This window comes from Culex pipiens, chromosome 1, assembly GCF_016801865.2.
Source record: "Culex pipiens pallens isolate TS chromosome 1, TS_CPP_V2, whole genome shotgun sequence".
Taxonomy (NCBI): Eukaryota; Metazoa; Arthropoda; class Insecta; order Diptera; family Culicidae; genus Culex; species Culex pipiens.
This window is the reverse complement of record NC_068937.1, coordinates 81,205,855-81,277,943: the sequence shown is the minus strand read 5'-3', so window position 1 is coordinate 81,277,943 and position 72,089 is coordinate 81,205,855. Positions and strand designations below refer to the sequence as shown.

Sequence of the window (72,089 nt, the reverse complement as noted above, 5' to 3'; positions counted from 1 at the left end):
ATTTCTGATTTCCAGCTAGCCTCTACACCCAAACGAAAAATATATCTCAAAATCTGCAACAGTGGATTTGCTGCAGAAAATGTTATATTTTATTACATTTTTTGCAGCAAGCCCATGAATCATTTTTGCCCGCGTGTAAACACATCAGCGATCTGCAGTTCTCACCAACACATAGAATGCTGGCGCGTCCCCGAGCAACACTCTAGAGAGAACATTATGTTCGCGCTCTGTCCCTCACCATTCATCAAGCGTTCATGGCGCGGTGGTAGCGTGTCGGATCAGCAACCCAGAAGTTGATGGTTCAATCCTCGTTCTGTTAAGATTTTTTTTCTGCAATACAAACAATCTGCCGTCGGTAATGTCGATAATTGTCGGTAACGGGCAAAAATGTCATACCCCTATATCGCAAAAAATGCATGAGGACAGATTTCATGCAGATTCTGATATACTTTCATGCCGCCATGTATCACAATCATGCGACCGCCGGTTGGGTGTACTGTTGTTGATCCAACCCTGCACAAAACGTCAAAAAGAAAATTGAGAGAAGCAAAAATGTGGCTCTCTCGGCTCTCTCTATTTCCCCTCCCCCTCTTCTGATCTATTTTTGGTTTGTTTACTACCACGTTACCGACTCAGCTGTCCGTGTGGGGAAGAGCCGATTTTTTTGCGTCATAGGTAGATGTTGGAGATGTGATGCCTTGATGCTTTGCCGCCGATGTGTTGAATTTTCTGCGCCTTTATCCATTCGCCCAATTTGGAGTTGGCTTACCGCAGCTGTTTTTAAACCTACCAATGCTTGTACTTTGCATGATACCTAAAATAACTCTGTGGTATATGCTCCGTCAGACTCTGCTGGGGCAGGTTCCTCCTTTATGACCAGTACCCCAGTACCCACGGCGAATTCTAAAGATGCTTTAGGCACCGAAGACGCCCGAAACATGTCAACCTTTAGGCCAACCTACATTTTTCAAAAGAAGCGATTCTCTTTCATAATAATCGCAACATTAGTCCTCATTTTGTTTATTCAGCTCATACGAAAAATTTCGACAAGGACTGAAAAAATCGACAGCACCTGCTAAAGCATGAAATCACGGTGAATCTCAGCCACCAACTGACAGCGGAAATTTTCTCCGCAGGTTTGTGATGGTTGTTCTAGTTGAAGGGATGAGCGAGAAAGAAATGTGTTTATTTTCGTTTGCTTCATTCTCTCTCTTTCACACTTCTACTGTGTTGCCAGTTAATGGGAAAAAAATCCAACAGTGTTGCTAGGAGCAGCATTAATTCAGCTGCATTTCAGCAAAGCCTAAAGCAATTGTTTTAGAGCTGATTTGTTATGAGCTTAGCTGTTTTATGACTAACTAGCTGGTGAATGCTGATGAACAGCTAATTTATGATTTATATTAATGCTGGATGGTTACTTGGGAAGACACATATATTGTAACTCTATTATAGTTACACACTAAATCATAAAACATTAAAAATAATCACTATAGGATAATTTTTAATTTCTCCAAGAAGAGGCGTGTAGTGGGTCGACACATGCAACGTATCATTTAACGCTGACTCAAATTACAACACTTGAGTCAGTAACAAATTATTTATGTTCTACTTCTTGGGCGACCTTCTTGTGGCCCACATTCTGTGACACTTTGAAGTCAGCAGTTGCTTTCCGTGTTGTGTTTAACACTGACCCTCTTTGATGGGTGCCAGATGTTGACAAACATGCACCAAGCACTTTGTTATATTCAAGCGACCACCGAAAGAGTACTCGATGGTAAATAGCCAAAAAGTAGGTGTGGCTTATTAGCCATCTTGTTCTAGGAATTCACCACAGCCAACAAGGCTTAAGTTTAAGTTAGCAATAAGTTTGAAGTTAAAATAAAGATCATTCCTAGTTCCACCGTCAACCGTGTTAGATGTCTCATTTGTATCACCTTACCCTCCTTACATAACATCATCCACCCCGGGATTCGAACGGACGACCTTTAGATTGTGAGTCCAACTGCCTACAAGCGACTCCACCGAGACAGGACCCAGGGAGACGACTTCTACACCTGGACTGAGCTAACGACATAACCTTTAGGTAATACCGGGACCAACATTTACTTCCCCGTCCGACGGAAGGCGTGATCAGATAAATCTCGTCTCGAAATATGCCACCGGGACCATCTGGGATCGAACCCAGGCCGACCACGGTTGTAAAATATTTACATAAAGTAATTCGATGTTTAATAAACGTAACTCATAAATCAAACATGATAAAAGGCATTAAGAAACAGAGTTGTTAATGATAGATATTATAGCATAGTATAGCATAGCATAGCATGGCATAAGCATAGCATAACGGGTCTGCACCACACGCCATGGCGGAAGGCAATTATTATTGAAATGGAATGTACCTTAAATGTTTTTTCGTGGAAAGGTAGCTAAGGGGAGTCGGGGAGTGGGAGTCGCTCAATCTGCATTCCTGTCACACATGAGGTCTGCACAGCTGATTCCACGTAGATTTTTCCCGCCAGTAATGACAGGAAACGCTGACAAACGGAATATGTGCCAAAATCATAAGTGGTTTTTTAACATATAAAGGGATATCATCGTGAACTGGAACTGCCGGTCGTTAGCCCGGGTAAAGTGGAAACGTTTGAGATGATTGTTGTCCTCTGCTCTCATCTCGCAAAAAGCCATACAGAGAACCACGTCCCATTCCCCATCCCCAATCCCTTTCCCAAATCCCAATCCCCAATCTACAGTGTCAAGCGACCCGTGCCAAGGGATGTATGTCTGGAGGGGAGCAAGAAGTATCCAGGTCTGAACGGAGCCTGCGTGGTACCAAGACGCCCCACGCAGTATGTAGTCTCCTCTGTGTCTTTGCAGGCCCGAGTCACAGTTGAAGTTTGTAGGAGTCCTGAAAACAAGGTTTATCAACATGGAAACTGATCAAAACCAAAACCCAAGTGCCAGCTGCTTCCCTCAGCTGGAACCAACGCGGAAGGAAGGAAGAAGAAGCATGAAATCCGCCGGAAGAGAGGACACCACTAGAAGAGAAGAGTCGGCGGAAAACTGTAGAGTGCAGTTTGCGGTGTCGGAACGCATGAGAGACATGCACAGGAAGGTTCACATGTGGAAGGAAGTAGGAGAGTTATCCAGTACCAAACGAGAACCTTCTGTTGTTCTTCGGAGCAATTCTGCGAGAGATGGTAAGGTTACGCAACAGTCTTTGACGAAAACTAGGCAACCACATGCATATTTTCGCTTTTTTGCGAATATAGCACCGGTACAGCTGAACATTCTGAAAATTCACGCAACAACCTCACCGCTTGAGCACCCCCGCTACGATGAGCACGGTATTTTACCACTCGTCAACACAGCATCTCAGAAAACTCTCAGGTACAGATATACAATCCAAAACCGACCTCATGTGGCCTTCCAGTACTTCATGTACTATACAAGAGGAACCCGCATCCTCAACACACATCAGCGACCAAGCTGCAGGACACTGCCATCCTGTTCCCGGATCATCAAACCATCTTGGAGAAAACGGCAGGTTCAACTGAACAATGAACAATATCCGTTGCATCCAGGTTAACCTCCATCATGCTAAGGGTTCTTCCAGTATCCTTAGTCGGAGGTTCACTAAAGAGCAATTGGGGATTGCTCTCGTTCAAGAACCGTGGGTGAACCACAACAAAATCCTTGGACTGTCCTGTCAAAGCAGTAGACTGATCTACAGCAATACGCAGGCAACACCAAGAACGGCGATTCTGCTGAGCGGAAACATCAAGTGTACTCCAATCACGGAATTCGTCCAACGAGACATCGTTGCAGCAATGGTGACCGTCCCGACATCCAAGGGAAAGCAGGAGATGGTTGTTGCATCTGCTTACTTTCCTGGTGACCAGGACGATGTTCCACCGCCAGAAGTGGCCGCACTTGTGCGATACTGTAGGGCTGTCAATAAACCGTTCCTCATCGGTTGTGACGCGAACGCCCACCATACGATATGGGGAAGCACGGATGTTAACGATAGAGGTGAGCGCCTTCTTGAATACTTGACGTCTAACAACGTCAATGTATGCAATAAGGGCAATGAACCTACTTTTGTTACTGTCGCAAGACAGGAGGTCTTGGACCTCACTCTGTGTAGTGCTGCTTTTGCAGACAAAATAAAAAACTGGCATGTCTCTGAAGAAGCTAGTCTATCTGATCACAGACAGATTGTCTTTGACATTGAAGCCAGTCAACTGAAAAGGGAAACGTTTCGTGACCCAAATTACACGGACTGGAACGCCTTTCGAGGTCACCTTTGCCGGTCCAAACAAGACGCTCCTTCACGAATACGAACCCCCGAAGAATTGGATACTGCAGCGAATACTCTTCAACGCAGGATCACGGCAGCCTACAGGCAAGCTGCCCTAAGAAGGTGAGGGAAATCTGTCGGGACGTACCGTGGTGGAGCGAAAGCCTGAGCAGTCTCCGCAAGGAGGCTAGAAGGCTTTTCAACAGAGCTAAGCTCACTTCCGAATGGGATGCCTACAAAGCAGCCCTAACGAAGTATAACGCGGAGCTCAACTCCCAAAAAAACTAGCCTGGCTAATTTCTGTGAGGACATAAGCTCGATGTCTGAAGCAACCCGACTCCAAAAGGCGTTGTCAAAAGACCATTCCAACGGTCTAGAACAGGTGAGAGACGAGCAAGGCACTCTCACTGTCACAAACAAGGAAACACTGCAAGTACTCATGAGTACGCACTTTCCAGAATCAACTGAAAGAGAGGAGGATGCAGCTAGTACCCGGACTGCAGATGGTGTATGGTGTCGACCATCAAGAGAGTCAGTCCACCTAGCCCGTCGAATGTTCAACCAGTCTTCAATCAGATGGGCCCTCGGCACATTTGAACCACTGAAGGCTGCAGTACCCGACGGCATCCTTCCAATCTTTCTCCAAAAAGCAGCCGACACCATAATGGCTGAGTTGATCAACTTACTTCGAGCCAGCTTCACCCTGGGCTACATCCCTCGAAGCTGGCGCAAAGTTAAGGTGATCTTCATACCTAAGGCCGGCAGAAGTGACCCCACGATGCCAAAAGCCTTCAGACCCATAAGTCTGACAGTGACTCTGCTCAAGCTTATGGAGAAAATCACGGATAACCACATCCGGGCGGAGTTCTTGAAGGACTTCCCTTTGCATAAACACCAATATGCATACCAAGCGGGCAAATCGACCGAAACTGCCCTACACGCGTTAGTATCGAGAACGCACTGAAATATAAAGAATCTGCACTTTGTGCTTTTCTTGATATTCAGGGCGCTTTCGATAACACTTCGTACACAGCCATCAATGAAGCGCTCCGGTCGAGGAACGTCGATGGAACAACTGCGAGCTGGATTCATGCTATGCTTACGAGCAGAGAGATTTCAGCATCGCTAGGAGACACATCTATCACAATAACAGCAGCCAAAGGCTGTCCGCAAGGGGAGTACTCTCTCCTTTGCTTTGGCTGCTGGTGGTAGATAGTCTTCTAAGAAAACTTACACTACTCGGCTACGAAGTCATTGGATATGCTGACGACGTAGTCTTAATCATCCGGGGGAAGTATGACGGAACGTTATCGGACCGTCTACAGTCAGCTCTAAACTGCACCATGTCGTGGTGTGAGCAGGAAGGGCTGACAATAAACCCCAACAAAACCGTGATAATCCCGTTTACTAACAGGAGGAAACACGACCTTAGGCCGCCTACCTTGAAAGGAACCCAACTGACCTTCAGTTCTGAGGTCAAATATTTAGGAGTAATCCTTGACAAAAAGCTGAACTGGAATGCACATCTGGACTATGCGGTAAAGAAGGCAACTACTGCTATCTGGGCGTGCAACAAAATGCTCGGCAAAACCTGGGGCCTTAAACCGAAACTTGCTTTCTACTCTTACACCACCATCGCTCGACCTAGGGTAACCTATGCGTCGACCGTTTGGTGGCCGAAGACTGAACAGAAGACATGTCAGTCGAAGCTGACCAAGCTCCAACGACTGGCATGTCTCTCTGTAACGAGTGCAATGAAAACAACCCCCACCGCGGCCATGGAAGCCATGCTATGCATTCTGCCTTTACATTTACATGTGAAGCAGGAGGCAGCGCTTGGCGCTCTACGACTAAAACGGTGTAACAACTGGGTGGAAGGAGATGGAACGGGTCATTCGCGGATCGTGAAGGCTTTTGACATTTCCCCCCTTGCAACTTCAGTCTCGGACTGCATGGAGGTGAGGCCCAACATGGACATTCCATATGAGGTGATTGAAACAAATCGCCAAATGTGGAGTAATGGAGGACCTCCACTTCCAGAAGGAACTATTCGTTTCTTTACGGATGGTTCAAAAATGGGCACTTCTACTGGAGCTGGAGTCTTCGGTCCTCGAACCAGGGAAACCATATCTATGGGAAAGTGGCCTACCGTTTTTCAAGCAGAAGTGTATGCCATACACATCTGTGCGAGGACGTGTATTATGAGAAATTATAGACACGCAAAAATCGGTATTTTCTCGGATAGCCAAGCTGCACTATTGGCATTAAAATCCTCTAAATGCGAATCCAAACTTGTTTGGGAGTGCGTCGCTTCCCTCAGGGAACTTGCTTCTCGGCATAACAGAGTCATGTTGTTTTGGGTCCCAGGGCACTGCGGCATTGAAGGCAACGAAATGGCTGATGAACTTGCCAGACAAGGCTCATCAAACATCTTCGTGGGTCCCGAGCCGTTCCTGGGAATCTCAAAAAGTGCCGTAAAGCAAGAAATAACTAATTGGGGACAATCGCAAATCGCTTCAATCTGGGGCGAGATGCGAGGATTGAGACAAGCTAAAACTTTTATCACTCCAAGTCCTTCAATTGCCAGGAAACTTCTTGGCTTAAACCGTAGGGAACTACGAATACTCGCAGGGCTTCTAACAGGACATTGTCCTGCCAGATATCACCTGCACAAAATCGGCAGGTGGCCTAACAACCTCTGTCGTTTTTGTTTAACTGAGCTGGAAAGCTCGGCACATTTACTCTGCTTCTGCGGAGCACTTGTGTCTCGAAGGCTGCGGTTCTTTGGATCGCACCTTCTTACGCCGTACGATGTATGGCACCACACCCATCCCAAGAAGGTCATACAGTTCATCGACTGTATTGCGCCGAATTGGGATAAACCATGTCTGCAAAATAACCCCTCGTCTTCCGATCCAATGGATACGAGTAATTTGTAGTATGGACAGTAACCAGGGTACATCACAAAAGATAGCCTTCTCAGGTGGTCGCAGTGAACTTAACCCAATGCCCATTGGGCAACAAAAAAAAAAAAAAAGGGGGTCCCTTTTCGATATCTGTGACCTAGAAAATATTTCACCTAGGGATTTTCGATTTTTTGTCATTTTCAGTTTTTTAACTGTATAAATGGAGGCGCACGGTACTTTTGGTTACTTTGCGGTTGCACGGCACCTCCCTAATCCTTTTAATTGCAATGGATACTGATCAAAGGGGTCGTCCATGAAATATTTCACAATATTTAAGGCCCCACTCACCCTTACAACCCCCCGCCCCCCCCTCATCCCCCTTATTTATTTAACAAAGACAATAACATTATTTTTAGTATGAGGCGTCATCCATCAAATATGGCACACTAAAATCAGCAAAAAATGCCACACATTGTCGCGCTGACTACGCCCCCCCCCCCCTTGAATAGTACGCAACGTTTTGTACCCTAATCATGTTTTTTTTTTGTACATTTTTATTTATTTTATAATTCTGAGTTCAATTTAACAGCTTATCATTTTTATAGGATATGTTTTTATTTTTTGTTATTGTTGAAATCACGATTGATGATTCAAGTAAGTAAGTAATGTGATGGGGGACACTGCGGGTGCGGGGATTCGTGGCAGCACACGGGCCGGTACGGGGCCGTTTTTCACAGCTGGGGATCGTTTCGGGGGGGAACACACGCCGGATAATCCGGGCAATTCAGCGTGGCGACACTGCGGGGCAAATTCGCAGCCGGGCGGACAGTGCGCGGACCAGGAAAGAACTCTGAAGCAGTTTCGGGCGAGCACTGTGGGGCCAGGTGATTATATCACTGCTGGAGCACTTTTTACGGGGGAAAGCGACTTTTCGGGGAATTAGTCCAACACGGACAGCAAATAAAACGTGGCGGGTTTTGGGGAATAAACGACCGAACAGTTCGAGTGCAAATTATATTTGACGTAAATCCACTTCTTCCTCATCCTCTTCACCTCCTTTTCCCCTGACAGTTCTAGCTGTCATCTTTTCCTCCTGTCATCCGTCCTCAACTTAACTAGGTAGCGCTGTGCGCTATTTGTGTTTATGTGTACAGGGATAATTCAATTTTGATACCCAACATAACACCGGCCACCTTGAAAATACATTTTCAAAATAAACTACAAGCTAAGAAAAAAATACAATCCAAATGTAAACAAATCACTTTTCCTCTTCGCCTTCGTCGGCGCACTCCAGCGGGCAAATCTTCGAGACGGCTCGCTTCAGGATTCCTCCGGCGGTGCGTAGAGTGGCCACACGGGTGACACCATCAGGTCCAGGGTGCACTTCCAGGACGCGGGCCAGCGGCCAGCGGGCGGGTGGAAGCAGCTCGTCCTTGATGATCACCACGGAGCCGACGTCTAGGTCGTAACGCCGGGGGTTGCTGCTGTACTGCGTCTGGAGCTCCTTGAGGTACTCGTTCCGCCAGCGGTGCCAAAATCGCTGGGAGTAGGCCTGGATGCGCTGATACTGGTTTAGCCGGTTCAGCGGGACGTCGCGCACGTCCGGCTCGGGCAGCGGTCGGATCATGTTCTTCACCAGGAAGTGGGCTGGGGTAAGCGCGGACAGATCGTTGGGATCCTCCGACAGACGGGTTAGGGGGCGCGAGTTCATACAGCCTTCGATCGCAGTGAGCACCGTGGTCAACTCCTCGAAGGACAGCAGTGAGTTTCCGAGCTGCCGAACGAGATGCTTTTTGGCCACCTTCACGGCGGCCTCCCAGAGACCGCCGAAGTTGGGAGCGCGCGGGGGGATCAGGTGCCACTGGATGCCGTCGTCCGCCAGGTGCTTGGCGATCTTGTCGCTTTCGGGTCCGGGCTGCAGCATCTGGTACAACTGGTGAAGAACGTTCTTGGCTCCGATGAAATTGGTTCCGTTGTCGGAGTAGATGTGACTCGGCTTGTTTCTTCTCCAGGTGAACCGGGTCAGGGCCATCAGGAACGCTGCCGTGGACAAGTCGTTGACCAGCTCCAGGTGGACGGCCTTCGTGCTCAGGCAGATGAACACCGCGACATAGCACTTGCGGGATGCGGCGCGGCGGTGCGTTGGTTTCAAATACAGCGGCCCGCAGAAATCGACGCCGGTGCAGGTGAAAGCTTCGTTGGCGGTGACTCTGGCGACGGGCAGCTGACCGATCGGCTGCTGGATGGGTTGGGGGTTCGCTCGGCAACATCTGAAGCAGCGGCGAATCGCGTTGCGCACCGCGCGGCGGCCGTTCAACGGCCAGAACTCGTCTCGGACGCTGGCGAGCGTCACCGTGATGCCACCGTGGATCACCTTCAAGTGGTAGTAGGTCAGCATCAGTCGCGTGAACGGGTGGAAGCCAGGGATGACCATCGGGTGCTTCACTGCGTACGGCTCGTCGGACAAGCACAACCGGCCACCAACGCGTATCACACCAGCTTGATCCAAGAATGGGTTGAGCAGGCGCAGAGGGGACTTTGGTGCGACAGGTCGGCCTTTCCGCAACAGCTTGAGATCCTCCGGGAACGTCTCGGCTTGGACGATCTTGACGAGCGCGACCTTAGCGGCTTCCAGCTCGACGACCGACAGAACTCGGTCCGTGTTCCGCTTGCAAGGCTTGCGGACGTTGTTTGCAAAACGCAAAGCGAGGCCTACTGCGTTCAGCAGGCGTCGATACGAGAAAAAGATGGTGAAGACATGGTTGGGCGGGGCGGTTTGTACAACCAGAATGGGTTTCTCCTTCTGCTCTTCGATGGGGAGCGCACCTTTGAGGTCGCGCTGCGGGGGCCACAGCGGTTTGTGCTTGCCCAACCAGGACGCTCCGAACTTCCACTTGGGGCTGTTGACGAGCTTCTCCGCCGGCATTCCGCGGGACACCAGATCCGCAGGGTTCTCCAAACCGGCGACGTGCAGGCACTTTGCGCCGTGGGTGATGATCTGGATCTCCGAGATGCGATTCGCGACGAAGGGTTTCCACCTTCGGGGCGCCGACTTCAGCCACTGCAGAACCACCTCCGAGTCGGTCCAGAAGTACACGTCTTGAAACTTCACGTCTAGGGCTTCGACGACTCTCACGAACATTTGCGCTGCGAGAAAGAACGCGCAAAGTTCCAGGCGGGGTATGCTTCGCTTCTTGAGGGGGGCCACCTTCGACTTCGATGTCAGCAAGCTCACCTTGATTTTGCCGTCCGGCGACTCCGAGCGCACGTAGGCGACCGCTCCGTAGGCCACCTCGGACGCATCCGAGAAGAAATGGAGCTCGGCATAGCAGCACTTGCGGGCGAAGGCATAGCGGTCGATGCGGAAGTTGTTCAGGTGCGAGAGCCCTTCGCAAAAGTCGAACCATCTTGTGCGCAACTCCGGGGGAACCAACGCATCCCACTCCAGAGCCAAGTACCACAGCTCCTGCAGGACGATCTTGGCAAGCACGACCACGGGAGCGATCAGACCGAGGGGGTCGTACAACTGGGCGATTACGGAGAGGATGTTGCGCTTGGTGGGGGACAGGTCCCAGACGACCGAAGCGACGAACCGGAACACGTCAGCTTCGGGCTCCCAGCTGATGCCGAGGGTTTTGATCGTTTCTTCGGGGTCGAACTGCAACGACGACTGCGTTCCAAGGAGCTCGCTGGGAATGTCCGCCAGGACGGCGAGCGAGTTGGAGCACCACTTACGCAGCTGGAATCCTCCCTTCAGCAGCAGCTTGCAGAGATCGGAGCGCAGCAGGATCGCATCGTCTACGGTGTGCGCTCCGCCGATGAAGTCGTCCACGTACATGTGCTTCTTGATGGCCGCGCTGGCCTGGGGGAACTGCGCGCCTTCGTCGTCTGCCAGCTGAAGCAATGTTCTCGTGGCCAAGAAGGACGATGGGGCCAACCCGTACGTCACTGTGGCCAGCTCGTAGGTGGTGATGGGTTGCTCCGGGTCGAATCTCCATACAATCCGCTGGTACGGACGGTCTTCGGGGTGTACCACCACCTGGCGGTACATTTTCTCGATGTCGGTGACAAGGGCGATGGGGAACTTCCGAAAGCGCAGCACAGTGTCCAGCAGCTCGTCCTGCACCACGGGTCCGACCAACAGTGCATCGTTGAGGGAGTGGCCCGCGCTTGTCTTGGCGGAGCCGTCGAAAACAACGCGCACTTTTGTCGTCGAGCTCTGTTCCTTAATCACGGGATGGTGGGGCAAGTAGCACGCGCGGGAACTTTCGTCTTCGGCGTCGTCGGGAACAGCGTGCATGTGGCCCAGGGTCAGGTACTCCTGCATGAATTCGTGGTACTGCGGCTTGAGCTCGGGTTGCTTCTCCAGCTTCTGCTCCAGCCACCGGAATCTGCGGACAGCGTTCGTCTTCGACGCGCCGATCATCTGCTGGAACTCGGGGTGCTTCGGCAGCTTGACCACGTACCGTCCACTCTCGTCGCGCGCAACCGTCTCCTTGAAGTGGGCTTCGCATTTGTGTTCGTCGACCGAGTAGTTGGAACCGCCGACCTCCTCGAGTGCCCAGAATCGCTCGAGCATCTTGTCCACGGATTCCACTGTCGCTACATGACAGGACACCGTAGGTTGCTGCTCCGCTTCGTCGCTGACCTCAACTGAGCCCGTCGCAATCCATCCAAACACGGACTCGACAAGCAGGGGGACGGGGCCAGCCAGACGGATCCGGCCTTCGAGCAGGAACGAGTAGAAGTGAGCAGCTCCGATGATCATGTCGACCTTGCGCGACACGTTGAACTCCGGATCAGCAAGTGCCAGGTGCTCCGGAATCTTCCACTGGGCGATCGGGATGGTAACGGGCGGCGTCTCACAGGTCACCTTGCGGAGCACGAGGAAGTCCAGAGTCTCCGCGAAACGGCTGACACGGGATCTGACCTCGGTGCGGACCATGTGCTTGGCGTTCGTGATCGTGCTGTCAACACCAGAGATGGGGACGTTCGCAACCTTGCGGAACAGGTGAAGTTGCTGGCACAGGTGTTCGCTCATCACGTTAGGCTGGGATCCGGTATCCAGCAGGGCACGGGCGAGGTGTTCTTTGCCGTAGCTGTCCAAAACAGCGAGCACCACGGTCGACAGCAGCACGCTGGCGCTGCTCGACTTTGTTGCGGCGTTCACGGGAGCGGGGTTCAGTGCGGGGGTGGCTACGACGGGGTTTGTGTCCTGCGATCCAGGGCCGGGATGGATCATCGAGTGGTGGCGCTTGTTGCATTGCTTGCAGTGGTACTTCGAGCGACAGTTTCGCGCAAAGTGGTCGCTTCGGAAGCAGTTGCTGCATAGCCTCTTGTCCGTGACCACTCTCAAGCGCTCCGAAACGTTCATGCTGTTGAACGCAGCGCAGTCCATGATCGAGTGCTTCTGTTTGTCGCAGGCGGGACACAACGGGAAAGTTTTGGGCGGGGATTCTACGGCGGCGTTCAAGCAGACGCGGGTTTGGAACGGCTTCTTGGGCGCGGAGTTGTGGCTTCCAGACTTCGGCGCGACCTGCTGCGGGCGGTTGATCTGGATCGTCTCCCGAACGCGTGCGCGCCGCTGCAGGAACTCGATCATCGCGTTGAAAGTTGGCCGCTCCTCCTTCTGTCCGATCGATTCCTCCCACGCACTCAGCGAAGCGTCGTCCAACTTGTCCTCCAGCAGCTCCATCAGGATCGAACTCATCTGCTCGACGGGTTCTCCAAGCTGCTTCAGGATCTGCGTGTGGCACTGGAAATCGTCGACGATCCGGTGCAGCGCTTCGACGGAGTCGTTGGGGATCTTGGGGTACTTCAACAACGTCCGGATGTGCTTCTTCCGCAGGAGGTTCTTGTCGTTGTAGTACTTGGTGAGCGTTTCCCAAGCGATGGCGTAGCCCTGAGCGGAGATCTCCTGGTTCGCGATCTTGCCAGCAGCTTCTCCAACGAGTGACGACCGGAGGTAGTGGAACTTCTGCACGCACGAGATCTCACTCGACGAGTGGATCAGGGAGAGGAACGTGTCGTGGAACGTCAGCCACTTACTGTAATCGCCGTCGAACTCCGGGAGCGTGATTGTTGGGAGCTTCACGTTCGACATGCCAGAAAGCAGCGCAGGGCGACTCGCTTCGGAGTTAGGCGCGGGGGTTCTTGGTTCCTCAGGGGGCAGCTTCTCGAGCAAGTGGGCTTTGCACTTGAAGTACAGCTCCTCCACGGACGCACGCTGCTGCAGGCAGCCCTTCTCGAACACGTCGGTGTCGTCCAACTGCTCGTACTGCGCCATCAGCGACTCAAACGTCTCGAGCGTTTTCTCCAATCTACCCAACCGGAGGGGAACTTCACTTTTCTGCTCGTCCGCGTAGTTGTCCAGGAACTGCTTCACGCGAGCCAGTGACTCGTTCACCACCTTCAGCCGCGTCTCGAACTGACGGATCTTCTTCTCAGCCGCCGACATCACGGCCACTTCCGGGGCGGCACACGTGGACGAATGGACGAGGCTGGAACGGGTAAAGACCCAGGAAGTACCGCAAATGGGGGGTGATTTGATTGGAGAGGTACTCACCTGGTACCCCTTGGGAATGAGGCCTTGTAAAAATCAAATCAGCCACTCCAAACGATGACTTCCGGCGCGGCAGGCACAGCGTCCGAGCGGTGCAGCACACAGCAGGTGCGAGAAACGTGCAGCCTCGTGATCCCCGAGTGAGGTTATCTAACCTCCAAATCTCCTACGTTGTGTTGCGGGACGGGGCGTGCCAGGAGGTATCCTGGTCACGGCACCAAAATGATGGGGGACACTGCGGGTGCGGGGATTCGTGGCAACACACGGGCCGGTACGGGGCCGTTTTTCACAGCTGGGGATCGTTTCAGGGGGGAACACACGCCGGATAATCCGGGCAATTCAGCGTGGCGACACTGCGGGGCAAATTCGCAGCCGGGCGGACAGTGCGCGGACCAGGAAAGAACTCTGAAGCAGTTTCGGGCGAGCACTGTGGGGCCAGGTGATTATATCACTGCTGGAGCACTTTTTACGGGGGAAAGCGACTTTTCGGGGAATTAGTCCAACACGGACAGCAAATAAAACGTGGCGGGTTTTGGGGAATAAACGACCGAACAGTTCGAGTGCAAATTATATTTGACGTAAATCCACTTCTTCCTCATCCTCTTCACCTCCTTTTCCTCTGACAGTTCTAGCTGTCATCTTTTCCTCCTGTCATCCGTCCTCAACTTAACTAGGTAGCGCTGTGCGCTATTTGTGTTTATGTGTACAGGGATAATTCAATTTTGATACCCAACATAATGATTTAAGTATATAATATCTATCATTAACAACTCTGTTTCTTAATGCCTTTTATCATGTTTGATTTATGAGTTACGTTTATTAAACATCGAATTACTTTATGTAAATATTTTACAACCGTGGTGTAGGGCTAAGCGTGGTTGCCTCTCACCCAGTCGGCTTGGGTTCGATCCCAGATGGTCCCTGTGGCATATTTCGAGACGAGATTTGTCTGATCACGCCTTCCGTCGGGCGGGGAAGTAAATGTTGGTCCCGGTATAACCTAAAGGTTATGTCGTTAGCTCAGTCCAGGTGTAGGAGTCGTCTCCCTGGGTCCTGTCTCGGTGGAGTCGCTTGTAGGCAGTTGGACTCACAATCTAAAGGTCGTCAGTTCGAATCCCGGGGTGGATGGAAGCTAAGGTGTAAAAAGAGGTTTGCAATTGCCTCAACAATTAAGCCTTCGGACACCTAGTTTCGAGTAGGAATCTCAAAATCGACAACGTGAAGGCAATGCTGTAGAGCGAATAACTTTATTTCAAAAGTTTTTTATAAATAATGCACTTGTTGTACCTTATCCAGTAAAAACACAATGAACTTATTTTGCAGTATGCCGAGAATCGCACTACCTAACACTCGTCAGCCAAATCAACCGTAAATTTTGTTTTTTTTTTCTGCTAATCGGTTATACTGAAATTAGTCGAGCTAGGTATATGCAACTAACTGTGTAAGGATACCAAGGGTACTGGAAATAGAAAAAAAAATGAAAATTCAGGCTTAAAATATTTACAAAAAAGTTATTTGATGTTAGATAAGCTTAACTCATAAATCAAACATGATACAAGGCATTGATTGAACTCAGAACTAAAAAAAGTAAAAATGTAAAAAAAAAAACAAATTACAAATCGTGCCGGACTTTTCAAGAGGGGGGGGGGTTGCGTGACAATGTGTGGCATAGGGGGGAGGGGGTTATTTTTTGCTGATTTTAGTGTGCCATACTTTATGGACGCCGCATACTAAAAATAATGTTATTGTTTTTGTTAAATAAATTAGGGTGGTGGGGTGGGAGGGGGATTGTAAGGGTGGGTGGGGCCTTAAATATTGTAAAATATTTCATGGACGACCCCTTTGATCAGTATCCATTGCAATTAAAAGCATTTGGGAGGTGCTGTGCAACCGCAAAGTAACCAAAAGTACCGTGTACCGTGACAAAAAATCGAAAATCCCTAGGTGAAATATTTTCTAGGTCACATATATCGAAAAGGGACCCCCTGAGCTACCTTTCCACGAAAAAACATTTTAGGTACATTCAATTTCAATAATAATTACCTTCCGCCATGGCGTGCACCACGCTGTAGGGGGTGTCACAATGGTCAATTGCTGCCCGAGTGCCCGGTACAACCAAGAATATCTAAGAACGTAAATTTCCACACTGTGCTCCAAGGCTACGCCCATACAGTCCCGTGGGGATTTGGGAGGGGATGTTTATGTTGTTCACTAGTGGCAAAAGTGCAGGGAACCCATGCGACTTTTAAAAGTGAACGGAATATTTTTGGGAGGTTTGAAATTGGGGTTAGGGGAATTTCATCGGGCCGATGAAAATTGTTGAATGCGTAATGTATTAAATGATTTGAATGTTTGTATGTGTAAATGTGAGTCTGTAGTGTATTATCTAATAAGCATATAGTTTTGTAATAATGATAAATAATAAATGTAATTAATATAGTAAAAAGAATAAATATAATAAATATGATAAATATAATAAATACAATCAAGATGATTCCAGGAAGCTGTGAAAAAAACAGTAATTTAAAATATAAATGCTCTAGATGGTTCCCATGCTGTTTAAGAAAGATTCGTTAATTTAAGCAATTTGATCATATATGGTATGAGGAGATAGTATGTTACAAGAAAGGAATAGGATAAGGAATAATATGAACATTTAAATAAATCATATAGTGAGTAGATAAATTTACATGCAGACATTTAATTTAAAATAATTCCAGGAAGCTGTAAAAAATGAAAATAATTTAAAAAACTAATACTCCAGATGGAAACACAAATAAAACAACAAAGACACAAGAATCCTAACACGCGGCTTCGCACCTTCCGCATAATTCGACATGAACACGATAACGAAAACAGCACAAAAAGAACGATTCCCTTGTGGAACACCAATCAGTGAGGTACTCCTGGATATTAGCTCCTGAAAAGTGCTTAAAAAGTGCAAAAATGCCTCACGGCAAGAAAAAGAGGCGGTCCTCACCAGCAGGATCGGCAGATTTGAAGAAGCTAAAGAATGCCGAAGCGCTAACTGCAAAGCCAGGCAGTTTGAGCAAGGACGCTCAAAATTCGTCTGGAAACCAGTTCGCTACCCTCCCTGTGGACGTGAGCGAGAAGGAAGAATTTGAACGACGGGAAAAGTTGCCACCCATTTTTGTGAAAACATCGTCATCGGATTCGGTGCGAAAGTGGCTGACCGGGTTTATCAAATCTGGTGCTTTACGAGCTTCCATTCGCTTGTGTGCTGATGGACTCAAAATTCTGCTACCTACCAGAAAGGATTACAACTACGTTCGGGATTTCCTGAACAACACCAAGATTGAATACTACAGCCATGACGATCCAGGTAAACGCCCCATGAAACAGGTCCTCCGAGGCCTGTACGACATGGATGTGAGTGTGCTGAAAGAAGAGCTCAAAACTCTTAAGTTGAACGTGATCGATGTCTTCAAGATGACGAGACACAACAAGGACATCAAGTATCGTGATCAACTGTACCTGGTTCATCTCGAGAAAGGATCGACAACGCCGTCTGAGCTAAAAGCAGTTTGGGCAATTTTCAACATTATCGTGACTTGGGAACGTTATCGTCCAGTGCACCGTGATGTGACGCAATGTTCGAACTGCTTGCAGTTTGGACATGGTGGAAGAAACTGTTTCATCAAGAGTCGTTGTGCAACCTGCGGAGGTGAGCACAAAACTCACACGGAAAGAAGGTTTATCGTAAATCTTACTAATTTTCGGTTAAAAACCCTAAAAAAATTGGTTGTTTTTTCAACCACGATTTTTTTTAGCTGGAAATCCTAAAAAAAAATCCTGGATTTGACAGCTGGATCCAGGTCCTAAAAATGATGAATCTAGCTAAATTTTTAGTAAATTTTACTAATTTGCAAGCTGGAAAAATGCTGTCAGTCTCAAAAGCTGTATGTTTTGAGAAGGTCTGTTAGCTATTTTAGCTAGATTTTATGGTATTCTTGCGCGTTTTCTAGTTAGTCCAGCAATTTTTTTTACTGTTTCAACCATTTTTTTTGGAATAATTTTCAAAATTTTCCATTAATGCCACCACAGCGGAAACCTTTTACCCAGCCTCTTGGCTGGTATAGCTAGCTTTTTTGCTGTTTTTGCAGGTATTTTGGTTAGTCTTACTAGTTTTTTTTAGCAAGATTTAAAAAAAATCATTTTTGCCCAAAAAGCTGCTCGTATTTACCCAGCCTTTTGGCTGGTTTACACAGAAAAAAATATTTCTGTAAATTTACATTATTTATCATGTACCAAAAGGTATCATGATAAATGATGTATATTTACATCCAATTCATTGGAAATTTACATGACTTGCATTGTAAATGTTCGAATTGAAAATCTTTTGAAATCGTGTAAATTTCCAACGTATCTAATGTAAATTTACACCAACCAAAATTTTTTTTTGCTCCGTTGAATCTAGAATTCAGTATAGTTTTTGAATTCTAAATTCAACAGAGCAATCAATTTACAATCGTTAATTTCACCCAATGAACCCCTTTGGTGATGTTAACACTTTTTAATACATTTTTTATTCAACAATTACTCACGTGCGTTAAATCGTACACCCTCTAATGCTTGGCAGTTTTTGCTTGAACCTATTCGGCCAACTTCTGGTGGAGACCGTGGTCATATTCAACGTGACGTCGATTTTCGTCGCTGTGCGTGAGCTGGTGTTCGTTGAGAGTGCCCTTGGTGCCGAACATCTCGTCGCACTCTTTGCAAAAGGCCTGCACGTTGCCCAGCTTGCTGAATCTGAGGAGGAAAAGGGAGATTTTTAGTAAAATTTTGCAATTATTTAAACTTTATCATCCCGGTACGAAAATCAAACTCACGACCTCTGGATTGGAAATCCAGCACGCCGCTAGTCGAAACTCATCCCCTACCGGTCAGTATTTCCAGTGAGTAGATTTACTCTTTGAAGGGATCTGACTTCGCCGAGCCAGACAGGAATCGAACCCATCACCTTCCCGCTTACTAGGCGAAACCCGTAACCTCGCGGCTACGATAGCTCGGAATTTTACTATTTACTTACATTTTCACAATAGCACGGATGCACCATCCCCTGGTTACTCGGTAGACGCGTCGCCTCGTGTTGTTTGGCTTCTTCTCGGAGGGGAACCACTTCGGTCACATCCCTCGGGCGAGTCCGGAGTATCTTCCACCTCAAACACGCCAAACACTTCCACCGTCAACTTCGCCAGCACGCTCTCATTCTCCTTGGCCGAATCATCCTGATTTGGATCGCGCCGATCCGAAGATTTCCCTGAAAGTAGATTCTTTGTCACATAAGAGCAAATCTGCACTTACGCTAAACTTACATTTCTTACTTTTGGAAATCTTCACGGTCTTCAGCTGGGCCAGCTCTTGCTCGGTAAGTTCACCGGTGTGCACACCCCTCTTCTGATCGGAAGTATCTGCCGGACGACTCGCTTGCAACCTGTCCACCCCCCGTCAAGTCCGCCTCCTCGACGGCCACCAGTATGGTCAGCTCTGAAACCGGAACCGTAAGTTCTGGATGTCACTGTCCAGCAGCTCGGCGTCATCGCTTGCGGAAAAAGCACAAAATTTCAACAGCAACTTGCTGGCTTGCACCCAGCGCACCTTGATCTGCTCCAGCATGTTGTTAAAGTTGTTGCACTCTTCGTTGGATGTGTGTTGATGTGACCTGTCCACATATCTCCACCAAAGAAGGTCACTCCGAGACAGAAGATTCCGGGGCAGACGATACGTCCTCGATTGTAGACGGGCATTTGAGGAACGGTGACGGAAACAACGCTAGATTCTGCAAGCAGTAGAAGAAATAAAAAACTGAACAACATATAACATTGAATGTTCTAATAAACAACAAACTTACCTTTAAAGATGCAAAAAACTACAAAACACTTTTAAAGATGCAAAAAAAAAACACGAACGAAATTTTTTCGCGATCCACAACAGAGCGCAGTTTTGCTTTGTTTTGGTTGCTTTGACGTTTCTCCGGCAGCCACGGCCACCGCCAAGCCGGCGGCGCCGACGCTCGACGGCAAAAGCTGACGACGAGGGGTTTTGACGCTTGATTCATAAGAAAAGCATGTTGCCTAATTAAAGGCCGATTATTTTGAAATCAGCGGTAACTCATATCAGCTCAGCTCTATGAAATGTTTTAATCTGTTTAATTAAGAAAAACAATATAAATTGACCAACGACAAAGTGTAAACAAACATTATATCCTGCTCATGTCAGTTGATGTTTACATTACGAATGAGCAGGATAGACTACTTGTTTACACTTCGTCTTTGACTTATAATTAAGTTCTGCTCTCTAACTCTGATCGTTTCACCTACAACCACTAAAATAATGTGTTTTGCTTTTGACCGCTGTCAGCCTTCACAACATTGTGGTAATCGGAAAATACATTGATTCTTTTTTACATTAGACAATTTTTACATTGGATTCATAATTTACATGATTTTGAAGCTTCCAAATGTGTCGACCAGATACACATTTACATGTTATTGAGCCTTTACATTAAATTTAAATTTACATTAACGGGTTTTACATGAGATATATCAATTTACATTGAATTTAAATGTTACATAGAGCCAATTTACATGTGAAACATTGTTTCCATGCAGTGTAAAAATACATATTTTTTTCTGTGTACGATCACCGTTGAGGTGTTGCTAAGGGCGCCGATAGAGGAAAGCTGGTTGGCCCGAATGGACCATGGATGTTCCGTGCGATCTTTTCGAAGCGTCGTGCGTCGATTCGTTCCCGACAGTTGCAACTTTGGTGGCTGTTAAATTTACTTACATTACAGTCGTAAATGACAACAATCACTGCAAAACACTTTACAGAATCACTTAATTTCACTTCGCGTCACAGCACCTCACTGTTTTATTCTTTTTGCGTTAATTTATAAAACATACAACCACTCAGGATTCAAGGCAAACATGAACTGACAAGTGAATCCGTGAGCTGTCATTTCTACCTAATTTGTCCTTAAAATTTAGATAAAATTTAGCTAAAATAGGAGCTCTTTTAGCAAAAATTTTACTGTCAGTGGAATGCAGGCAGTCAGTTGCTGTCAGCAGAATAGCAATCGGTGTTCCTAAATTTCAACAACAATGGGTCCTGAATTTTTACTAAATAATTAGCTGGTACAACTAAAAAAGTTGTGTTTTAGCCAAAAACGAGCCAGCTAATTGCGATTGTTAAATTCACGATGGAACTCCTTTCCGTGCAAGCTTGCGAAACAATCAACGAGAACATCGAAGCGAAATGCTTCAATTGCGGCGGCGACCATTCGACCAAGAATCGAAGCTGCCCAAAACGAGCTGAGTTTGTAAAAATTCGGCAGCAAGCGACTACGAGGCACCAACCAAATCGTCGCAAAACACCACCAGCATACACGGACGTGGATTTTCCTGCTTTGGCATCACCTGGAGCAGGATCTGTTCGAGTGGTTCCAAATCTGCAGCCATTGCCGTTGAATCAGCGGCAAAGAGTTGCAGAGAATACAACACCTCCAGGCTTCAGTCAGCAACCGAGGGAAAACCAACCAACATCAACGGGTGAAGGCAGTAGTGACCTGTTTTCACCACAAGAACTTTTGAACATTTTCATCGAGATGACAACAACTCTGCGTGGGTGCAAAACTCGCCAGGAACAAGTAAGAACTCTTGGAGGATTCATCTTAAAATACAGATCGTAGTTTACTCGTTCTAGTGATTTTGAATATTTCAATAAATTTATTTTTTTAGTTTTAAGTTAGGATTAGTTGATAAAGTGATTTTTTTTTCTTTTTTACCCAAATGTATTCGATTCAATGCAATAATGTAAAACAATTTGAAGTAAATAAAATAAATGTGATTAGTTAATAATAAAACGAAAAATACAACAAAGATGAAGAGCATTAGGCCATACCACTTAGCATGTAAAAGAAATGTAATTATTATAAGAATATTCAATAAAGACATATTTAATTTCAAAAAAAAAAAAAAAAAAAAAAGCACAAAAAGAACACCACAAAAATCCATCATCCCGTTGCTGTTGCTCACACGATACTGACGCGCAATAATATTCATTAGCACAATTACCCCCCCTTACCGCAAGCATGACTTGAACATGAACACGATCACGAATACAGCACAAAAAGAACGCCACAAAAAATCCATCTTCCCGACGCTGCACTATGGGGTATTTCCATATAAGCGAGCGGCCAAAAATACTTTTTTTGCTTTTTTTTGTGTTGTTTGTACTTAGTATAATGAAAACAAATGAATTTTGATATTTTTCCAAAAAAAAAGTTTAATTTTCGATTTTTTCATATATTTGAGGCCACATGCATTAAAGTGGTGAATTTTAATATTCTTGCTCTGTCTATTTGATGCCCGGAATAACGGTTTATGCTATGTTAAAGTTTCTGATTTCCGTTCAATCTCCCTCCCCTTCTTCTTGAGTTAAATCCACCTCTCTTTGAAGACCCCCCCCCCCCTCCAATTAAAATTTGATTTTTGCGGTGTTTTAGAATTTTAGACGGTTTATTTTATGGAACATTGTATGGATTCTCGTCCACGTTTTTTGTTGATCCACTTGCAAAATTCACGTTTTCCACGATAAATTCTTCTAAATCAAAATCACTATGTAACCGATTGTCGTTAGATTACTTAAAATATGAACTTCTTCTATGGGATTTTGTATACCTCGTTTTGAAGCTACAGAACAACATGCGTAGTTTTTCCTCTGTGGTTTTTCCCTGAGTTGATCATGTGATGGTTCTGCAATGTTGTAATTCTTACAAATATACTCGAAAGCAGTTCTCACGTTTTCAGAATAGTGCTTCGTTATATCGTACAGGGACACTACGGTATTATTATCCATACTTTCAAAAGAACACAACAACGTACTGATATGAATATTCGACGAATCGTTTCTGTAAAATACTTAGAATAGGAATTTCTAATTTTATTAAACGTACTTAGGGTACCAACAAAGTCATGAATATCAAATCAATTTCAAAACATACATAGCAGGTACGTCATTTCTGCCTCCGCAGGTAAATAATGTGATTTTAACCAAGCGTATACGCGAAATCATTAATTTTCTTGCATGAATCAAAATGTTCAAAATGGCATAACTCAAAAAGTGCACATAAGTGCACTTTGAAATTTGGAGACAAGTTAGGACATGGTTCAAATTTTAAGCTGCAAAATTTTCAGATCGCACAAATGCACACAAAAAAAGTACTCCATTAACAAAGTTGAAAAAAACTAAATTTTGAATAAAAATCCATCTTTTTTGATTTTTATTATTTTTTTTAGCCTGTAAAAGCGTGTTTTGTAAAATGTTATTGAAAAGTTGAATCAATTACCTTTGTGAATATATATAATGATGCAGGAAAAAATACATAAACAGCTACACAGTACAACTATGAAAAATAATCATTTTTTTGTCAAAAAAACATGTTTTTTCTTACCATTTTCGCCCTTGAAGGTCTGCAATTCAGTGAATTTTGAACCTACAACTTTCAAACTCCGGATTTTTCTTAGTTAGAATGTTTATTTTCGAAAAAAAATACCAAAAAAATAATTAGAGTATGTCGGTTTTTCGATTTATGGCCGCCTGAAACCCCATAGTGCGCTGCTGCTCACACGATACTGACGCGCAATAATATTCATTAGCACAATGACCCCCCCTTACCGCAAGCATGACTTGAACATGAACACGATCATGAATACAGCACAAAAAGAACGCCACAAAAATCCATCTTCCCGGCGCTGCTGCTCACACGATAATGACGCGCAATAATATTCATTAGCACAATGACCCCCCTCACCACATGCATGACATGAACATGAACACGATCACGAATACAGCACAAAAAGAACGCCACAAAAATCCATCTTCCAGTTGTTAATAATAGATATTATATACTTAAATCATTACTTACTTACTTGAATCATCAATCGTGATTTCAACAATAACAAAAATTAAAAACAAATCCTATAAAAATGATAAGATGTTAAATTGAACTCAGAATTATAAAATAAATAAAAATGTACAAAAAAACAAGATTAGGGTACAAAACGTGTTGTACTTTTCAAGAGGGGGGGGGGGGGAGGCGTAGTCAGCGTGACAATGTGTGGCATTGGGGGGAGGGGGTTAGTTTTTGCTGATTTTAGTGTGCCATACTTGATGGATGACGCCTCATACTAAAAATAATGTTATTGTCTTTGTTAAATAAATAAGGGGGATGAGGAGGGGGGTTGTAAGGGTGGGTGCGGCCTTAAATATTGTGAAATATTTCATGGACGACCCCTTTGATCAGAATCCATTGCAATTAAAAGGATTAGGGAGGTGCTGTGCAACCGCAAAGTAACCAAAAGTACCGTGCGCCTCCATTTATACAGTTAAAAAACTGAAAATGACAAAAAATCGAAAATCCCTAGGTGAAATATTTTCTAGGTCACAGATATCGAAAAGGGACCCCCTTAGCTACCTTTCCAAGAAAAAAGGTGCAGAAAAGCTTTTAAAATTAAACTATTTTGTTGAATTATGCGTCAGATAAAATCAAAACATTATTGGATTTATATTTTCGCTCAATTTCTCTTTAAGCTCCGTATAAAAAACCATGATATCTATTTATTTCGATGTTTGTCCCCCAATCGGAACAATCGTGAGGTAGCGGCCTCTCCAGATTGTTGCCACCTTTTTCGAAATGGCCAGTATTGTAAACCATGAGTTGAGATACCCATATTGCCAAAACTCGTTGGTTCAATAGATGTCTTCCCGGGAAAACTTTCCTTTAGGGCACCGGCCACTGCAGCTTTTGGCCACCTTTTTCTAAATTGCCATTTTCATTACCAATATCAAAAACCATGAAATTTGATACCAATATTGCCCAAAATCGTATGGTTCGGTAAATGTCCTCCCGGGAGAACCTCCCTGAGGACCCAGGCCACTCCAGGTTGAGGCCAATACTGTCAAAATGGCCATTTGCATTACCAGTATTGAAAATCATGAATTTTGATACCCATATTGCCCAAAATCGTTTTGTTCGTTAAATGTCCACCCGGGACAACCTCCCTGAGGACACCGGCCACTCCAGGTTGTAGCCAATACTGTCAAAATGGCCATTTTCTTCACCAGTATCCAAGAAGTTTGATACCCATGTTGTCCAGTCTCGTATGGCCTTCCATCGGAACACCCCTGAGGAATCTGGCCACTCCGGGTCTTGTGGCCAGAATATTCCGGTGGCTCTCAATTATTCTGGCTGGCCTGCCTCCGCTTGGTCTGCTCCTAGCTCCGGGCTAGCTGCTTTTCGGCCAACTGCTTCTGGGCCTCCAGGCCATCTGCTTCCAGGTCCAGGTTGTTGTTTACTCCTCGGCATCCAACGATAGAATGATTTCCCAGGGTTGACGGAGCGGGGTTATATTGGCTTAGAATGGAGACGGATGTCCCGCCCCTTTGCGCCGGTTATCCCATTCCTACGTCATTCGCTTTTTGATGCACTGGTGGGGATGGGAAGTCGTAAAGTCAGCATTTTTGCCAACGATTTTCATTCCATCGACATCGTTCGAACCGACAACATCGTAGTCGTAGCAGCAGCAGCAGCGGAAACAAAACAACGACTGGAGGAAATCAAGAGCACGCTCCGAGAAGAAGAAACACGCCAGCGTGTGCGTGAAATTGCTGCCAAAATGACGTCGAAGGAGAAAAGCAAGGCCTACACAGAAAAAAAAAATCCGGTAAATTTACATCATTTATGATGTACCAAAAGTGCACGTCATTAATGATGCTAATTTACATTATTTTCATTGGAAATTTACGTGTCATCCGACGTAAATGTGCCTAAGAAAATTTTTCCGCAATCGTGTAAATTTCCGATGAAAATAACGTAAATTTACACAAACGAAAAAATAATTTGCCCCGCTGAATCTAGAATCCGATGTAATTTTCAGACGCTTTTGTAGATCGTTGCTTTGGATAGCATAATTTTGGATTGCTTTTTTGAACAAAATTGAGCATTATACAAACATGTTTTAATACTCAAGAACGTTCATCAAACAATTCGCAAAAGTATAACTAACAAATATCAATAGAAAAAAGTGTTTGAAAATAGAATCGAAATCTAGATTCAACGGGGCAAAATTTAATTCTCAAAAGCAATTTAATTTTTGTAGTGGAAATTAAATCTTATCTGGTGATTTTTGCAATACGGAATGTACTTACTTAATGATGCATTTGGGTTGTTTGTGATGCTGAGTCTCCGTTGACCCGCGAAATTCTCAGACTGGTGCTGCACATGACCTAAAAGGAAAGATTAAACTCTTTAGCATAATCCTTTGAAGGCTTAACATTTAGAGAATATACTTACGATGACAGGGAAAACATCGTCTGAGGTACCGGCAGATCCCCCTGGCTTCTGGGTGTACCTTGATGGCCTTCAAGACCTCCTCGTCGACGTTCTTCTGGTCGGCCTTGCACTGCTCCGACGGCACGTACCTTTTGAAGATGTCCTTCTCGATGTGGCTGGTTTTCTTTTGCATGCCCGACGGAAGTGGCCGTCGTTGATGTGCTTCGACGCGGGTCTTGGTCGCAATGACGTAGTTCTGCGAGACACAACGAACCAGACAGTTGTTCAGGGCAAAAGGACCGGTCACCAGCAGCAGACCCGACTTCAGGGCCATCAGCAGAACGACGCGCTTTCCCTTATGTTGACCGGCCAACAGGATCGCACTTTACCCTTCTGCTGCATCTAGCGGATGTTGCGCTTGTGGTTCCGGAAGCAAAAGTTACCGTTTTTTTTAAATCTGCATTTAAAACACCCTTCTAAATCAACTCCACAATCCCCTCCAACACGAGCGGTTCCACGTCCCTATACTTGAACATGTGCACCGACCCCGCCGCCTCATAAATCGTCTCATGGTCCGCACTAATCGAAAACTCCGCCACGTTCTCCTTCGCCCGCACAAACTCGTGGCTGTCCAGGTTTGGCACCTCCCCCGCCGACAGCCGCTTCTCCCCGGCCCCGCGTTTCGACTCCTTATCCACTCCTCAATCTTCTTCAACCGGCACCGGTGATAGCTGGCCAGCAGGTACCGTATCCGCTCCACCTCCATCCGGTGCGCAATGTACAGCAATTCGTTTTTATTCGTACTTGCCAGATTTTCCTCCATTTTAAACCAACTGACTCAGCACCATGTCCATGTCCACGATCGGTTCCTCGTACGGCAAGATTTGCACGGCGAACTTTTCGTTCATCCAGGCGCGCTGAAGGGCGTCCAGAACCTGCTTGGAAGTCATCTGGATCTCCTCGCCGTCCGACTGATTGTCCTCCTCCTCCTGAAGTGCGGCTTTGGTGCCGACCTCCTCCGACTGGTTCATCTCGGCCAGGAAGCGGTTGTCCTCAGCGCTCAAGCCATAGCGGGACATTTTGAACACTAAATTTTACGAAAACAGGCACCTCAAAATTAAATCGATTAATTGAATCCCAGGATTGAACAAGCCGCTTATGGACCAGCGACTTGGTCGGTAGGAAGCTGTTGTTCTTCTTCAGGCTCTTCAGCATGTAAGCCGCCTTCCGGGCGGCGATCTTGCCCTTCGTAAAACGACTCATTTCATCGGCTAACAGCGCGTTCCTGAAGCGGTTCGCGCGCTTCTTTTTCTGTTCACCACCGGTTTTGCCAGGATTGACCACTTTCAGGGCCGCGGCGGCCTTCTCTTCGGTCGGGACCATCTCAAGACACGTGTGATAAAGTGCACAACACTTGGAGCCACCCACCCACCGCAACTGACTTTCTTTTTTCTTCATAACACATTCCCAGCCCGGTCCCGGAACGAATCACGATAACCCGAAATCGAACAAATTTAAATAATCTCCGGAAAAAGTGGCAGCAAACTGTTTATGTGATGGCAAACGGTCTCTACACCCTAACGAAAAGTTGCTGAGTTCAACAACCCACTTTTTCATACGAATTTTTCAGTTCTAAACCTGAACTCAAAAAATCGTATGAAAAGTGGAATATTTAACTCAGAAAATCATGATTTTTGGTTAGGGTGTAGCCAACCCTTGTTATCCAAGACACCAACCATAGCACTGAGGTACACGTTTTTTTTAAGAATACCGAACAAAACAAGAGTTTAGTTTGGTTTATTGACCAACATCTCCATAACGTGTATTGTTTTTTGTGCAGATTTCTTACGAATTCTCCTGCAGCGTACATTTTTTTTTCTGTCATCCCGTTTGTTTATCTTTTCCATTCCCAGCCAGAACAGTTTTTTTTCTGTAAAACAATATATTTTTTAGTCTTAACTTTAGTATTTAAAAAAGATTTGTGTTCTTACCGTGGAGTTCTTGAAAGTCTCTGGATATTAGAGATTCACATTAATTTTTATTTCAACCAAAATCAACTGCAGATTAAATTTCAGAACGATGTTTACGCGTTGTTTGAGTCGGTGTTGAAACATCAGTAGTTTTAACTTCCTCCCTTCAAGAACCAGTACGACCAACACTGAAGAACTAAGATTCCGCAACACCGATAACTAAAGTGGCCAGACCGAGTTTCAGGTTGTAGGGTCCGTTCGTTGACCGGACCGAGTCCGGAAGCTTGTTCAAAGCATCGATCTTTGTCCTAACCTACGAGTGACCCTCGCTGTCTGGAACATCCAGACCAAAAACGAACTGTATCAAGATAGATCCACCAGAAGTTTGACAAGGACTCCTTGTTTGCCCAGCTCGTCTTCGAACTGCTGTCCGGCCTGACCGTCTCCAGCCTGGGGAAAGAACATCTTTAGAAAGGTGAGCATATACAAGGTCATTCTGAAGAACAACTACCCGTCGTCCCCCCAGCTCCAGGCATCTTCCCGTTTGTAAACCCATTTCCGCTGCTGACGCTAGAGGCCCTGCCTAAAAATCTATCCCATAGTCTTAATCTCAACTAAACTTTGGTATGTGGTATAAAATCAATTTACCTGTTTTGATGCTGATTCTTGTTGTTTACACCGGCATCTTTCGCACTCAATCACTTTCAACATCTCCACCGCCAAGCCATGCCAAAGACGTCCCCAAATGTAAACAAACAAGTTCCCTTTGACTTCCGCCTTCCGGCATCAAATTTTGTGACCTTTCTTTCACCATGCACCATCGGAATCAGCCACAAGCAGTTTTACAGCTTCAGTTTCATGCGCACAAAACAATCATAACATTGCACTGATTTGTTTTTTCCATCCGCTTGAGCTGTCATTCCAAAATAAGGTAGCAATTTAAATTTAAATGCTGTTTGAGTTTACATTTACAACATTTTACATCAAAAATTGATTTACATGTTTTTCATACTTTCAAATTTGGCCAATGTCAACAAAATCGAGATCATTTACATGGGATTTAAAGGTTACATTCAATTTCAATTTACATTTACCCTGTTTAAATGCAATACAACGATTTACAACGATTTTCAAATTTACATTGAGCATGTTTACATTCAAAACATCCGTTCAGTGTCCTGTAAAATCACATTTTTTTTCTGTGTACTTGGATGGACGCTCGAGGAGATGACCACAAGAATCAACTTCTGCTGCAATTTAACAAAATGGCGCTTTTCAGCGCCAACGAAAAATTCACGAAAGAGTTATTGTCTCAAATGATTCATGCACTGCTTTTGGTGCATTTTTAAAGCTTTTGACGCTTGGCGTTTAATTTAATTTAAATACTTCCCCCAAAATTTTCGCTAAAAAAAATTACGAATATTAACAATTTTCGCTTGCAAGTGTCAAACGTCAAACGATCGCAGTTGGCCTTGAACAAGCAAGCGCGTGCTTTGACCCACGCAAAAAATCTTTCCGCTCTCTGATTGGCTGTTTTGTTTTGCCGTAGAGTCGTGAAGGCAGAATTTTTGCCAACGATTTTCATTCCATCGTCATCGTTCGAACCGACAACATCGTAGCAGCAGCAGCAGCGGAAAATAAACGACTGGAGGAAATCAAGAGCAAGCTCCGAGAAGAAGAAACACGCCAGCGTGTGCGTGAAATTACTGCCAAAACGACGTCGAAGGAGAAAAGCAAGGCCTACTTGGATGGACGCTCGAGGAGATGGCCACAAGAATCAACTTCTGCTGCAATTTAACAAAATGGCGCTTTTCAGCGCCAACGAAAAATTCACGAAAGAGTTATTGTTTCAAATGATTCATGCACTGCTTTTGGTGCATTTTTAAAGCTTTTGACGCTTGGCGTTTAATTTAATTTAAATATTTCGTTAAAATTTTCGTTCAAAAAATTTTTTTGCTTGCAAGTGTCAAACGTCAAACGATCGCAGTTGGCCTTGAACAAGCAAGCGCGTGCTTTGATCCACGCAAAAAAACCTTTCCGCTTTCTGATTGGCTGTTTTGTTTTGCCGTGGAGTCGTGAAGGCAGAATTTTTGCCAACGATTTTCATTCCATCGTCATCGTTCGAACCGACAACATCGTAGCAGCAGCAGCAGCGGAAAATAAACGACTGGAGGAAATCAAGAGCAAGCTCCGAGAAGAAGAAACACGCCAGCGTGTGCGTGAAATTGCGGCCAAAACGACGTCGAAGGAGAAAAGCAAGGCCTACTTGGATGGACGCTCGAGAAGATGGCCACAAGAATCAACTTCTGCTGCAATTTAACAAAATGGCGAGGGGGACGTCACTCCTGCGTTCACCGAGCGATAAAGCTCCTCTTTCAAACCTTTGCAGCGCTAACATTTGCTTTTCCGCTTTAACTTGCTTTAACTCGCGTTAACCGCGATAACTTGCTTTTTGGCTTACCTTTTGTTGCGATCACGCATCAGACTGCTCGATTTTTTTGACAGCGAGAACTGTCAAAAGCAAATGACAGTTCTCGTTGTCAAACCATTCGAGCAGTTTGCTTTGTTTTCCTCTTGAAAGAAAAGTCTCAGGGAAAAATCATCCGCCGGAACCGTTTCCTAAGCCTGCCACAGGTTTGTGTTCCAGGAACTCGAGATGGCTCCATCACTGACGCGGTCTTTCGTAGATTTCCTTGTGGAGACAGCCTTCTCAGGTTGGGAATTCGCAAAAAGGATTGACCGAAAACGGCCAAGAAGGGCACGCTCTACATCGACGGGACGCGGTCCGTCTTCAAGCGTGCCACCCGGACGAACCTCTCCAGCGCCGCTGGTCTGAGCAGATGCAAGATGTGACAATATCAACGAATCGTGCGCATTTGCTTCCGAAGTCGATCATGTCGACTTGAGGCGAGCAGGCTGAAGGAACCGTGGAGAAGAGTGGTGCCAACCTGGAGGTGGTCAGAGAGATCCTTGAGCTGGCCGTGACAATTAGGGCATTCTAAAATCTGTCGGAGTGCTAATCGAAACTGGCCGGAATCTCGTTCGAGAAAACTCACGATGTTAAAGCGACTAAGTGATCGACAAAATGCAACGGAACAGAACGACAATGCCAAGACCTCCATCAAGATACTCGAAGAGTCAAGATTGCGGACGTTGAGGAACCGAAGAAACGGTGGTTCAAGAAGGACTCGACCTCGAACCACGTGAAAACTTTAAGAAATGTGACCATCCAGGATAGTGCTTCGCAAACTGTCCGTCAATTAAGACGCAACACTTCTGTGAACAGTAATTAATAAATTGTAGAGGGATGCGTTTTTTTAATAAATAAATCTTCCGCTGAAGGAAACTAAACTGCATCTAAAAATAATCTTTTTTATAATTTTATCACTGATTTTATTTGATCAGAAAACGGGCAAGATCGGGGCCGTGGTTGATCAGGAGCGGCGGGATCGGGTGAAATCGTCAACAGAAGTTGATGTTCTACGGCAGCCAGAAAACTTTTCCACACAAACTGTACATGCCGCGGGTGGGGCATTTCCTTGCGCATCAGGTTGAACCGGTCGTAAGCAGTAATTTCGATGCGCGCGACCAGTGCTTGGGAACGTCCAGCTTGCTGAACAATGCACTTGAGCCGTTGAACTTTCTCGGAATATTGCCCAGCTGGTTGAGTGCGTCCAGCACTCGATCTGATCCATGATCGTGATAAAGCATTGTCGTTGCTTGACGAAGCCACGCTTGCGGATCGACTAGAGCGAGAGGAGAGTGAAGTACGTAACGGCGATGCGCCGATTCTTGGTGACCATGTTCAGCTTGAGGAAGGTGGTTATTGATCTGGCGCCGACGAAACTATTGGTATCCGCGAGGAGCAGGAGAATCTCGAATCTCTGCGCACGGCATTACTGTTAGTCTGCAAAAGAACCAGAATTAAACCACTAAAACTTCCAGGTAGATCCAGACCAACTTACGTAGGCACTCAGCTGCTCGTACGGGCCGTGAAAAATATGCAGACTTTGCCGTCACCATCGCTGGCACGAGGTCGGGATAAAAGTCTAAATTACACGCACAACTGGAGACCATGTAGCCGGTGAAGGTTAATTGCGCTGATGACTTGGCTGATGATCACTTCTGCAAGCTCAAGCTTCGGCTGTCCAGGATGTCCAGGTCCTGCCATCGCTGCAGCGTCCTTCGATTCGACACGTGCACCTGCAAAAAAAATAATCATAAACATAAAAGTCCTGCAAAACCCCACCTCCAACATTCTTACTCTTCGTTTAGCTAAGCGATACAAACGTCGTCGGCAGCTAGAGCAGAACGCGACCGAATGCTTTTATGGCCATCGATTCCTTACCGGACGTTTCCGCGGCCAGCACGCAAAGGGCGTCGTGCAGCGAACGATCCGCTTAATCGATGATCAGCTGGGTTGCCCCACGGATTACGACGGTACAGGCCTCTCCGAGGGGAACTCCGCTGAAGCGCAGTAGCGTGTATTCGCCGATTATGACCTGCTCGATCAGATCGCAACGACCGAGACGAACCTGGTCCGATTTGTCAGCTTTTCCTTCATCTCCTCCTTCTGCGTGGCCGCTCTCCACCCGGCAATAATCGTCTGCGGGTGCAACATTTGCTCGATCAACTTTTCCGCCTCGCGCAGCAACTCTGACCTAGCACCGTCACGGAAGTCGTTCCAACGCTAACCCTGCGTCCTGGTAGCGACTCATGTCCACAAGGGTCTTGGCCACCGGATTGTTGGGATGCCCCCCACAAACGAGGACAGCCAGGCGAATTCGCCCTTCTCCTCTTCGGCGAACGTTTCGGCAATTCGCTGGGGGAAGGTCACAATCAGGGCAACAGGTGGTGATAAATAGCACCGGCACTGGAATGAACTCAGTCTAGGCTTTATCTACATCCAAGCGCGTCGATTATCTGCCTGCAAAAACAATACAAAATTAAAATAATCACAACATTACCCGAAAACTTTGCTCCTACTTGAGTTTGCGCCAGGATTTTCCGCCAAAATCCTGACTTGATGTTAGAGCCGCCGATCAAACACAACACACCGGGAGTAAAGTTAACTTTTCCGGTCGTCAAAACGTGCGCTCTGTGGACGGTGGAGCCGGCGATCCCACCGGAACAAACTTTTCCGGCCGTTGACAAAAAATCGCAATTTATGCTTTGTTTTTTTCTTTCTGTCAAAACTGCTTGAAAGAAACCAAAACAAATACCGAGTTGCCAAACATGACCAAAAACTGCTCGACGGCAAGGTTGCAAGATGGATTTCCCTGGTTCAAAAGTCGAGCAGACGCTGGTCGCTTTAACTCGCTTTAACGCGCGTTAACTTGCGATAACTTGCTTTAAGGTGGCGTTATGTGAAAACTCGGCACGATGAGTAGCGTTGATGCTTTTCGAGCTCGTTTTTGTGCGTTTTAGTGTGTTATCGCGGAGTGACGTCCCCCTCGCAAAATGGCGCTTTTCAGCGCCAACGAAAAATTCACGAAAGAGTTATTGTTTCAAATGATTCATGCACTGCTTTTGGTGCATTTTTAAAGCTTTTGACGCTTGGCGTTTAATTTAATTTAAATACTTCCCTCAAAATTTTCATTTAAAAAAAATTACGAATATTAACAATTTTCGCTTGCAAGTGTCAAACGTCAAACGATCGCAGTTGGCCCTGAACAAGCAAGCGGGTGCTTTGATCCACGCAAAAAATCTTTCCGCTCTCTGATTGGCTGTTTTGTTTTGCCGTGGAATCGTGAAGGCAGAATTTTTGCCAACGATTTTCATTCCATCGTCATCGTTCGAACCGACAACATCGTAGCAGCAGCAGCAGCGGAAAATAAACGACTGGAGGAAATCAAGAGCAAGCTCCGAGAAGAAGAAACTTGCCAGCGTGTGCGTGAAATTGCTGCCAAAACGACGTCGAAGGAGAAAAGCAAGGCCTACTTGGATGGACGCTCGAGGAGATGGCCACAAGAATCAACTTCTGCTGCAATTTAACAAAATGGCGCTTTTCAGCGCCAACGAAAAATTCACGAAAGAGTTATTGTTTCAAATGATTCATGCACTGCTTTTGGTGCATTTTTAAAGCTTTTGACGCTTGACGTTTAATTTAATTTAAATACTTCCCCCAAAATTTTCGCTAAAAAAAAATTACGAATATTAACAATTTTCGCTTGCAAGTGTCAAACGTCAAACGATCGCAGTTGGCCTTGAACAAGCAAGCGCGTGCTTTGACCCACGCAAAAAATCTTTCCGCTCTCTGATTGGCTGTTTTGTTTTGCCGTGGAGTCGTGAAGGCAGCATTTTTGCCAACGATTTTCATTCCATCGTCATCGTCAACGATCGCAGTTGAGCCTTGTGTGGCATCCTGAACATTAACCAAAGTTAGCTAGTCAGCGATAAGCGTGTAGAGCTGTGTATGTGTGAGTGTAAAGCGAGCGTGGATGGGTAGTCAGTCTGGTAGATCAGCGATTCTCAACGGGGGTACCGGGGCTACTTGATTTACATGGTAGGGGGTACCAGCCTAGAAGAAGGTTGAGAATCGCTGTGGTAGATGAAGCCGAACAATAAAGATGGAGCTCGGCTCCCTTGTAGATGACAAAGAGTGTGTAATTAAATATTATTAAATAAGAGAATATCACATTGGCGATCCTGCCATGTTGATTAATAGTGATTTTGTGAATAAAGTCTGACAAAAAAAAAATAATGGAAAAGTCAATTTCCTTTAGTGAAAAAAAATAAATAAAATAAAGTGCGTGATCCGAAATTTTGCGCAGCAGGACGGCTTTCCATCGGATTGGGAAGGCAGGACGGCATCGTGGCGACGATGGCAGAAGGCAGCCGAGATTCTGGAGTTTTGGTGAGCATGTTCCGGTTATTTTGTTTGTGTGAAGCGAGCGGAGCAGAAAGATGTGTGTATGGGTGAAAGTATGAGTGTGTGAGAGTGTTATGCGTGATGATCGCGTGCACGGCCTGATAGCTGGGTTGGGATGTTCAAGAGGTTTGACTAAGTGTGGCTCGATTTGGTTTTTGCAAGAAGTCGACGACGGGTTGGTGTGTGTTCTTGTCTAAACGAAACACACGAACACTGTGCCGAAGTTTTCTCCCTTTTTTCATCACCCCGCGTTGCGTCTTGCGACCAAACTAAATTTATCTCTTGCATCCGTCACGGCATGCAAAGATCGCAGCAATCCTTGATTTCGCGTTGCGCTGCCATCACTCAGATTAAAAAAAAATGTGCGCGAGGAGGAGGAGGCGAGAGTAAGGGGAGCAGGGCTTAATGTGTGTGTTTGTTGTTTAGTTTTGAAATGTAAGTTTTTTGTTTCTTCCGCGGAGTGAATGTGTGCTGCACCAGCGCGAGCGGCGCACTCAAGTAGTTTTGTTTATATGATGCACGATTAAGGGGTTCTGATTGAAGTAGTCAATTATAACATTACCCAAAATTGGGTGAGCGGAAGTGTGATGATTACTATATACACGATGCCGAGTTTTCAACAGGAATTAGAAAAAAAAGGTCGGATATGTTCAGATAATTATTCAGAAGATTTGTGTCATTTGTATTGCTTTTGTATAATTTGTAGGCTTTTTGTTTTCTATTTTTTAAATTTCTTAGTTGTGGAGTGAACCACACTGGGTATTTATTGCCTGTGTTATTATCTCGTTTTTTTTTCTAGAAGTACGGTTTCTGATGTTATAGTGTTAATTTTTGCATAGAATATTCGTACTAATTCGTTGACATTTCCTTCATTATTAAATAAATTTTGCCAGTCAATTGCAACTAGCTTACGTTTGGCTTCTACAAAGATTATTTTATTGCATTTCAGGACTTTCATATTCCCAGTCAATGCGCAAAGTGTTTTTATGAACATAAATAGAATATGCTATTGTTGTATGGAAGCCTTCATTCTTCCTAAGGGGATTTACAGATTCTTGAAAGTCACATGAAAGTCTTCAATACAGTTAGTGAATTACAGGTCTAAAATTGAATTTCTTTGTTTTTTTTAATGATTGATTTGGAAAAGTCCATAGTTTGCAATGTTGTCAAAGAGAAAATGCAAAGTTTAGTCGCTTATAAAAAAATAACTTCATTGCCAAAAAAGACTTGAGTATAGATTTCTTTACATTTCTTTTACAGTTGGAAGCCTGTGAATATTTACTGTAAGGCCTGAAGTAAAAAAAAAAGCAGTGATGAGGGTTTGTGTATAATCATTGGATTTAGAAATACAAAATGTTTCTTTAATATTTTAATATGACAGAATGTTTAGCTTCGTAACGTCTAGTTTGAGATCCCAAAGGTCCTCGATGGAAATATGTTAGTTAAAGTATTTTTAAATTTATTAAAAATAAAAGTTGAATTGTTGTAAATCATAACCAATTTGCTATGTTGCGTTTGTTGTTGAATAGTTTGGGAGATCTTTGCGAATATGCAAAAACATGAAAAGTTGATGCTTAGCATTGGATAAACATTTGCTTTTTCGTATTAAACTGTTTGTACCTTCACTGAATGCAATTGCGTTGTGGGAGAATTCTTAAGAATAGTAATAATGAAGCCATCTATTAAACAATAATTCAAGGAATTATAACGATCCTACAGTAATACCGTTGCTACTGCAAAAAGAAAAAAAAAACATTATTTTTGTAAGAGAAAGTGGATAGAATGTTGAATTTATGATTTAGAGCATATAAAAGAGTTCCTGAAAAGTTGAGTCGTGTTCAGCCCAAGGCCAACTGCAACAAAAGAGTTCCTGAAAAGTTGAGTCGGGTTTAGCCCAAGGCCAACTGCAGCAAAAGAGTTCCTGAAGAGTTGAGTCGGGTTTAGCCCAAGGCCAACTGCAGCAAAAGAGTTCCTGAAGAGTTGAGTCGGGTTTAGCCCAAGGCCAACTGCAACAAAAGAGTTCCTGAAAAGTTGAGTCGGGTTTAGCCCAAGGCCAACTGCTGCTAGAGATTGAGTCGGGTTTAGCCCAAGGCCAATCGTCCTAAAAAGTTGAGTCGGGTTTAGCCCAAGGCCAACTGCAGCAAAAGAGTTCCTGAAGAGTTGAGTCGGGTTTAGCCCAAGGCCAACTGCAACAAAAGAGTTCCTGAAAAGTTGAGTCGGGTTTAGCCCAAGGCCAACTGCTGCTAGAGATTGAGTCGGGTTTAGCCCAAGGCCAATCGTCCTAAAAAGTTGAGTCGGGTTTAGCCCAAGGCCAACTGCAGCAAAAGAGTTCCTGAAGAGTTGAGTCGGGTTTAGCCCAAGGCCAACTGCAGCAAAAGAGTTCCTGAAGAGTTGAGTCGGGTTTAGCCCAAGGCCAACTGCTGCTAGAGATTGAGTCGGGTTTAGCCCAAGGCCAATCGTCCTAAAAAGTTGAGTCGGGTTTAGCCCAAGGCCAACTGCAGCAAAAGAGTTCCTGAAGAGTTGAGTCGGGTTTAGCCCAAGGCCAACTGCTGCTAGAGATTGAGTCGGGTTTAGCCCAAGGCCAATCGTCCTAAAAAGTTGAGTCGGGTTTAGCCCAAGGCCAACTGCAGCAAAACAGTTCCTGAAGATTGAGTCGGGTTTGCCCGAGACTAGCTGCAGCTACCGAAAGAGTCAGGTTGTGTTATTTTTAATGAGGAGGTTTTCACAGTAGAGTACAAAATTATGCATAAGAATTGATAATAACATGATTAAATAATCGAAAAAAAATACAACAGAAGAATCATAATCTTTTGACTAATTCACATACGCAGCCAGTTCAAAGAAAGTTGCTGAAAAGTTTTAGGATCACGCTTCAGTATAATGAGTTAATAATAAAAAAAAAAACGCGAAAATGTATCACAAAAATTTTCCACAGGGAAGGAAGGATAGGGCACCATTGCCTGCAAAGAACGCAACGAAAAGAATGATGGAACCTTATAAAAATTTAGCGACACTATAAATTTCTCAATGAACAGATCCACTATAAAAAAAACCGGAAAATCATCAAAGATATTATACAAACAATGTTCCATTGTATAAAGAGGTAAAGCAGGGTATGTAGTATGTAGTCAATGTATGTTTAATGACTTAATAAAGAAAGAACAAATATAATATATTACTACATTTAAACATGCTAAAAAATATATATAGTATAAGGCACGAAATTCGAAATAGCGATCCACGAATGTAAAATTTGTATCAATTAAATTGTAAAAAAATAACATTGCATACGTACGTCAGTCAACATGGCCAAATATGTTTATCTCTGAATCGAGGAATCTGTTTACGGAAATAATTACAAAAAGCCAAATTGTTAAATCATAAATCTAGTGTAACTACCACTACAAAGCTGAATGTGGATCTTTGTGAAACACATTGTTGTTGAAGGTAAAGCCTTGAATCACTCTTTTAGAAAAAGCGTTCTCATCACACAATGCTCCTTAATCAATTCCATAAATTTATAACCCAATAGGAAGATTCCAGTGGTTTTAGTTTAAAAACAAAATAATAATAATGGTTCCATCTAAACAAAGTGATAGAAAGTTGATAGAAAGCTCAATAGGCGAAGAACAATCAAGGTGTAATATAATTTGTTAAATTAGTGGATGGAAATAGGACCGAGTTCTAAACCAATTAAACATACATTTTAGCTGGGAGAGGAATTCTTAGAGAGTTTTCATTTTTAATGTTATAATACGATTAAATGCGTTACAAAGAGGTTCATGGTTTACCGTACATGATATACGTGGTTTTCACATCATATTTTACGTATTAGGGCTTGGTATACGGGCAGGCGTGGTGGAATGGTTACGCTGTCTGCTTTGTAAGCGGATGATCATGGGTTTCATCTGCTCCAACCTAAAACGTCGGTCCCGGTGTTGTTAGGCCGTTAAGTCATTCCTGATTTGGGAGTCGTCCCCCTGCTATAAAAACAAACAACACACCAAACTAAGCCTGATCCGGTGGAATCGCTGGTGGCGGTTTGACTCGCAATCCAATGGTTTGCAATTCAAACCCAGGGGTTTTTAGGTTCCTTGGAGTAGAAAGAGGTTTGGGTGCCTTGGACTCTTAGATTCGAGCTGAAACTTGCAATATAGACCACAGAAATCCTGAGGGTCGTCAAAGTGGATGGAATTTTTTTTTCTCGTACTGCTGATTTTAGTTTTTTTTTTTCTCTTTTCTTCATTTTTTTCGCTACTTTAGTTGACTCGGAGGAAACCAGGATAGATGGACGATCAATGATTACGCAAAGAAGGGAAATGGACCCGCATCATTGGCATCGTTGATATCGGCAGCCGATAGCCCTACGGGACGGACACTTCACCAGCCGTTGCAAAACATGAGATGAGAAGCGGCAGAAAGGATTTTAGTTTTATATTTACTTTAAAGTTTTGTTAGTGTACTTATTATAACATTCGATTTGGCAAGGGGAGGATGTGGCATCCTGAACATTAACCAAAGTTAGCTAGTCAGCGATAAGCGTGTAGAGCTGTGTATGTGTGAGTGTAAAGCGAGTCAGTCTGGTAGATGAAGCCGAACAATAAAGATGGAGCTCGGCTCCCTTGTAGATGACAAAGAGTGTGTAATTAAATATTATTAAATAAGAGAATATCACACCTTGAACAATTGCTCAAAATCATATGGTTCGGTAAATGTCCTCCCGGGAGAACCTCCCTGCGGGCACAGGCCACTCCAGGTTGTGGCCAACACTGTCAAAATGGCCATTATCATTTCCAGTATTAAATCTCATGAATTTTGATACCCATATTGCTCAAAACTGTATGGTTCGGTAAATGTCCTGCCGGGAGAACCTCCCTGAGGGCACCGGCCACTCCAGGTTGTGGCCAATACTGTCAAATTGGTCTTTTTCATTACCAGTATTTAAAAACATGAATTTTGATACCCATATTGCCAAAAATCGTATGGTTCGGTAAATGTCCTCCCGAGAGAACCTCCCTGAGGACACCGGCCACTCCAGGTTGTGGCCAACACTGTCAAAATGGCCATTATCATTTCCAGTATTAAAACCCATGAATTTTGATACCCATATTGCCAAAAATCGTATGGTTCAGTAAATGTCCTCCCGAGAGAACCTCCCTGAGGGCACCGGCCACTCCAGGTTGTGGCCAATACTGTCAAAATGGTAATTTTCATTACCAGTATTGAAAAACATGAATTTTGATACCCATATTGCCAAAAATTGTATGGTTTGGTATATGTCCTCCCGAGAGATCCTCCTCAAGGGCACCGGCCACTCCAGGTTGTGGCCAATACTGTCAAAATGGCCATTTTAATTATCAGTACTAAAAACCAAGAAGTTTGATACCCATTTTGCCCAAAATCGCATGGTTCCCTGAGGGCACCGGCCACTCCAGATTGTGGCCAATACTGTCAAAATGGCCATTTTGATTACCAGTACTAAAAACCAAGAAGTTTGATACCCATTTTGCCCAATATCGCATGGTTCGTTAAATGTCCTCCCGGGAGAACCTCCCTGAGGGCACCGGCCACTCCAGGTAGTGGCCAATACTATCAAAATGGCCATTTTCATCACCACACACAAAAATATATTACTGTAATAACAAAAGTAACTTACTTTTGATTTAAAAAGTTGCCAAAATTTGCTGAAGGGAAAGTTTTTTTCTTGTTTAAAAAATGAAAACTTTTACTGCTGCAGTTTTTGAAAATCTCCTTACTAACTGATTTAAAAGTTTTAATTTTTAATACGACTGTATAATTTCTTTCATTTCGACGTTCTCGTGCAACCGTGTACGCCTATGTTCCAAATGTAAACAAACATTTTAGTGGGTCCAGTTGTGCCTGGTGAGTCCAGAACGCGAATCAAAGCAGACCACGGCAGCAGCCAGGACTCGGGTGCGGACACCTTCGTAAGCCAAACAGCAGCAGCGAAACGCCGGCGAAGGAGGGTGGTGCTTTGGTGGTGCTTGCGCGGGACGAGGTCGAGGGTTCGAAAAGGCCATGTCTGCAGCTTCCTGCAGGACCTGCGCTGTTTCACGACCGGAATGGGTTAGAGGGAAGCTTGGGTGTTTTGTGATTGATTTTGTTTGTTTTTGTATGATGGGAGGTAGGAATGTGGATTCGAACCGGTTGTATTCGGTGATGGTGACCCGGGGATGGTGGTTGAAGGTCGATTCCCGCGAGGACTGGGACGAGATCATCGAGGAGATGGCGCTGCCGACGCGTTGCGTGAACAAGGAGATTGCGTTGAAGAAGAATAACATCCGATTTTTGGACAAGTACGAGAAAGGATCCGACGAAGAGGAGGACGGCAAGAAGCGGCATAATCGGAGGTGGTCAGCGTGGATGTTGCACTCGATGTCGGCGGTTCACAATACCGGTGAGTATTGAGAATGTGTGCAGTGGCTAGCCAACTTCCCTTACTTTCTATATCTTTCAGCAACTTCCCGCCCACAAACGCTCACATCGCGACGCTGGGGCTGGGGACAGCGAGCATAAAAAATCTGTGTCATTGTGGAAGGAGGATGAAGTGCTCGAAATCAAATTCCGTTCCGAGGGCCTCATCAACCCCATGTTCCGGATGCGCTTCCAGGTTCTGGAACTCCCTGTTCAGGCACTTCACTTCTCAGCCGGGAAACGTCGACCACCCTTCCCGAATCAATAGCCAACTTCTCCAAACCTGTCCTGACGAAGGCCGGCAATGGACCATCCTGTTCGCTACTTTGCTGTCGCGCGTCGAAACGTCCATCCGGAACCGTCCAGCGACGAAGAGGAGGACGGCAAGAAGCGGCATAATCGGAGGTGGTCAGCGCGGATGTTGCACTCGATGTCGGCGGTTCACAATACCGGTGAGTATTGAGAATGTGTGCAGTGGCTAGCCAACTTCCCTTACTTTTTATCTCTTTTAGCAACTTCCCGCCCACAAACGCTCACATCGCGACGCTGGGGCTGGGGACAGCGAGCATAAAAAATCTGTGTCATTGTGGAAGGAGGATGAAGTGCTCGAAATCAAATTCCGTTCCGAGGGCCTCATCAACCCCATGCACAGTGGGAAAAAAGGACCAAAAAAATTACCGCAACATGATTTCGCGCAAACCATCGATTGCTATACACCAAAAGCTTCGTTTTTGCACCAGGAACAATAATCCGATGAAAAATCGCACTGCACGGACCGGTGGCCGGAGTACAGGCCACCGGAAGATCCGGATTTTTGAAAAAAGTGTCAGGTTATTTCAATTGTAAACTGATAAGCTTTCTTCTACCATGAATAGTCACGCAAAACAATCCTAGAATAATATTAAATACCATGAGACCCATCGGAACCGGTTCCACCCATCTCCGGTGGCCACATCCGGAACCGCATTAGGAAACAGCGTAAACTAGTCATGCGACATATCAAACTTCTTGATTTTGGATGGAAAGTATCCTTAAATGTATTTTTACCTCCGGTGATCGGTTCCCAGGTTCTCCGGTGGCCACATCCGAAGATCATATTTGTAAAATTCCTGAAACCACTCTTGCGACATATCAAACTTCATGTTTTTAAAAGAAGAGTGTATAACTCATGTCCCCATCCCAAATCAAGAAGTTTGATACGTCGCATGACTGGTTAACACTGTTTCCTAATGCGGTTCCGGATGTGGCCACCGGAGATCGGTGGAACCGGTTCCGATGGGTCCTATGGTATTTAATATTATTCTAGGATTGTTTTTCGTACTATTCATGGTAGAAGAAAGCTTATCAGTTTACAATTGAAATAATCTGACACTTTTTTCAAAAATCCGGATCTTCCGGTGGCCTGTACTCCGGCCACCGGTCCGTGCAGTGCGATTTTTCATCGGATTATTGTTCCTGGTGCAAAAACGAAGCTTTTGGTGTATAGCAATCGATGGTTTGCGCAAAATCATGTTGCGGTAATTTTTTGGGTCCTTTTTTCCCACTGTGCCATGTTCCGGATGCGCTTACAGGTTCTGGAACTCCCTGTTCAGGCACTTCACTTCTCAGCCGGGAAACGTCGACCACCCTTCCCGAATCAATAGCCAACTTCTCCAAACCTGTCCTGACGAAGGCCGGCAATGGACCATCCTATTCGCTACATTGCTGTCGCGCGTCGAAACGTCCATCCGGAACCGTCCAGCTTGTGGTTTTCGGAAGTTACCGTTAACGTACCGTAATAATCGGTACAGCTTGGACTCGGATGTTAGCCAGAAGCGTTAAATACAATACAACATGTTTTTTTTAACTTATTGTTTAAAACTTTTAAAAATAAATATAAAATAAAGCACTTTTTTCTAAAATTAACACTGTATAATTAAATGTTGTTTATTCTTGCCATAAAAGGTTTCTTTTCCAATTAAAAGTAAAACACTTTTACCGATACAATGATTTTGTTCCATAAATGCATGGTAGTATCAAAAACTTTTCAACTTTTAAATTAAAAAGTTTGAACTTTCTACAAATATTCACCAACGCGAACTTTTAATCCAACGAACGATCTTTTTAAATTTAGAGTAATTTTTCTTTGTGTGCAGTATCAAAATCCAAGAAGTTTGATACCCATATTGTCCAGTCTCGTATGGCCTTCCATCGGAACACCCCAGAGAGTTCTGGCCACTCCGGGTCTTGTGGCCAGAATATTCCGACTGGCCTGCCTCCGCTTGAGCTGCTCCTTGCTTCAGGCCAGCTGCTTTTCGACCAACTGCTTCTGGGCCTCCAGGCCAGCTACTTCCAGGTCCAGGTTGTTGTTCACTCCTCGACGTCCAGCGATAGAATGATTTCCCTGGGCTGATCGAGCGGGGTTTATATTGGCTCAAAATGGTGACGGATGCTCCGCCTCTTTGTGCCGGTTATCCCAAACCTCATAATTCGCTTTTTGTTGCAACTGTGTGGAAAATTCCACGCAACAGTGCCTTGTTGCGTTGCGGATCCCTTCCCCAGTACCACCCAAGTAACCAATCAGCACTAAAACAAGTCAGATTGCGGCACTACAAGCGCTTTACCAGCTGTGGGTTACAGCTAAGTTGTTTTGACATTTGCACTAAATGCGCTTTTACAGCTGATATGCAACCGGTTTTGGACTTTATATTTCTGATTTCCAGCTGGCCTCTACTGTTGTTGATCCAACCCTGCACAAAACGTCAAAAAATTGGGAGAAGCAAAAATGTTGCTCTCTCCCTCTCTTTCATCTCTCCCTCTTCCGATCTATTTTCGTTTTGTACGCAACTGCATTACCGATGAAGCTGAACCACTGGGGAGGAGCCGATTTTTTTGTTTGAAATTGAGATGTCGAAGATTCGATGCCAGAAGATGTTGCCGCTGATGAGTGGAAGTTTTCGAGCCTGATCCCGCACGGCCAATGTGGATATGGTTTAGCACAGCTTGTTTGACACCTACAATTGCTAGTACTTTGCGAGCTTGATTGCGGGACTCAAATTGGGAATTTACTGAGGTGAGCATCGAAGACGGCAGATTCCTCCAGTACCGCCGGGAATCGTAAGAGAAAAAAAACACTTCAAAGCTAGCTTCAAAGCCATTTGTCACCATAGTGGCCGAGAAAATCCAACCTGCAAAAATCTAGCCTTTAGAAGAGATCATTTAGTTTTCCACAAAGAAAAGGGGCTCGCAAACACCCACAAAATACAGGTTTTGAACGAAGAAGTTGTTCAACCAGCCATTAATATTCTTCTCAAAGAATAAAAACATCAGGAGCATAAACAACCTACGATGAATCTCAGCCATCGACTGACAGCCGTTTTCTCCGCTGGTTTGTTTTGGTCGTACTGGTTGAAGGAATGAGCGAGCAAGAGATATTTTTATTTTCGTTTATTTCGTTCTCTCTCCTTCACTTCTCAACAGTGTTGCCAGTAAAATGGGGAAAAATGCAGCAGTGTTGCTAGGAGCAGCATTAAAACTGCTGCATATCAGCTAATACTACAGCAGTTGTTTTAGAGCTGATTTGTTATCATCCTAGCTGTTTTATGACTGATTAGCTGTAGAATGCTGACAAACATCACATTTATAATTTCTCTTAGTGCTGGATGGTTACTTGGGCATACATGCAACATTTTCGTAACGCGCGACATTTTTCGTTTTTCTGGATTGACACCTCACCAGAATAGAGCCCTTAGGACAAAGTTCTTTGTCAAAACATTTTAGGTACATTCAATTTCAATAATAATTGCCTTCCGCCATGGCGTGCGTCGGAATCCTGTCAGCAATGTGAGCGGTCAACCAGAGTACACCCTTACCAAAAATCATGACTTTTTGAGTTCCAAATCCCACTTTTCATACGATTTTTTGAGTTCAGGTATTACAACCATAAAAATGGTTATATGGGTTGAACTGAAAAATTCGTATGAAAAGTGGGATTTGGAACTCAAAAAGTCATGATTTTTGGTAAGGGTGTAGCCAGAACCACCTTCCGTCTCATCAAACACCACATCCTAGGCTGATTTATATAGAGAGTTGCGGTTTGTTGCCCAAAAACGAAGAAAACGATGATAATAAATAAAACACATAAATAAATATTCGCGAATTAATTATTTTGACCAATTTTATGTACATTTACCTTGAATCATCGATTTTCTGCATTTTCTGCGATTTTTCCTGCTCCAGGCGCATCTCAATTTTGGAATCAAGTTGGTCATCTCAACGTTGAGTGGTTTCACTTTTAGCCGGTTTATGCGACATTCATCTCAAAATTGAGATCGCCTGGTTAGCGTGTGGCTTTGCAGCTGATATACTGCAGACTTGCTCTCAGTGGAAGTTGTCTCATAATTTCGAAAAGTTGGAAAAGTTTTCTGTTGTAAAAAATGGCAATGCGTGCTAACATCTTCAATGAAAATTTTCTTAATGAAGCAGATCAGGACGCAAACACTGTTCTAATTGAATTGGATAAAGGTAGCATAGGTCATTGATTGATCGCTTTGTTTTAGTTCTCTTTACGTATCTAATACCTATGTTCTGTTGTTTTAGGTCTGAGGTCCGCTAAAATTGGAGAACAATGTGAGGCTATCATTCGATTTCCTAAGCTTTTTGAAAAGTATCCTTTCCCAATTTTGATAAACTCTTCTTTCCTGAAATTGGCCGAATTGTTTCGTATCGGGTATGTTAACAAACACGATATCCCTAACTTGTTCGTGTATGTTTTGTTTGTTTATGATTTAAGATCAAATCTATCCCGGCTTTGGATTCTAAGAGTTTGTCAACAAAGTGAGAAACACCTGGAGAAAATAGTTAACGTGGAGGAATTTGTGAAACGTATTTTTATGGTCATCCATTCTAACGATCCTGTAGCTCGAGCACTTACGTTGAGGTAAATTGTGAACATCGTTAATTATAAAGCTAAGTATGCATGCAGATGAACCGGCTCCGTGGCTTAATGGTTACGGCTTCTGTCTCACAAGCAGAAGGTTCAGAGATCAACCTGTTGGGGATTTGAGCATCCCCACTAAATTCGAAGCTCATCGCAGACATCTTCACTCCTGTCATGTGGATGACGCCGACCGATACCAACATGCACAAGTGTCATTTCTCGCCATCACTCAATTCTTGTCGCTGCACAAGCAGCACGCGTTTTTAAGTTTCTAAATAAATAGTTTGTTTGTAACGTGATTCTTTTAATGTAGCCAGTTGCTACGGCCACCTCCTGTCACGCTACAACAGTACCTTTGAAATTTGGAATCAGGAATTTGAACTTTGAATATGAACAAAAAACGAGGTGGAATTCGAACTCACATTAGAATTAGTGGTTTGGGACGGTAAGCAGTCGGCCATCAGAAGGTTTACACTCCAGCTGTGAAATGATCCGTAGTGTTGAAACATGTTATTCTTCTCTTCTCATATTAAATACGCGCTTCTCCGTGGACAGTGATTTTAATCAACTTACTAATCGGCCAACTTCGTATGGTCGAGTTGGCTGATTGCGAATACCGATTAGTCGGCTTACGTCTGGGTTAAATTTCCATAAGCGTATGTTCCCTGAAAAAAAAACACCCTACTGTTCCCAAAACTAAGTTGGTTTTAGCAGTCGGCTCTGTACTCGCTGTACGCGCTACAAACAATCGCTTTGTGGCAGGCTCTTCCATGAGTTCTGTCCGCAAAAAAACGCTGGTCGTGGACTTCAGCGTCCTCCCCGAACGTAACAAGCTGAACGCAGTGCAGTGGTTTGTGGAAAGGAGTATGGGATTAAATCCCACCGACCTTCGAAGCATCCAGCTGCACAACATTCGCCATTGCGTGCTGATTGAAATGGCGGACCCAGCAGCCGCCGTCAAAACAGCAGCGGAGCATCATCTCAAGCACGCCTTCCGGATCAGCCCGACGAAGAAGATCGCGATTCCGATTTACGTCGACGATGACATCGTCGACTTTCGGATCCACGATCTCCCGCCGGACATGTCCAACATGCAGATCGCCGAAGCCATGCTGCAATACGGCGAAGTGCTGACGATACGGGACGAGGTGTGGAGAGACATTTTCGCCGGCCTGCCCAATGGTGTGCGGGTGATTAAAATGAAACTCACCAAGCCCGTCCTGTCGTTTGTAACGATCTGCGGACCCGACTTAGCAGTCTAGTCACACACACGGACAGATCCTCACCTGCCGACGCTGCGGTTCTCAACGACACGTGGCCAAAAGCTGCTCAGAGGCAGCCAAGAAAAACCCGTCCAGAAAACCAAAACAAACGCCACCTGCCCCTGTTTTGCCTCCAGCCGATCCAGCAACAGCAAAATCCCAAGTCATTGTTCCTCACACTCACGAGGACAATGGCAAGGACGGATTCACTACTGTTGTGAAGAAAGGCAAACCCAAGAGGCAGTTGGAAGAAAAGAACGCTCCCGAAAAAAAAGATCGTGCTGTGACGACGACGACGACGACAACCTACTAGCTACACATGAGAATGACCACCGCAACGACAATAGACAACAAATTGAATCGCCGAAACAACCAACACCGAAACGAAGACTATGGAAGCATAGAATAGAGATAGGTAGAATTGCCACTTGCCGATTCCCCCTTGTAAACGTCAAGGGACACTGCCGACAGCGCCACCACTGCTCGAAACGGGGAACTTCAGTCGAAATGCGCACTGTGCACTTTGATGGAACTGCCCTGTGCATTCTGGAGGGTGCGTTTTGTTTGACAGTGACAGATGGAAAAAGGCTTGTTGACGTTCAGTTGGCGATCAAAAATGTGAAATGGTGCTTGGAAGCTGGGTGAAAAGACGAGACTAGTGAAGGCGGTTGAACGTTAGGATTGGGCGCAAATTGCGGTTTAAGTTGGAGTGCGGAGGCTTTGCTGGTCAGGTTGGTCGACGAGAACCGAGTGAGTGGAACAAAGTGGTGAAGAAGATGCCACTGAGAAACAAGATTTTAAGCCGGAAGAAGACTGCGTCATACTGCGTACGTTCCGGAACACGGTGAAGACTTCTAGTACTTTCCGCCTAACCTGCCCGGGCGAATCTCGTGGGTGCCTGCTTAAAGGTTCTCGGCAATTTTGCAGTGCTACACGATTGAAAAATTCCTGAAGAAATACCCGGACGCCACCCTGCTGGACGTTACCCGCAAGGAGAAGCGCCTGTCGAGCGCCATGACGAAAATTTGATGCAAATCATGGTCGAAACACGCAACAGGCAAGGCAAGGCGGACAACGAGCAAGAGGAGGAGCCCGTCGACGTCAAGCACAACTCGGGAACCGTTGCCGGCGTGGCCGGGTTTCTTCCTCAGAATCTTCAAGCTGGAACACCACGACCACTTTTCTTCACTCCGAACGGCAAAATAGTCTTTTCCTCTTCCGGTTCTTCACTTGGTTTGACAGCGACAACGAAATGTCAACATGACAAAACAGATGTCTTGGAGAAGTGAAAACGGGTGTCAACTTATTTGGCATAATCTTGGAATTTAGAAAAAAAAGATGCTGATGCGAAATAAAAATCATTTAATCTTATTTAAAAAAAAATCCAAGTTAAGGGATGCACTTATCTTGAATTTTCATAATTGTTTTGATTTGTTTTCCATGTTTTTTAAAATCATTTTACATTTTTAATGAATAATATATATGGGCCAACCAGTTCTCCACATTCTTGGCAGTATTATGCGCAGGGTGTTGTAGTTCCCCGTTTCGCCGGTGGCATCAGTTAGGCAGCACATTTTTGTCCCCCAGTCGGTAAATGAGTGGCAATTCTATCTTTCTCTATTCTATGATAATATATATGTGCCAACCAGTTCTCCACATTCTTGGCAGTATTATGCGCAGGGTGTTGTAGTTCCCCGTTTCGCCGCTGGCATCAGTTAGGCAGCACAGTTTTGTCCCCCGGTCGGTAAATGAGTGGCAATTCTATCTTTCTCTATTCTATGATATCAACCTTGAACGCGTGTGATGAAAGGCCTTAAGAGGAATATCGTACCGCCTTTTTCATATGTTGCTCCAGAATTGTAGGTTTAACAACAAGGGAATGGTGGAACCAGATGAATCACAAATCCGCATAAATAATTTCAAGATTATTCAAACGCTTTTTTCTGGCGTACATTTAATTTTGCAGCCCAAAACCAGTTATTGAATTGAAAAAATAAAATTATTTTTCAAATTTTCTTTTCTTGATTTGTGGCACCTACACTGAAAATACACCACACTTTTTATTCAAGTGCCCAAACACATGAATGATTTAATAAAACCACATCATAGATCTAATTGGTTTGTGTTTCAACATCAATCCAAATCACTATCAAATGCAAGTGTTTGGGCGATTAACTTTTTGGTATTTTTTGACACGTTATTGTCATTCGGGTGGCTCAAGCTTTTCAAGTGTTTTGCTCATGAATTTGTCCCACTATCTTGAACTATTCAAAGTGATGAGGAAATTAACACTTGAAATTGATCTTAAGATCTACACAAAACAAGCACTATTCAAAGTCAACGAGATTTTCCACTTGAATTTAATGTGTTTCACTGATTGATTTTAGCGCGACTTTTATCGATGGCTAGAAGCGAGGCTAGAACGAGTAGCACAAAAAACTCTCCCGATTTCAACTGGCCGGCCAACGCAGTGGTAGCGTGCACGACTAGCAAGCGAGAACCTGTATATCGCTTGTGCGTACTATTATTTTTCAACACCATTTAAAATTCAAGTGTTGGGCTATTGAAATTATTTCATGGCCAATCACCGCAATTTCAAGTGTTTTGCGATTGATATTTGAGTCACTAGCGTGCACAGGGTGGGGCAACATGGGGCAACTGCCCCACCATCCTCAGAAATTTGTTCTACATTTGGTCAGGGGGTGTCCACAAATGACGTATTTTTCAAAACTTCCATATTATTGCCCCACCTTCCTCAAAGAGCTGGGCACGCTAGTGATTTGAGTGCTCTGTACTGCAGGGTCAGATCATGTGCGAACACTTCGATGCGCTGTGGGAGTTTTGCTCAGTGTACGTCAAAGACCAAGATTGTTTACTTTTTACTCTTTGGTCTTACAGTCTTGGTCTGACAGATTTGGTCTGACAGCTTTAGCATGGATTTTGGTCTGGTCTAGGCGAGGGATAGACACACACAGCACCCTCCCTCCAATGCGGCTCTGGTGATTGTTTCCCTTCTGGATTCGATTGTTTAGTAAAGGGAGGTAGTGTATCGTCACAAGCTGGACCTTAGTGCATGACATCCTAGCCCACCAGCAGTTGCGTACCTGTACTTTGTACACAATTTGTAAGGACACTTCTAAGTATCGTCAAAACCCGCGACTTACAAAGGGTTAGGAAGTCGTTTAATGGAATGTTAATATTAGTTTAGTTAATAAATAGTCTCTAAATCTGCTTTGTGAATGCCGGCACTGACACTCTTTAAATGTGCTTTACTTTTTCTACTTCTTGTTCTTGATATGCTTCTTCCAGAACCATTGGTGCAGTAGCGTGCGTGATACCGGAAAAGGAGCAGGTTCATCATGCCATTCGTAACGCGTTGGACAGCTCCCGGATTGAAATAGAAGCCGCCATCTTTGCGAGTGTGAACTTTGCTGCACAATCTAAGTAAGAATTCATACAAGATTTACTTATTAAGGAACACGGCACCGGTTGTTGCGTTTGAAACGGAATTCGTATACAATTCTTATTAGATTCCGTTTCAGAATTCGAATAGAATTGACTGGGACGGAGAGGGCGAAGAAATGCATACTAGCCCCAAGAAATAGGTCCCTCTTCTTTCTGTTTGTATCGCGGTTTCTTGACCCCTTTCTTTGGAGCTACGTACTTGCCCTAAACTAGAGTTGTATTATTAAAAATACAACTTTGGTGGCTTTTATTTTATTTTATTTTTTTTTGCAGACCAAGGGTGGACGATATGTGGGAAAGCGAAGTAATTTGTGTATGTAGTCAACTGTTGTGGATGTATCTAAACATCGCAGAACGGGGTCCTTTTTCTTTTCATTTTAAGGTGAAATCGGAGCAAAGCGTTTTGAGCTTCTTTTTCTTCATATTCTTGATAACAATCATTGAAATCATTGATCATTTTCAGAAGGCCTGTATTGGTGAGATCACCACTCACACCAACATAGTTATCAAAGCCCGATTTCACGCACACTTGTACACTATTTGTTTTGCTGACCGGTACAAATTTTAACTTCACTTGTTTTTATGTACGCGCACGTTGATAACTCTAAATTTGTTTAAAATTAATACTTGCTTAATTACAGGAAGTAAATCATTTTTTTTTGTTTGGTTTGAGAATTCAACGTAAAAACTTACTAAAATAATAATAACTATACGTTAGGTTTCGATTCATCTATAGCAGGGAGAATAATGTTTTCCCAGCAACTTCCAGAAATATCAAGAAAACCAAGAAAAACATTAAGCTTTAAAAGTTTGTCTTCGGTTTAAGACGTTCTTTCGAATAATTATTCTATTTATTAACAACATCTTCCTATCAGTTAAATCGGTCACCATCTACACAACATAACACGGCGCAGTGAGGCAATATCCAGATCCTTTCTTCCAGTCGGATGTAACTCTTTTGAACCTGTTGTAGCAGGATTATCTGGCGTTGGTCACTGTTTTACTGGCGCCGTTCTTTGAGCTGGAATTACAAGAACAAAAATTTAATTTCAAATAACCCGCTAAACTTGTAGTAACTCACCGTTACTTTCCTGCAGACCAACGTAAACTTCCCGAGCAAAACACATTCTTGTTTATTTTCTACCCTGCGATGGTTCTGTAGATCGTTGCGCTGGGGGTCTCGACGCCGGCTTTTCCGGGAAGACTTTTCCGGATCTCTACCATTCTGCCATCTCTGCCATTTTTTACAACGGTGGTGCCCTCTCCGTGGTCAACGCGTTCAACTCATCCGATTTTCACGCTTTCCGGTTTTTCCCGTTTCAACCGACAAGTCTTCTTCTTTCTCTCTGCTACGCATCACGACGGTCCCGCTTGCCACCGCATCTGCATTCATCCCGCTGGATCTGGCCCGAATCATGGTAAAAAACGGCGTCTGACCGCTTTTCGCCGACGGTCCCCTCAGGCCGCTGTGGCGCAATCACTTCACTTCCGCTCAAGTCGATGCTGGTGCACAAATCCGTCTTAGTCGATTTTAAACAAAATTGACGGAGACACCACGCCGCCATAACTACCGGTGGAGTCGACGACGGACACTCGATCAATTCCGTTCTGAACTTGGGGCCACCGGGGCTTCGGATTCCGCTGCCAACCAGAAAAATGTGAGCTCGTTCCGAAAATTTCCCTTCCTTTGTTTACTTTGAACTTGACAGATGGTTTTCATGGTTTGCTGGGATAGCAGTGATGCTAGCTCTAGGGTGAATAAAATCTTAACAAATAAGTTTGTTTCGATAAGTTTCCCAAGTATTTATAATAACTATTAAAAATGATAAAAAATATTCTTATTATACTTTCCACACTTGAAAAATATACCTAAACATATATTGGTTGAATAAAATTTCATTCAGACTTTTTTTTATTAGATTGCCCAAGTAAATGAAGCTGGCAACAACAGTGGCAACAATTTTCGCCGTTATTGATGAGCGTTTGAAAATGGACTGTGAGGCAAAAATCAAAACAAAATAAGAGTATTATGGTATAACATTTCGAATGTTTGTAAAGAAATTTTTTTTGGAAATTAAATATGTCTTTATTGAACATTCTTATAATAATTACATTTCTTTTACATGATAAGTGGTATGGCCTAATGCTCTTCATCTTTGTTGTATTTTTCGTTTTATTATTAACTGATCACATTTATTTATTTGCTTCAAATTGTTTTACATTATTGCATTGAATTGAATACAACTACTTTAACAACTTATCCTAACCTAAAAATAAAAAAAAAAAATTCATTGAAATATTCAAAATCACTAGAACGAGTAAACTACGAACTGTATTTTAAGATGAATGCTCCAAGGGTTCTTACTTGTTCCTGACGAGTTTTGCAACCACGCAGTATTGTTGTCATCTCGATGAAAATGTTCAGAAGTTCTTGTGGTGAAAACAGGTCACTACTGCCTTCACCCGTTGATGCTGGTTGATTTTCCCTCGGTTGCTGACTGAAGCCTGGAGGTGTTGTATTCTCTGCAACTCTTTGCCGCTGATTCAACGGCAATGGCTGCAGATTTGGAACCACTCGAACAGATCCTGCTACTGGCGACGCCAAAGCAGGAAAATCCACGTCCGTGTATGCTGGTGGTGTTTTGCGACGATTTGGTTGGTGCCTCGTCGTCGCTTGCTGCCGAATTTTTACAAACTCAGCTCGTTTTGGGCAGCTTCGATTCTTGGTAGAATGGTCGCCGCCGCAATTGAAGCATTTGGCTTCGATGTTCTCGTTGATTGTTTCGCAAGCCTGAGTTTTGTGCTCACCTCCACAGGTTGCACAACGACTCTTGATGAAACAGTTCCTTCCACCATGTCCAAACTGCAAGCAGTTCGAACATTGTGTCACGTCACGATGCACTGGACGATAACGTTCCCAAGTCACGATGATGTTGAAAATTGCCCGAACTGCTTTCAGCTCAGACGGCGATGTTGATCCTTTCTCGAGGTGAACCAGGTACAGTTGATCACGATACTTGATGTCCTTGTTGTGTCTCGTCATCTTGAAGACTTCGATCACGTTCAACTTCAGAGTTTTGAGCTCTTCTTTCAGCACACTCACATCCATGTCGTACAGGCCTCGGAGGACCTGTTTCATGGGCCGTTTACCTGGATCGTCATGGCTGTAGTATTCAATCTTGGTGTTGTTCAGGAAATCCCGAACGTAGTTGTAATCCTTTCTGCTAGGTAGCAGAATTTTGAGTCCATCAGCACACAAGCGAATGGAAGCTCGTAAAGCACCAGATTTGATAAATCCGGTCAGCCACTTTCGCACCGAATCCGATGACGATGTTTTCACAAAAATGGGTGGTAACTTTTCCCGTCGTTCAAATTCTTCCTTCTCGCTCACGTCCACAGGGAGGGTAGCGAACTGGTTTCCAGACGAATTTTGAGCGTCCTTGCTCAAACTGCCTGGCTTTGCAGGTAGCGCTTCGGCATTCTTTAGCTTCTTCAAATCTGCCGATCCTGCTGGTGAGGACCGCCTCTTTTTCTTGCCGTGAGGCATTTTTGCACTTTTAAAGCACTTTTCAGGAGCTAATATCCAGGAGTACCTCACTGATTGTTGTTCCATAAAGGAATGATTTGTAAAGAAATGATTATGTGCACACCATGAAAGCCATGGTGTGTACGAACAAAGGCAAACACAATCACATTTTTTTTCGGTGGCTCGAAGTGCGTGAAATTATGCAATTTGCGGAAAAAAGTGAGTTTTTTTAAACATTCCGAATTAGCTTTTCAGGAAGTTTTCACCAAAATGCTTCTAGTGATTCATTGTGTAGCCCATCCCGTAAGCGCATCTTCTAATATAAATTTGTGAAATGCAGCGCAGTAGAGATTGTGAAAAATAAAAATAAGGTGCTGTGAAACAGGCTAAGAAGAAGCAGCGAGCGAATAAAAATTTGTGGTGGCCGATAATTTTGGAGTTTCTGGTGATTATATGTGTTTAAAAGTAAAAAAATGTATAGTAAGCATTAGTTTACGATCATATCTTGCTGGGGTTTAAATTTTCATGAAGGTAAGTCACATGATATCGATTCAAGAACGATTTCTATAAACGAGATTGTTTTGCTGCAGTCAAGGTTAGGGTTAGGAACCAAATCATTGAAGAAAGTTAAGGTCAAACAACGGCAGCCTTTTTCCGCCATTTTCTGATGTACTAAAATTTCACCTTAAGCTACCATCTATCTCCTGTTTTTATTTTGCTTAACTGATTCTCACTTCTCTGAATCTTTTATTTATTATCCATCATTTGATTTTGATTTTACTAACTTTGATTCTCTTATCTCTCAATGTTTTTCCACTCTTTTTTTCTAACAAATTGATACTGTTGTAACCAAGGGGTTGGACACATGCTTGATCCGTATGGCATTTGGAGCAAATCCAGTAAATAATGGTAAATACGGATTCACGAGGAGGAACTTAAAGATTTGAGAGAAAATTTCGATCAGTGTGGGCTGTGACGTTTCTAAACGTCATTGGCAACTGTCACCTAGATTAGTTTTGTATTTGAAAAAGATTCGGATGGAACTAGAAATACTAGAACTGCCCGGACTGGAGCCGGAAGCTGAGGAATTTGGCCAAATCATTTTTGGGTTGTCGTTGATCCAGTTGTGTACGGTAAAAAATTGGCATGCTGTGTTCGACACCTATAAAACCGGCACAAACCCCTCCCCCCACGAAGTAGCACCTAGCATCCCCGCTGATCGTGTGGAAGCTTATCCGGGACGACCCCGACTAAAGTATCGCAGAAGCGCTTGTACCGTCTTTCGCACATCATCAGCGACGTAGTGCTCTTGCGGTAACTACGCCCTGTCCGGCTCTTGGGACATGGCCTTGCGTCTGTGGGACTTGGCACTCTTGTATTGTCGGTTCCGTTATCCGTGCACAACCGTCAGATCATGTCCGCCTCGCGATTATCAAGTTGCAGAACATCAACCTGGGAACTAATTTTTCTAAAGCGTATGCTGATGTCTTATCGTTTTCGCCATAACCTGTTCACCGACAAGAAAGGTGCCGTCGATTGGAGGCGTAGCGAAAAGAGTTGGACTCTCCGAGCAAGAAAAAAACACCTTGACCAGCCTTTTTATTTGGTACTGATTATTACATGTTAAATTGAATTCAATTGTCACAGGGGTCATCACTTGGGTCAGAATGTACGAGTACTTCGCACAGTACTTAGCTCGTTCTTATCGCGATGCTTATGACGACGTATTCACCGGCCCAGACCCGATCCATTTTCTGCAAACATTACAAATTTTGTTTTATTTTAAGCTTAATTTGAATAACTCAATCGTGAAACTCACTTCCAGCATCCGCCTTCTTCATGGCTTGGTCGCTAACGTCTTGCCGCCAGTGCTCGATCAGCATTGACAAGAAGCGGGCCATCAGCGACAGGGAGCGCTGTTCCTTAGCTGGCAGCGGCTGCGTAGATAGCGTCCCGGCGGTTGATAATCTGGATCCTTGCACGAGCAGCAGCAGGGTCTACTGTAACGTCGTTGAAACTAAGTCGTAGTCTACCTGGTGACGAAATGTTCCCTGCAGGTTGGTATCCACGGCGCATCGAGGCCGGATCGAACTTCTTGACCGTTGTTGTCACCTTAGCAAACCCTAAATCATTCGCCCGGTCAACGGCTTCGTTCGCTCCGGTACAAAGAAAGCTCCTTGGTCTGGATGAAGATTCCTGTTCGTTCCTTGGCCCTGAAAATTCACGAAAAAGAAAGAATTTCAAAAACATAACCTATAGCTTTTATTCGTTTCTCCTTGAACTCACCCACACGTCCCGTTCCGTGGCAGCTCCCATTCCATAGATAGGTTGTATCCGGCAGTCACTTGCTTGTCGAAGAACCAATCCAATTTCTGGGCCACTGTTCCGGAATCCACTCAAGCAGGTTCAACTCCGGCTACAGGAAATTTTCCTGGGGTGCATCTTAATTTTACCGGAAAGTGATTGTGGCTTCCGTCTGTTGGGACTGCGAACCAGCTTGATACTTGATAAAGAACTCGGTCCCGGTTTTGTTTGTCGGTTCCTTGGAATGCTAGTGGCGGTGATGGAACCGGGTGCGCTGTCTTGAACGCCGTCTGTAGTAGGACCGGGAACGCAATCGCTACTTTTCGTGTGCGTTTTCCTATTTTCTTGTTTGTAAACAATATGCAGCGCGCGACGACGACAACTGACAACCTGCACCACTGAAATAAATCGTAAAGTAGAATTTCGTGTTTTTTCTATCTCGTGAATATGGATGCACATACGGATTTACCGTAGTAAATACATGCGAAATATGCTATCTATGTATAGTGACCACCCCGTGGGGGATCCAAACCTAATGCAATCACAAATTCTAAACAATAAAATAATAAAAAAAAATAATTCTTCAACTCTTCAATTCTACGAGCCAAAACTTTTTTTAAATCTCAAACACAAAAATTCTGAAATTCTTTACTTCTGAAATTCTAGTATTCAAAAATTTTACAATAATAAAGTAAAAATTATAAAACTCTAAAATTCTGAAACCTGGCTCAACTCGAGGGGGCAGCATGAAGTTTGTGGGAGTAGCGAACAGCTCTAATTCTCCATACAAACTTTGGAGAAAACCCATTCGGCTCTGTCCAAATATTTTTGAAATTTTTGAAAAATACAAAGTAAACATGTTTTTGGGCTCCCCTTGAGTCAAGCCTGCGCAGAAACATTGTTGGTCGGTGTTATTTATAAAATCATAAAATTATAAATAAATAAATAAATAATTTAATTAATAAATTATTAAACTATCAAATGATTATATTATTAAATTATTAAATTATTAAACTATCAAATGATTACACACAAAGAAAAAATACTCTAAATTTAAAAAGATCGTTCGTTGGATTAAAAGTTCGCGTTGGTGAATATTCGTAGAAAGTTCAAACTTTTTAATTTAAAAGTTAAAAAGTTGTTGATACTACCATGCATTTCTGGAACAACACCTCCGTGTACGCACGAGTGCATGCAGCAATCAAGTGCTCAGTGCTCCATCGTTTTTTCGAAATTTTTCGCCGTAATTTACCGTGATTAGCCGCGAGTTTGCTCCACCAGCATGCCAAGGGCCGGCCGTGGCCGTGGCAGTTCGAGTGCGGCCTCGAAAAACCCGCGAAGTTCGTCTACCGGCCGTGTGCAAAAAGGTAAACAAACCAACGCCGTGTCGACCGCCATCGCGCAGGGGAGAGTGAGCGCAGAAGGAATCGACAAAAAGTTACTACATCCCGGATATGTTCCGAGATCACCAGTGCGAACCCGTTCCGGTACCTCCGGTGCCACGACCAGTGGCACATCAACATCCGCCAACATCCCCATCAGGAACGAGTTCCAGATGCTGAGCGACGATGAAGAAAACAACAACAACAACACCGACGGTAGCAGCACTACCGACGACGACGACGACGATGATGGTCGTGCACGGAAAAAAGTGCCGACGTCAAAAAAGAACAACTCTCCAGCGGAACGTAGACCACCTCCAATTTTTGTTTTGGACACGTTGGCGGACGATGTTGACGAGTTGCTGGAAGGCCTCGGATATTGTCTGAAAATCGGTAAGTCGGCAGTGCAAGTGATTACACTGAGCAAAAAAGATTTCGACCTGGTGCTTGAAGAACTGAAGCGTAGCAACTTCAACTTCTACACATACGACCCAGAGAAGCCCCCTGTTAAGGTCGTCTTGCAGGGTTACCAAGACCGTCCGATCGCCGACCTGAAGCGACACCTCTCGAACGCCGGAATAAAACCGCGGGAGATTAAAGTGCTCTCGCGCAAGACAACGGTCACGGGTGTGCACACTCTGTACCTGTTGTACTTCGACCGCGGCACCGTCAAGATCCAAGACCTGCGGCGGACTAAAACATTGGACGGTTTTTGGGTAAACTGGCGGTTTTACTCCAAGAACCCGACGGACGTAGCGCAATGCCACCGTTGCCAGAAATTCGGCCACGGCTCGCGGAACTGCAACCTCCGGCCCCGATGCGTGAAGTGCGGTGAATCACACCTCTCCGAGGCGTGCGCACTGCCACGAAAGGTGGACTTGGGGGACAAGGCAGAACAAACCAAGCCGCGCGTAAAGTGCGCGAACTGTGACGGCAACCATACCGGCAATTACCGCGGATGCGTCGCGCGCAAGGCCTACCTCGAGGAGCAGGAAAAGAGGAAGAAGAAAGCCCACCCTCCACAGCGAAGTACGAGCGCAGCCGTTCCTACAGCTGGACAGCCTACGGTTCCAGCGGACAACCCAGCGATCCCTCCTGGATGGGGGCGTTCGTTTGCCAGCGTGGTCGCTGCCGGTAGCGGCGATGCGGCCCAGCAAGGAGTCACCGGGGAAGATCTCTTTACCCTGCCGGAGTTCTTTGCTCTCGCGGGGGAGATGATGACGCGGTTTCGGAGCTGCCGTAACAAGGCGGAGCAATTTCTGGCCCTCGGGGAGCTGATGATCAAGCACATCTATAATTGATTATTTTTGTCTGTGATCTAGTTTTAAGCTTTCTCTTTATCTATCCTTTTCCCATTGCACTTTCTGTAAGTTTTTTGAAAACTTTTTCTTACTCTTGTCAATTCCATAGTTATAAGTAATAATTTTTCGATTGAATTACGATGTAAAACACAGCTGAAAAGAACACCAAAACTCTGTTATATACCTAAATGAACTCATTGTAACTTGGATTATTCAAAAATAAAACCGAATTGAATTGAATTGAATTTCTGGAACAAAATCGTTGTATAGGTAAAAGTTTTTTACTTTTAATATAAGAAAAGAGCTGAAAGATGATTTTCGAAACATGTGATGGATTTTATTTCAATATTTTAATATTAAAACAGTATGTTTTCGATTTTTTTTTGTATTTAACGGATCTGCTTATGGTTTGCCAACTTCCGCGTCCAAGCTGTACCGATTCTTACGGTATGCCACCGGTCACGTTCGAAGGCCCCAGGCTGAGCAGGTTACGGATGGATGTTTCGTTAGGAGCAACATCGCGGCCTTTATTTTGGAGCGCGACAGCGATGTAGAGAACAGGGTGGTCTCGTTGCCGGCCATCATCAGGACAGGGTTGGAGAAGTTGGCCATTGGTTGTTGATTCGGGAAGGGAAGTCGACATTTTCGGCAAGGAAGTGAAGCGCATGAACGGATAGTTCACGATCACTTCGTAAATGAAATTGGCTAGACACTGAACACATTCTCAATACTCACCTGTAACTTCTTCGGTATTCCACGTTGATGTTTTTGATCAGGTTCGTCGGATCTCGCTCTAACCTCTGGAAGTAATCTGAGTACGACAGCTCCAAGACCTGCGGCTTTCGTACAGACGGTCCTTCCAGAACTAGTGCAAACTGTTCTTCCGGATGTTTAGGTAATACTCGTCCCGCAACGAGAAATGGACTGCGGACCCTCGGGACATCCCACACTGTCCCGTCATCACTTCTGGCACATAATGCTGCTGATGGTCGTAAACCGCCGGCACCGAGTGCAACATCCGCGCTGACCACCTCCGATTATGCTGCTACTCGTCGTTTCCCTCTTCCGTCGGATCCTTCTCCACACCGTGAAAATTAACTTTTTCGTACTTGTTCAAAAAGCGGATGTAAATCTGCTTCAACGTCAATCTCGTCTATCCACCCCGGGCCACCACCACCGAATACAACCGGTGCAAATCCATATCCCGACCTCCGATCTTCGGCAACCACATAAACGGCGTCCTACAAAAACAAACAAAATAATCTCAAACGCCATCAAACACCCAAGCTTCATTCTTACCCATTTCGATCGTGAAACAGCTGCAGGTCCTGCAGGAAGCTGCAGCCATGTCCTATCCTTTTGAAAACCAACTTTCCCCTAATCTCCCAACCTTGTTCCGCACCCGCACCCGAGCCCGCACCATCCTCTTTCGAAGGTTTCCGCGTCCAAGTCCTGGCAGCGGCCGCGTTCGGTTTTGATAGTCGTCGTGGACCACCACTCACCGGAATCACCAAAACGTTTGTTTACATTTTGGACTTAGGCGAACACGGTTACACGAGGACGACAAAATGAAAGAAATTTTACAGTCGAATTAAAAGTAAAACTTTTAAATCAGTGAGCAATGAGATTTTCAAAAACTGTAGCAGTAAAAGTTTTCTTTTTCAAAACAAGAAAAAAACTTTTAATGTAGCAAATTTTAACAACTTTTTAATTCTAAAGTAAGTTACTTTTGTCATTACCGTAATATTTTTTTGTGTATATTATTAAATTATTAAATTATTAAATTATTAAATTATTAAATTATTAAACTATCAAATGATTATATTATTAAATTATTAAATTATTAAACTATCAAATGATTATATTATTAAATTATTAAATTATTAAACTATCAAATGATTATATTATTAAATTATTAAATTATTAAACTATCAAATGATTATATTATTAAATTATTAAACTATCAAATGATTATATTATTAAATTATTAAACTATCAAATGATTATATTATTAAATTATTAAATTATTAAACTATCAAATGATTATATTATTAAATTATTAAATTATTAAATTATTAAATTATTAAATTATTAAATTATTAAATTATTAAATTATTAAATTATTAAATTATTAAATTATTAAATTATTAAATTATTAAATTATTAAATTATTAAATTATTAAATTATTAAATTATTAAATTATTAAATTATTAAATTATTAAATTATTAAATTATTAAATTATTAAATTATTAAATTATTAAATTATTAAATTATTAAATTATTAAATTATTAAATTATTAAATTATTTAATTGTTAAATTATTAAATTATTATATTGTTAAATTATTAAATATTATATTATTAAATTATTAAAAGATTTTATTATTAAATTATGAATTTATGAAATTATGAAATTATTAAATCATTAAATTATTAAATTATTGAATTATTAAATTATTAAATTATTAAATTATTAAATTATTAAATTATTAAATTATTAAATTATTAAATTATATTAAATTATTAAATTATTAAATTATTAAATTATTAAATCATTAAATTATTAAATTATTAAATTATTACATTATTACATTATTAAATTATTAAATTATTAAATTATTAAATTATGAAATCATGAAATTATTAAATTATTAAATTATTAAATTATTAAATTATTAAATTATTAAATTATTAAATTATTAAATTATTAAATTATTAAATTATTAAATTATTAAATTATTAAATTATTAAATTATTAAATTATTAAATTATTAAATTATTAAATTATTAAATTATTAAATTATTAAATTATTAAATTATTAAATTATTAAATTATTAAATTATTAAATTATTAAATTATTAAATTATTAAATTATTAAATTATTAAATTATTAAATTATTAAATTATTAAATTATTAAATTATTAAATTATTAAATTATTAAATTATTAAATTATTAAATTATTAAATTATTAAATTATTAAATTATTAAATTCTTAAATTCTTAAATTCTTAAATTCTTAAATTCTTAAATTCTTAAATTCTTAAATTCTTAAATTCTTAAATTCTTAAATTCTTAAATTATTAAATACTTAAATTATTAAATTATTAAATTCTTAAATTATTAAATACTTAAATTATTAAATTATTAAATTATTAAATTATTAAATTATTAAATTATTAAATTATTAAATTCTTAAATTATTAAATTCTTAAATTATTAAATTCTTAAATTCTTAAATTCTTAAATTCTTAAATTCTTAAATTCTTAAATTCTTAAATTCTTAAATTCTTAAATTCTTAAATTATTAAATTATTAAATTATTAAATTATTAAATTATTAAATTATTAAATTATTAAATTATTAAATTATTAAATTATTAAATTATTAAATTATTAAATTATTAAATTATTAAATTATTAAATTATTATATTATTAAATTATTAAATTATTAAATTATTAAATTATTAAATTATTAAATTATTAAATTATTAAATTATTAAATTATTAAATTATTAAATTATTAAATTATTAAATTATTAAATTATTAAATTATTAAATTATTAAATTATTAAATTATTAAATTATTAAATTATTAAATTATTAAATTATTAAATTATTGAATTATTAAATTATTAAATTATTAAATTATTAAATTATTAAATTTTTAAATTTTTAAATTATTAAATTATTAAATTATTAAATTATTAAATTATTAAATTATTAAATTATTAAATTATTAAATTATTAAATTATTAAATTATTAAATTATTAAATTTTTAAATTATTAAATTATTAAATTATTAAATTATTAAATTATTAAATTATTAAATTATTAAATTATTAAATTATTAAATTATTAAATTATTAAATTATTAAATTATTAAATTATTAAATTATTAAATTATTAAATTATTAAATTATTAAATTATTAAATTATTAAATTATTAAATTATTAAATTATTAAATTATTAAATTATTAAATTATTAAATTATTAAATTATTAAATTATTAAATTATTAAATTATTAAATTATTAAATTATTAAATTATTAAATTATTAAATTATTAAATTATTAAATTATTAAATTATTAAATTATTAAATTATTAAATTATTAAATTATTAAATTATTAAATTATTAAATTATTAAATTATTAAATTATTAAATTATTAAATTATTAAATTATTAAATTATTAAATTATTAAATTATTAAATTATTAAATTATTAAATTTTTAAATTTTTAAATTTTTAAATTTTTAAATTTTTAAATTTTTAAATTTTTAAATTTTTAAATTTTTAAATTTTTAAATTTTTAAATTTTTAAATTTTTAAATTTTTAAATTTTTAAATTTTTAAATTTTTAAATTTTTAAATTTTTAAATTTTTAAATTTTTAAATTTTTAAATTTTTAAATTTTTAAATTATTAAATTATTAAATTATTAAATTATTAAATTATTAAATTATTAAATTATTAAATTATTAAATTATTAAATTATTAAATTATTAAATTATTAAATTAATAAATTATTAAATTATTAAATTATTAAATTTTTAAATTTTTAAATTTTTAAATTTTTAAATTTTTAAATTTTTAAATTTTTAAATTTTTAAATTTTTAAATTATTAAATTTTTAAATTATTAAATTATTAAATTATTAAATTATTAAATTATTAAATTATTAAATTATTAAATTATTAAATTATTAAATTATTAAATTATTAAATTATTAAATTATTAAATTATTAAATTATTAAATTATTAAATTATTAAATTATTAAATTAATAAATTATTAAATTATTGAATTATTAAATTATTAAATTATTAAATTATTAAATTATTAAATTATTAAATTATTAAATTATTAAATTATTAAATTATTAAATTATTAAATTATTAAATTATTAAATTATTAAATTATTAAATTATTAAATTATTAAATTATTAAATTATTAAATTATTAAATTATTAAATTATTAAATTATTAAATTATTAAATTATTAAATTATTAAATTATTAAATTATTGAATCGAAAATTTGACGAACACAAAATTATTATCTACAATTCTTAAATTTTATTAATTCTTATGTTTTGAAATTCTTAATTTCTAAAATTCTTAACTTCTAGAAATTTTAAATAATTTGAATATTTTCGCCAGGTATTAGCAAGGTTTAGCAAAATAAGCACTCGCTCCTGATTTCATCAAATTTATTTATTTTAACTATTCAAACAACTAATTTTTCAAAACTTTTGATAGAAACTTGCTTGCTCACTTCTTATTGGCCGATTTATCATTTCTCGGGTGAGTTTTCAAAAAGCCGTAAGAGCCACCGTGACCTCTGACACTAGTTTTCGTTTTTCTCCAAAATGAAACAAAATTTCATTTATCTTTAGTTTGGGGCACTTGAAGGACGTGTAGATGAACAATCTCAAGCATTTTTGATAGTGGTTTTTCGTAAGTAGATCGAATACCGATGCAAAAAGGACTTTGTTTACCAATGGCTCTTACGGCTTTTTGAAAACTAATCCGAGATTTGATTTCAGTTGAAAACGCTTTTTATGAGCTGTAATTGAATGTCAAAGTGCTGATATGGCAATATTAAAGGCACGCTGGAATGAGATGCTGTTCCCCTAGTTACAGTATTTTTTTTATTATTTAATTCATTTCAGAACTGTATCAAACAGTCTCCAAACAGGACAATGAAAGTGTTGGTGGTGTTTGATTTTTAGAGAATGTCAAAATCGCCATTATCAATACTAAGACCTGGAAAAAAGAACAAACTTGCGGCCGAGTACAACCTCTGAGTGAAAGCGATGAAGGTGAACGAACTACTAACGGAGCAGCACACGAATTCTACCGGATTGGCCATCATCAAGCGAAATTTGGAAAATTGTGACTGCAGTGATAGTGAATATTTGGAAAACAAAGTGCCAGGCCAGTGAAAACTAATAGATATCAATAAAAATCAGCAAAACAACAAATAAAATGAATTTTTATTTCGAAAATAACCTAAAAATTCCGAAATGACAGCACACGACAATAGCACGACATCCTAAATAACAAAACCGTGCGACGTCGGTCGAATGTCGTACGACAATGTCGAACAATTTCGATGATCGATCGCACGACAAATACGACATTTTGGTGCAAAAACGTATGACATTCGTGCGAATGTCGCACGACATTGGCGTGCGACGTCGTACGATTGCACGTACGACAAACGACGGACGTCGGACGGACTTTTCAGTCAGGGATTGCACGGACGACAAACGACGGACGTCCGACGGACTTTTCAGTCAGGGGAGGCACGAGCCACTTTTTGCTCAATGCAATGTATTTTTTACATTTCATGCAATGTATTTTTTTTACATTTCAGGTCGTTTGCAATCGGAATGTGCTCCAAGGTAGCATCAATGATCGAATCGCTACAAACGCCAGTAAACATGAAAATATTGTTGATACCCGTTCTACGCTACATGTACCATGACGCCAATACGGCGGCATTGGTTCGATCGTTATGCTGCAATCTGTTACCAAACTATCCGTCTGAACAATTTGTGATTGCCATTATCAGGTCGTTGTCTCATTTGTCATATGTCACCTGCGTTGACATACCGGATCAAGTCGATCTATTGCTGGAATATGTGAAGGATCCGCGGAAGAGGATACAATTTGCGGTATTATGCAGCTTGAACAAAGTTGCTGAAAAGGGTGCTCATCTTTGGCCGAAAGGGTCAATCAACAAGTTACTGAAGATGACGATGCAATGTAGCTATCCAAGCATGGCACTGGATATTATGGTAACGCTTACAGCTTGCCCAACTACGTGCCATACAATGATTAACGACGAAAGAAATCAAATACTGGACGTTTGTGAAGCTTGCCTTTTATTAGACCACAATATTGGAGGGAAGGCGTTAACTATATTAACAAGATTAGTATCGTACTGGTACGCGTGAAAACCATCCAACTATTTTATAAGTAGTGTTTGGATTCAACCACTTTCTTCTGATCATTTCAGTCATACTGAGGACATATCAGCGCCCACATGTTTTACCGATTACCTTAATATGAACTTGGAGTATCTTATTTACACGGCTTTCCTCACCAAAAAACCTTTAAGTGACATGAAAACATATCTCAAATGTGGAATACAACTTTCCAAGATAAATAAAGAATTCGGCCAAAGATTTGGTGAAATGATCGCTCAAATGATTGAAGAGGATGCAGGTAAATTATATTGATTTAGGAAAAGCTTAACAATTAGTGCTTATTGTTTTAGTAAAAGCTTAACTATTTGTGCTTATTTTTATCATTTTTCGTACAACAGGGCAGTCACCGGCACATTTGAAACTAATATGCGAAGCGTTAGGTGCTGTTTGCTCTAGTTTTGCAAGATATTACGTTTTTTCGCTTGAGCAAAGCGCTGATGAGCTCGAGAATCCATATGAGATAATACTGCCATCGATTTTAAAAAAGCTCGAATCATACGTGACTTTACATGGTTGCAATCGTGACGATTCGGCAATAGTTGAATTACTTTGTTCTATTTGCTTACAATCATTATTGGGCTCATACATGACGGAAAGGATAATGCGTGTGTTTAGCCATATCTTGCAAACATCTGACTGCTGGACGCAATATAGAATAGCCAGATCATCATCAAGGTATGTTTGTTTTTTTTTTTTTTTTTACTTAAAAACTTAAATAAAAGGGATCTGGTACGTTTCGAAGAATGGACATTTTGCTGAATTAAAAAAAAAGATTTAAATAAAAGGTAAACAAAAACATAAAAACATCAAAACCACCAAAAGCTAAAACAAAGAACGATTCATGCTTGAAAGAATGCAAAAACTCACAGAAGTATTCTCAACCCGTTTTTTAATTCGGCAAAATGTCCCGCACCCCTTTTTAAAAAAAAAAACTCTAGAAGTAAACATTTGACGATGGCTTCCTACGTTGATATACAGTAGCAATTCCATTTGAATAGCGCATAAACCAAAGAAAAAGTTCTCCGCCCGACATAAAAAAATGCTAAAAATTGTTAAAACCTTTTTTTATTTGTTCATTCGAGTGACGCTGTCTCGGATGATCCCATAAATGGTCATTTTCGTAAATTTTCGCTAAAACCACATTTTTCAAAATAAAAAAAATCATTAACTCCTAGCCGTTTCATCCGATTTGTGCTCTCTTAGCCACCAGGTAGGCTAACGTTAGTATCAACATACAGAGAAACCTCTTTTTACGCGGTGGCGTTACGCTTTTTGTTTCGTCGATTGCTCTTAAAATACACAATATTTTTTCAAGCTTCAAAAAGCAATTTGTAGAGCTCAACAAAACCTACAAATTGCTTTTAAAAGATTGCAAAAATGTTGCGTCGTTCCAGAGAAATCGACGAAATAAAAAGCGTAGCGCCACCGCGTAAAAAGAGGTTTAACTGTACTTTTTGAACGCATACCTACATTTGGTTCAAAGTTTGAATTCCTCAAGAAAGCTTTCAAATATCTTGAGTACAAAGTAAGTTAAAATGTCTCAAGTTTTCGTAGAAGGGAAGAGTAAGCCACTCGGAAGAGTAAAACAGGAGTCGTTGTTTGTCTCGATGCTCAGCACGTAAAGAAAGCCGCAGCCTTACGTGCGAGCTCTTTTATTCATCCTTCATAGTATTCATTTCACTAATACCGTTACAACCCTGACTGAAAAGTCCGTCGGACGTCCGTCGTTTGTCGTCCGTGCAACCGTACGACGTCGCACGACAATGTCGTGCGACTTTCGCACGAATGTCATACGTTTTTGCACCAAAATGTCGTATTTGTCGTGCGATCGATCATCGACATTGTCGTACGACATTCGACCGACGTCGCACGGTTTTGTTATTTAGGTTGTCGTGCCTTTGTCGTGTGCTGTTTTTTAGGTTATGTTGCAGTAAAAATAAAAGAAAAAATATTTTAAATTATTTTTAGATATATTTTTTTCTGTTAATTAATCTTTTTCACTCGATTTCACAAACATTAATTAATTTTTCTTGTTGTGTGTCGCGATCTTCACGTGGTTTTTGGCGTTGTCTTCCGGTTGGCCTTTCAGCTCATCTCGTCGCTTCGGCATCTTGGCCGGACTTTGTCAGCCATCTTTTGGAGTCGACACCAGCGTGTAGATACGGCACTGGAGCGGCGCTTCCATTTAATTCTCACAGATTGATGGCCTACGGGACAACGTTGGTTTACGCACTTCCAGTGCAGGTGTTTTTGCGATCGTTACAGCTTCCGTTCCGTGGGACAATACGGAAACGCTGGGTTGTCAGCAGGATTTGATTGGAATATTTTTGGTTACCTGAAAAAAGATTACGTCATTCAGCTAAATCATTCAAAAACATAACTAAAAATGTAAAATTTAACTTTCAATGTAAAATAAAAAAAAAGTTGGTCAATTTAAACTTGTACATTTTTAGGAAAAAATAGGAAAAAAAACAACAAAAAAATTCAAACATTTTTAATTTCAGAAAAATCAACATCAACGCATGTTGATTTTTTATCAAAAATTTGTATGGAGAATTTTGTTTCTTGGGACTCTGAAGTCCTTGCTAAAAAAACAATGAACTTTAAAGTTTTTAAGCAATTATGAAATGTTTGAATGTCAGAATCGTTAAAATTTAAAATATCTGAATAATTTTAAAATAAAAATAAAATAATACAATTTGAAAATATAAGAGTATGTGATTTGTAGAAATTTTTGAATTTATGATTTTATAATTTTATAATTTTATAATTTTATAATTTTATAATTTTATAATTTTATAATTTTATAATTTTATAATTTTATAATTTTATAATTTTATAATTTTATAATTTTATAATTTTATAATTTTATAATTTTATAATTTTATAATTTTATAATTTTATAATTTTATAATTTTATAATTTTATAATTTTATAATTTTATAATTTTATAATTTTATAATTTTATAATTTTATAATTTTATAATTTTATAATTTTATAATTTTATAATTTTATAATTTTATAATTTTATAATTTTATAATTTTATAATTTTATAATTTTATAATTTTATAATTTTATAATTTTATAATTTTATAATTTTATAATTTTATAATTTTATAATTTTATAATTTTATAATTTTATAATTTTATAATTTTATAATTTTATAATTTTATAATTTTATAATTTTATAATTTTATAATTTTATAATTTTATAATTTTATAATTTTATAATTTTATAATTTTATAATTTTATAATTTTATAATTTTATAATTTTATAATTTTATAATTTTATAATTTTATAATTTTATAATTTTATAATTTTATAATTTTATAATTTTATAATTTTATAATTTTATAATTTTATAATTTTATAATTTTATAATTTTATAATTTTATAATTTTATAATTTTATAATTTTATAATTTTATAATTTTATAATTTTATAATTTTATAATTTTATAATTTTATAATTTTATAATTTTATAATTTTATAATTTTATAATTTTATAATCCGTATAAAAAGGGTGTCAAACTAAAAAGTGACCTCGTTCGTTTGACAACAGTTGGTGTCAAACCATCGGGGTTTGAGTGTATTGTTAAAAGATAACCAAAGAAATAAACAGAATTGAATTGAATAGAAATAATTTTATATTTTTTATATATTTTTAATTTTTATCATATTTTTGAACGAAACCATACCTTTTAATTGTATTATTTTATATTTATTTGAATCTTAGAAAATTTGAATTGTGGAATTGAAAAGAATCAGAATTGAAAAAATAGAATATTATTGTTTAGAATTTGTGATGGTTTCAGGTTTTAAATTGTCCAGTCCCCACCCCCAGCCCTTTCCTCCTCACACTTTCATCGTCCTCATTTATTTTTCGTCGTCCAAATGGGATGCACACTACGATGCACACCTCCTCTATCGTTTCAAAAACACAACTCACCGTATAAAAACCATGCACCGCCACCTCCCGCGGAAAGTTAAACACCAATCCGCTTCCTCGATCACAGACCGGGTGCTTCCCTTTCCGTCTTTCGGCATGGCCCGCCGGAGCAACGATGTGACCCGTTCTCCTCCTCCTCCACTACGAAGGCCGAAATCAGAAAATCTGGAATATAAATATTGCTGTGATAAAGCCGCTCGCAAAAAAAAGCAACACAACTTACCAATCAACCGGCAAAAATCCACACGAACTTTTCAACAAAGTAAACTGGTTCGATTCGGTTCAAAGTTTCTCTGATTTGATCAAGTCCAAACAAGACCAACTGAAGAGAACTGTCAAACTGCGTCAACGAAAATCGTGACGTCAAATTGAAGGAAAATCGATGGAAAAAACAATGTCGGGCATGTCGAGTGTTTGTCGTCCGTTTGTCGTCCTTTCGACCAATCGATATCGAAACGGTAAAATCAAAACCGCGCGACAGCTCGCACGACGTGCGACATTTTTCAAACAGGGAAGTAAAGAGAAAGTCAAATGACATTTTAATGATAGGGCGGTACCTATCAGTTCTTCCCCTTTAAAGAAAATACATAGTTTTAAGATAAGAAAATTCATTCAAGAAATTACAAAGGTAATGTAGTTATTTACACAGAAAATAATCCAAATTATTTAGATGATGAGAAAGAACTAAGTGTTCAGAAATCGTAAAATTATTATCTATAGATAAATTCACTATTCACCACAGGCTTCTTAATTCGCTTCGAGCGCCGAAGGCAAACCGCCGGCAATTCTGCCGGGGATGCGTCTCGCTTCCGGCTTCTGGATCGTGCCGTTGCAGCTTCCGGGAAACCCCGGAACAAGCCGCTTCCGCCGTATCCGGCCCTCAACATATCTTCGTCTAAATTCAGCATCTCAACGTCCAAATCCACCACTGCCGCGTCCGGCGCAGACTTCTCGAACGGTGTCATCAGGTTCGGCCGTTCGCCTTGTTGCTGGTAATGTGGTTTAAGCTGATCGCGATGCGCTAGCCACACCGCGCTTCCAGCCGACACCTGAAACGTATTGAAAGAGATTTTTGCCTTCCTCACCTCACTGAGGCAAGGCTATAAAATCACTCGAAAAATGAACTTCTTAAATACGACTCCTAGATATACCTTCACGTATACCTATCGACTCAGAATCAAATTCTGAACAAATGTCTGTGGGGATGTGTGTAGACATAATTTTTTTTTTTCCACACGATTATCTCAGAACTGGCTGAACCGATTTTGGCCGGATCCGCCTTATTCTGTTCGTTTTGGGGTCCCCTAAGACCCTATTAAATTTTATTCTGTTTAATGAAGTACTTTTAAAGTTATGCCAAGAAAATTTTTTTTTGTAGCTGCAAAAAAGGGTGATTTTTGCATAACCTCAAAGGCCGGATCTTTTTGCTTACGCGCGAGAGTCGCGCAGCATGCGTAGGGATTTTGGTCCACGCGGGGGATTGGCAGCCACACCCCCTTGCATGCGTATCGCTCGGTTGCCACATTGCTTAAGCAGTGTCTGCGTCTCTTCTGGAAAAAATCTGTATTTTTTTGAATTTTTTT

The 72,089-nt window shown here is 41.6% G+C and overlaps 2 protein-coding genes, 1 long non-coding RNA gene and 3 pseudogenes across 4 annotated transcripts; 1 reads left to right on the top strand and 5 right to left on the bottom strand.

Annotated features, from left to right (window-relative positions):
- Positions 1 to 7,892: 7,892 nt before the first annotated feature.
- Positions 7,893 to 18,486, bottom strand: LOC120426986 (uncharacterized). Its single transcript, XM_052705990.1, has 2 exons — positions 18,426 to 18,486; positions 7,893 to 13,791 (listed from the first exon to the last, which is right to left on the bottom strand). Exons 1-2 carry the CDS (start codon positions 18,484 to 18,486, stop codon positions 8,462 to 8,464), a joined length of 5,391 nt encoding a protein of 1,796 aa, XP_052561950.1. The 3' UTR covers positions 7,893 to 8,461.
- A 7,394-nt stretch (positions 18,487 to 25,880) lies between these two features.
- On the bottom strand, positions 25,881 to 27,620 carry LOC120426980 (60S ribosomal protein L6-like; annotated as a pseudogene).
- LOC128092527 (DNA replication complex GINS protein SLD5-like) lies at positions 26,493 to 27,214 on the bottom strand (annotated as a pseudogene).
- A 171-nt stretch (positions 27,621 to 27,791) lies between the features above and the next one.
- Positions 27,792 to 30,010, bottom strand: LOC120426983 (uncharacterized). Its single transcript, XR_005606797.2, has 3 exons — positions 28,739 to 30,010; positions 28,602 to 28,681; positions 27,792 to 28,540 (listed from the first exon to the last, which is right to left on the bottom strand). It is a non-coding gene; the product is annotated as an uncharacterized LOC120426983 (long non-coding RNA).
- Positions 30,011 to 32,209: 2,199 nt separating this feature from the next.
- On the bottom strand, positions 32,210 to 32,808 carry LOC120426985 (T-complex protein 1 subunit beta-like; annotated as a pseudogene).
- A 12,898-nt stretch (positions 32,809 to 45,706) lies between these two features.
- Positions 45,707 to 65,765, top strand: LOC120426989 (integrator complex subunit 7). 2 transcript variants are annotated; one of them, XM_039591811.2, is made up of 5 exons: positions 45,707 to 45,908; positions 45,975 to 46,104; positions 46,168 to 46,314; positions 50,886 to 51,020; positions 51,119 to 51,274. In XM_039591811.2, exons 1-5 carry the CDS (start codon positions 45,812 to 45,814, stop codon positions 51,252 to 51,254), a joined length of 645 nt encoding a protein of 214 aa, XP_039447745.1. In that variant the 5' UTR covers positions 45,707 to 45,811; the 3' UTR covers positions 51,255 to 51,274. The 2 variants fall into 2 exon arrangements, with proteins under 2 accessions (XP_039447745.1, XP_039447746.1); XM_039591812.2 differs by lacking the exon at positions 51,119 to 51,274 and adding an exon at positions 65,230 to 65,765 and having other exon boundaries at positions 45,713 to 45,908.
- Positions 65,766 to 72,089: the final 6,324 nt, after the last annotated feature.

Bases quoted from the DNA above. Each gene is read 5' to 3' on its own strand.
- LOC120426986 (XM_052705990.1), bottom strand. From the start codon at position 18,486: ATGTTCGGCACCAAGGGCACTCTCAACGAACACCAGCTCACGCACAGC. The intron at 13,792-18,425 runs GTCACGTTGAAT...GATTTTTACAAG, and splicing joins GCACAGCGACGAAAATCGAC to GCCTCATTCCCAAGGGGTAC.
- LOC120426989 (XM_039591811.2), top strand. From the start codon at position 45,812: ATGGCAATGCGTGCTAACATCTTCAATGAAAATTTTCTTAATGAAGCA. The intron at 45,909-45,974 runs GTCATTGATTGA...CTGTTGTTTTAG, and splicing joins ATTGGATAAAGGTAGCATAG to GTCTGAGGTCCGCTAAAATT. The intron at 51,021-51,118 runs GTAAGAATTCAT...ATTCCGTTTCAG, and splicing joins AACTTTGCTGCACAATCTAA to AATTCGAATAGAATTGACTG.